This window comes from Equus przewalskii, chromosome 19 (assembly GCF_037783145.1).
Source record: "Equus przewalskii isolate Varuska chromosome 19, EquPr2, whole genome shotgun sequence".
Taxonomy (NCBI): domain Eukaryota; kingdom Metazoa; phylum Chordata; class Mammalia; order Perissodactyla; family Equidae; genus Equus; species Equus przewalskii.
In genome coordinates this window covers 56,687,029-56,759,117 of record NC_091849.1, presented here as the reverse complement: position 1 = coordinate 56,759,117, position 72,089 = coordinate 56,687,029, and the positions used below count along the sequence as shown (strand labels likewise).

General features: G+C 38.9%; 1 protein-coding gene and 1 long non-coding RNA gene across 3 annotated transcripts; one reads left to right on the top strand and one right to left on the bottom strand.

The window, feature by feature from the left end:
• The first annotated feature begins 24,774 nt into the window (after positions 1-24,774).
• On the top strand, positions 24,775-69,943 carry LGSN (lengsin, lens protein with glutamine synthetase domain). Its single transcript, XM_008529563.2, is given in 8 exon segments — positions 24,775-24,911; positions 51,976-51,999; positions 54,148-54,192; positions 57,233-57,284; positions 57,287-57,361; positions 58,100-58,297; positions 63,996-64,162; positions 68,518-69,943. Coding segments are annotated over 6 exon segments (1,695 nt in total). The 5' UTR covers positions 24,775-24,911; positions 51,976-51,999; positions 54,148-54,189; the 3' UTR covers positions 69,718-69,943.
• On the bottom strand, positions 28,140-43,005 carry LOC139077369 (uncharacterized). 2 transcript variants are annotated; one of them, XR_011529825.1, is made up of 4 exons: positions 42,944-43,005; positions 37,917-38,009; positions 37,200-37,253; positions 28,140-28,231 (listed from the first exon to the last, which is right to left on the bottom strand). It is a non-coding gene; the product is annotated as an uncharacterized lncRNA (long non-coding RNA). The 2 variants fall into 2 exon arrangements; XR_011529824.1 differs by lacking the exon at positions 28,140-28,231 and having other exon boundaries at positions 36,967-37,253.
• Positions 69,944-72,089: the final 2,146 nt, after the last annotated feature.

Below are 72,089 nucleotides of genomic sequence, written 5' to 3'. Positions count from 1 at the left end.
AATGATCCACTTAGTTCAAATAGGGCCCACGCTATTCACAAAGCAATGTCATTCGCCACAAATAAATCTAGTTAAGTAAGAAAGGAGTAAAAATTAGATGTTAGGAGAAACAATCGTTTATGTAATAATTGCTAACTAATGCTTTGTTTTGGGAACTAATTTTATATCCTCTATCTATTTCTTAAAAGAAAGGTTTTATACATTTAGTAAAATGTATAACTATTCTTAATTATCAGTTGCCCTTGTTGAGATATAGAAATTGCATTAGAGTTCACTTTTTAAAGGCCCAGAGATGTTTTATAGGATTAGATGCCAAAGAATTAAAGATTGTTATTAATTATAACAAAATAATATAGTTATGTAATATTAATTATATCATGCTAATGCGTAACCTTTGTGATATATGATGTTGCTTTATATTTTATTAATGTGCATGTGCAACACTAGTATTTTAATTCAGAAACTGTCTTTACCTTTTCAGAATTTTTATAATGGTTTATGGGGATTATAATGCCCTGCAAATTTTTCTATTCTTACTCCATTGACTGAAACCAGAAAATGAATTTCTAATCAATTTTTCTTCCTCCTAACTAACCCTCATTTTAAGGCTCTTAAAAAAAATCCTGAAAAATCACTAGTTTTAGTTTTTCTCTTTGCCTTTGCTATTAAGTTACAATAAAAATTCAGTTTATTCTTACCTATTTTCTTTGCTTCCCTTTTATTTTAGAGTTTTTAATTGCCAGATATAAATTGAGTGCTTGCACATTTAATAGTGCCTGATAAGTATTTTAGCACAGTATTGAGAGCCTCATAGAGCTTCAATAAAAAGTCATTTTATTGTTATTAGAAAAGAAATATTAGAAATATTATTTTATTATTACTATTAAAAGTCATTTTACTTATTATTATCATTAGTAGCATGAGCAATGCAGTAGAATTATAGATCAAAGCCTCTGCCCTCAGGAGTAGATCTTGAAATGCAGTAATGGAGAGATGTGGCATTTAGGAAGGAGAGCGTGTACAAGCCAAGGCTGGGGCCTGGTGTATCTTATTTCTGATGCCTTTGCTGCTTTGCCCTCACCTGCTGTCCCCTTACTTGATATCTAACTTGAAGCTGAAAACTGAAAATAACTGGGAGAAAGCCTGTGTAAATATTAGCTCACACCATTATGACTGGTGCTTGGGAACATAGACTTTGACCAAGAAAACTTTGGAGATCTTGGGACACTCGATATTATTTCTTGGAGAGCTGGTCACATTTCTAGTCAATTTCAGGAAGAGGTCCCTGGAGTCATTCTAGTGTCCTGAGGCCATTCAGAGATGGACTATTGTTGTATGTCCTGAGAAACACTCAGGATAACTCTGGGCACAATTTAAGTTTCATACTAATTCAGTAACTGGTCTAGTCTGTGCTTCCAAACGTCCCCAGGACATAGACTGGACTGAGTTTTTTGACCTAGATTTATTGTAAAGCTCATTGCCTGGGACTTAGAAAGGGACTCGTTTTACCCAGAGGAAGTGGTGTGTTTGGAGCATGAGGCAGCCGCCACCTACTTGTGTTTGGGATGACTCCAAGATTTCATTAGATTCTTCTGTGCCACCCAAACCCAACAATATTTACTCAACACTCCCTAAGAGCCTGACACTGTACTACATATTTGGTTAAAATATGCATCATAGGGTTCTTGTCCTTGAGTGGCTTACAATTCCAAAGAAGCGGATTTTAAACTGTGTTCATTGCACTTTAGTGTTCCAAGAAGAAGCCCCAGAGCCACCAGAGAGGTTGCTATAATTTTAGAATTGCACTGGGTGGATGATAAATGCCCAATAAACGTAGCCTGCGGGCTTGTTGTTCCACTAAGCAACTTCCTTTTTTATTTGCGTTATATACGTGATGTATATATTTATATATTGATGATCCAAGTAAGATGTTATTTTAAAAATGGGTCTGCTCCTAACTAAAAAAAGTTTAAAAAATTAATGGTCTCAGTTATCTCTTGTTTCAGAGTCGTACCAAATATTCGTACATTCATTCCATCAGGCCGTTTTTCAATTTTATAAAATTATGAAGTGCTGCTTTTCACTAGATGACTGCCTATAAAAAAATCAAAATATTTTGACAAATATTTATTCTTTACTGAGTTTTGGAATGGCCTAATTATAGATAATAGGAAAAAAGAGTTAGAGCCACCAGCATTACGAGACTTTGTATGTGTTGAGGCTGGACCAGCCTTTATGGACGTTATAAAGGGTAACACTTACTGTGTGCCAGGTACTAATACAAATCATTTTAGACATTTTATGGCATTTAATTTTCATAACCACGTTATGATTGGCATCTTATTTTACAGATGAGGTAATACTGAAGACAGGAAATATTATTTAAAATATCCAAAATCATATAGTGAGAAAGTGACAGGGCTGGTATCAAACCACAGGCATCCAGTCCCGGAGCCATTAAGTATTTTTATCCCAGTTCTATAAATTAGCAAATTGAGGTACAGAATATTAGAACTTTTACCTCAGATTATGCAACTGTGAACTGTCAGAGCTAGAATTTAAAACATCATCTGATCTCAAAGCCTAGTGGGTCAGAATATCATAATGGTTGGAGATAGTTAGAACTTAGCAAAAGATAAATTGGTTGTTTCTGACAGTTGTGTAAAATGAATACTTGATCGAGAAGTTTAAACACTTGGAAAACAATTTTTAAAAGCCTGAGAAAACTGATCAGATAACATTTGACAGACATTAATGTATCTAAGGAAAGCTTACATTAATCTACAGAGACATTTAATGTCTTTTGTCAGATATACCTGCCCTAAGTATTTAATATTTTCCATGATATTATAGAAGACATTTTTAAAAAATCCAATTCCTGATTATTGATTGCTAATATATAGAAATACAACTTATTTTTTGTTTATTGATCATATATCCTGAAATCTTGCTAAGATTGCATATTAGTTCTAGAATCTTCTTTGTAGATTCTATATATCATCTATTTCTTCTTGGGGGAGGTTTGGTAATTTGTAGTTTGCAATGAAATTGTCCATTTTATCTAAGTTATCAAATTTATGGGCATGCATTTATTCGTAATTGTATTAATTATCTATCGCTACATAACAAATCACCACAAACTTATTGGCCTGCCAGAACTGGGGATATTGTATGTCCTGAATGAACTATGGTTTCAGCTGCCTGGCCGAGGAGTTGCTAAGACACAACCTCTTGGTCCTTACTTCCTTGATGTATCTTGAAACCTACACCAACTAAGATAACTTGAAAATGTTACGGTTTTTTGAAACCCAAATAGGCTTGACCACTAAGAGCATCTATATATTGCAAATAAAATTTTTATAAGAGCCAAATATGTCTCTATTACCATGTTTTTAGATGACTCTAAATGAGTCTTACCTATCTAAATACCCTTTCTATTAGCAATATTTGAGATCTGACAATATTTAGTAATGTCGCCTATTTAACTGAGGCTATCAATTTATTTCAAATTACCTCTAATCCAAAAAGAAAGTAAAAGCAGTGCGTATTCTCCAACTCACATGGCTACAATTCAAATAACTGAAAGGGAATGGAGTGAATTTAGAAAGTTCAAGGATATTATCTGAACTCATGCAATTCTGATTTTCAGTAAAACAAACTCAATTTGTCTGTAATAATATGCTCCCTATTAATAAAAAAGGGTAACTGATATTGATATGGCAAATTGGGCAATAAATCATGGGCGTTAAGGAGATAACAATCAATCCATATGTATAGGATCTTTTTCTTGCTCTTTTCAACTATTCTAAATCCAGTTTTTTAAATTTTAGATTTTTCTGCTTCTTTTTTAAAAGAACCCACCTTCAGCAAACACAGTCAGGAGCTCAATAAATAATACGTAAGCAAAGTCTGAAGAGGCTTATTCACAGCAAGGGGCCCAAATCCCTCAGCTGTAGAATTCTTCTTTATCGCTATGCAGCTTGGAGACCCTGAGGGTCTTTTCCCTTCCTTTTCCCACAGTCTCCCTACTTAGCATGCACAGACAGTACCTTCCCTTCAGGCCAGATTAATTTCAACCTAGAAAAGTTTCTCCCACTTTTTTTGGGGAGGGGGAAAGATAGAAAAAGGAGTCAAACTTTGAAGCATGTGCTTGTCGTTAAGGTAATGCACTTTATTTCCAGAGAGCACTGACCAAATTATTACTTTTTCTACTGCCAAAAATAACTTTAAAATAATTGCATTTTGTGATCTTTGACAATTTATTTCTGTATGCACCACCTTTGAGTATTCCTGTATTGCAGTAATAATACTGACGTGATCTTTTCCATTGGTAAATATAGATTCACAAAATATTGTGGTTTGTTCACTGGCTTACGTGCTTAACATTGAAATGCAACCATGTAGCAGTTTCACGACACATAGTAGCAACCAAGAGTTCTGTACACAAGCAAGATTTGGGGGAACCACAAAGAATCATTGTTCAAAACATAAGCCATGCTTTCATTAAGGTTAAACCACACAGTTCATTCAAATTTTCCCATTCCTGTCTCTCTCTTCATTATATCAGATTGTGTTGATTTTGCCATGGGGTCAAGGGTAGAAGCAGAAGACAATGGGTTGTTTTGCCAGAATAAGGCTGGTATGTTCTAAGTTGAGTGTATGTTACATTTGCTTGTTGAAAATGAACACGTGGGAACACAAGAAGATAAGAAATGAATCAGAGCCAATTTCCTTCCCTCTCTATCTGAAAATGTAAAGTAAGGTAAAGTTCTCCTCTATCCTGTTAGTAACAAAATGTGAGAGTACTACTAAAAAGCAGAGGTTTTTAATTCTATTTTCTGTGATTCTTTCTCATGGGTCTATTATTTATCCTAGCTCTTCCACTTACTGTGTGACTCCAGGCAGTTTACTTAACCTCTCCGTGATTCGGTTTCCTCCTTTGCAAAATGGGGACAATAATGTTAAATTTAGGTACTCATAGGGCGATTTTAGGAATTAAATGAATTACCACTTGTAAGGCTTAGCTCTTTCCCGTCCTTCCTCCTCCTTCTCTTCCTTTTCTTCTTCATCCTATTTGTATTTCATCCTTGTAAACTACGTAGGAGTCACTACTTCCTGTACATTGTGCTTAAGTATGTGCATCCTAAGTCAACTTTTGAGTGAATGTACATGTTTGCACCAAGGATGAGAACATCTATTCTGCTTTCTTCTCATTGCCTTATGCTGCTCAATGACCTGGTGGCCTTTTTGACTGTTAGAACCACATTAGACTGAGCACAAGGTCTCCCTCTTGTTTTTCCAGAGGCAACTCCCTGACCATTATTTATGTCACTTATTCCAGCTCTAGGACCTGCGTTAGTTTGTTAGGGCGGCCATGACAAAGTATGACAGACTTTGTGTGTCTTGTGGCTGTGTCAGAGATTTATGTTCTCACAGTTTAGGAGGCTAGAATTTGAGATCAAGGTGTCAGCAGGGTTGGTTTCTTCTGAGGCCTCTCTCCTTGGCTTGTTGATGGCCATCTTCTCCCTGTGCCTTCACATTGTCTTCCTGTTGGACACGTCTGTGTCCTAATTTTCTCTTCTCGTAAGGACACCACTCACCCTATATGACCTCATTTTAACTCAATTACCACTAAAGACTCTCTCTTCATATACAGTCACATTCTGACGTCCTGGGGCTTAGGGCTACAGCATATGAATTTTGAGCAGACAATTCAGCTCATAATAGGACCTTAACTTGCCTACCAAGAAACTTATATCTCAGTTTTCTGACCAACTTCTTAGCTTATGAAATTTCTTGAACTTTTCCCTGAAATTTGTAACATCACCCGGTAGAGTTATTTTGAATTTGTGAAATTATATGCTGCACTCCTCTTCTGTTTCTAAAATTATTGATTGAAATTGATCTCAATACTGATCTCCATGGCATCTCCCTCAATGGTTGTATTTCTCCATTTCCATGCTCTGAATTTTGGCACTAAGGCAGTTCTTTATCCATGAGAAAATATTTTCCATGAATACAATCCAATAGCGATTTACCTTTAAGATAATCTCTGATTGAAAGGGCTCAATGTCCCTTTTCATCTATTAATTTACCCTTTTAAAGAATCCTGGCAGACAACTGTGATGTCCCTTACAGAAACCACGTTACTCTTTTTCCAGTGGATTACTCTCTTTAAATATTTATTGAGTCAGAGAAGGGACTTGGGATCTTTTGCTGAATTTCATGGCTGGGTTTATTGTCACGGTATCATGCAGCACCAAGACCATAAACATTGAGTTATCAGGTATAGAGAATTTTCAAGAATGACATTTAGGTTAACCGGTTATGGCTAGAAACAGAAATCAATACTTGATAAAAAATGGGTGCAACAAGCAGGAAAGGAGTTTGGAAGTATATAAGGAATGTTGCCAACACAGGGTCAGGAAATCAGATGAGGAGAGTCAGCCAAACAAACTAACAAAAACAAAACCCAAAAACCCTCTGGAAGTCACTGATGTTCATCGTCAATGGCGAGATTAGAGTGAATATGTTTGCCAGCTATGCTGCAAGAAGGAAAAATGTACCTGATGACATGTTTTCTTTCATTTAATTTTGCCTCATAGATTAAGCTTCACACGTCCGGTCTTCCCATATTCATGAAGGGTCCATTGTAGAGTCTTTTTAAAAGATTCTCTCAAACTTCCAACTAGGGAGATAGGAGTCTGTAATTCCAAGGTGCCTTTTAATAAATTATAAATCCTTAAACTCTGGCTATTTGTAAAATTGATTATAAATTGTATGTATTTCTGTAATTTTACCTTTTAACTCTTTCAAAACTGTTGAGTGAATACTCTCTGGTCCCAAAATACAAACATCTAATTTGTTTATTTATTGTGTAGAATAATGGGGATAGCAAAGTATTTTGTGTCACAAGACCAAGGTTGAAGCTTCAGACTTTCTGCCTGAGTAATTTTGGGTGTCAGCTTTCAGCAATTTGCCATTATTTATAAACAGGGCATAACACAGGTGTGTGTGTGGGGGGGGTGGGGGGTGGGGGGTTGGACATTTTCACTGAAAAATAGGTTATTATCTTTCTGAATTTACCCCGATTTCAGAACTGGTCTTGGACTTCATTACAAGTAGATGGATTCAGGATTGTAATTCCCCCCCTAAGAAAGACTAAGTAAGCATCTACAGGGGACAATTAAAGGCCAAATGCTGGAGAAACTAATTATAGATAACAAGCTAAAAGGTTAGAGACAGGTTGGAGGCAAAGTTTAAGAGCCGAGAGTTTGGAATTAGTTGGAAACAGAATAAGATTAAGGACTGGTCAGGAATGAGGAAGGTCTGGAGTAATTGCTGAAACAGCCTTGGCGTGTCGATAACTAAACTAGTCAAGTGATAGTATCAGTGGGATGATTTTGGCTGTAATTTATTTAAAAACCACAGCTTAAAGAAATCGGGAAACTAAACTTTTCACGTAAGAGGAAATTTGGAGGTGGAGTGATCCACGTTAAATCAATTCAGCAGCTCAAAGGCATCATCCAGTAAATAGGTCTGGTCTGCTTTTTGCTCTGTATCCACCGTGGAAACCTGTTCTCAGATGGACTCTCTGCACAGCTAAGATGTGTAAGATGGCTAGAGCGGTTCCTCTGTTCATATCAAGATATGCAAACATCCAGCCATGGAAAGGGTTCTTTCTCATGTCATTTTTTATTTATTTTTATTTTTTATTTTATTGAGGTCATAATAGTTTATAACATTGTGAAATTTCAGTTGTAAATTATTATTTGTCAGTCACCACATAAATGAGCCTCTTCACCCCTTATGCCCAACTCCCAACCCCCTTCCTCTCTGGTAACCACTAACCCGTTCCTTTTGTCCGTGTGTTGGTTTGTCTTCCATCTTACATCATTTTTTAATGGTTGTATCGGATCGCTGGGCTGCCATAAGAAAATACCACAAATGGAGCAGCTTAAGCAACAGAAATGCATTTCCTCAAAGTTCTGGAGGCTGGAAGTTCCAGATCAAGGTGTTGGCAGGTTTGGTTTCTCCTGAGGCCTCTCTCCTTGACTTGCAGATGGCGTGACCACCTTCTCCCTGTGTCGTCACATAGTCTTTCCTCCGTGTGCATGCATCCCTGGTGTCTCTGTGTGTGTCCAAACTTCCTCTTATGATAAGGACACCAGTCAGATTAGATTGGGGCCCACCCGTATGACCTCTTCTAACCTCAATCACCTCTTTAAAGGCCCCGTCTCTAAACACAGTCACACTTTGAGGCACTGGGAGTTAGAGCTTCAACACATGAATTTGGAGAGGACACAATTCAGTCCACACAATGGTGGAAAATCTTCCCATAAGTTTCTCCTGTACACTCTCCCCTCTTGTCTCATTGGGCAGAATTATGTGACCATGCTTAAATTAATCCCTGGCAAAAGAAATGGGGTCATAATTATTGGCACAGGCCTATCAGGATTTATGTTTGGAACTGCGTATGGGGTAACATCTCCTTGACTTATATGGTAGGAAGAGGTGGACACCAAATGAATTCAAGGCCCTTTAAGCAAGGAAGTAGCTGGGGAGGGCTGTTAGGAAGGCAGCCCATCTGTGTCCATGATAATCATAGGCTGTGGTTTATGGGTGATTTACACTCATCTAAAGGGTTGGCAGCAGAGAAGACTACGAATACACTATGCACTAGTGGTGTCTAGGAAACCAAGCCAGGGTGCCTTTTGGAATGTCAAGTTAGAAGAAGTAGTTAAGAGAGAAGCTGGTGAACGGGAGAGGATGGTAATGGACAACCAGAGATAAAATGAGGCAAAGAGAGTTCGAAACGGTGGCTCAGAAAATAGTTCCACAAATCCTGACCTTACAGTATGGGTAATATATGGCACCCTAAATGAGTCATTTACCCTCTCAGAACTTTATTTCTTTATTTATGGGGATAGTAAAATCAATTATTTCACACATATGGAGGATGAAATAAGACAACTTAGGTGAAAGGAGTTATTACACTGTAAAGTACTATACAGATATTAGAAGTTATTATATGTATAATTAGAATATTTATTCTAGTACTTTTGGCTTGTGTGTGTCCAGCAAAATTTGAGAGAGGAACTTAGTCCAGTAAAGATTTAGCAGAATTAATATAATCTATGTGTCTTGTTTTTATTCATGAGGACATAATTTGCACTACAATCATCAGATAAGGTGGGCTATCTGGATTAAAAAAAGCCCTGTTCAAAATGTTGATGCCTAAGTTCTAGTGTAGTCTGTTCTGGTGTACACCTATCGCTGATGAATATGCAGTGTTACCCTGGGTGTGTGTGTGTGTGATGGTGAAGCCAGGTCTAAGTGTTTCTTTTTCTGAGCATGGACCTGTAAGTTGATTGATTCCTCTTCTGTCTCTGGGGAAAAGGAATTTAAAAAAATCCATCCTTTTAAAGGTACTTAAAGTTTTAAACCTAAAGCAGTCAAAAGCGGGCAGAATTAAGCCGTCTTTCAAATTTGAAATATATACGCCTGCAGCTATTGCATTAATTAGAATGTGGATCTTATTCCAACTCATGAAGATCATTAACTCAAATAACTTCTTGTGTTTTTGCAAGGCTAATAATGATGGTAGTGATGTTGATTTTTACCCATCCTTGAACTGTTGAAACCCAACAGTATTTGGCTATTGTAATTCCTACATGTAACTGTGTGTGGTACAGTTATAACTTAGCTTGGGTTCTCCAGGAAGCAGAGCTTGAGACAAAGCCTTGTTTTCAAACACTTTATTGAGGAATATGAGCCTAGGGAGCAAAGGTGAGTGATAGATGAAGCAAAGCAGGAAAGGAGAGAGATGCAAAATGAGAATGCAGTGTCAAGTGGCTGTCTCCACAGATAACTAGGCACTCCAGCACTTCAGTCATGTAAGATGTGTCTTACAACTGTCCTTCTGAGATGGGACCTATTTGACCTGCTGTTGGTCAAATAATTGGCCTTGCCTTCCTGGGTAGCACACACATGGCTGCACAGCATGCTTCTGTTTCATCCCACACAGCAGGGTCAATGAAGAACCTGTGGGCAGAAGGCGAGAGGCTCCTGGGACTGGTCCGAGGCAAGGCACTGTCAAGGGGCACCTGCAGTGAAATGTTTGAATGTGTGCAGACTGGTTGCCTCACCCGTGGATGGAATAAAAGACAGGTGAGGGGAAGGGAGTCTGAAAGGGTGCAGAAGACGTATCCGATACACTGTGGGTATGTGTGTGAGTGTGTTTGTATATCCAGGCAAATAACTTTGGATAACTAGAGTTTCACAGTTGAAATAATTATTATTATTGGTAAATATTTATGGTGGAGAGGTATTTTATATGCATGCATTTAAAAATACGAAGCTCTCCACAATGTGGATGGCATTCTACATACTTTAAAATTCTTACATACCCAATTTAATAGATTTTGCAGAGGAAATACAATATTCATGGGTCGTAGTTTGTGCTTTCCTTTTCCTCTTGAAAATTAAGAGGAATCGTAATGATTGAAAAAGAATGGCATTTGGGTAATTGCCTTTAAGTTAGTTACCAGACAATTTAATATATGTCCTGGTAAGTCCAGCAGAGGTGTGAAAATATGATGTAATATTTAACCAAGAGCTGTCACATAGTAAGGAAGGAACATCTTCCTTAGAATTACAGAAGTAATATTATCTCTTAGTGACTTTTTGTTGACATTTGAGTAATGGCAGAGAGAGACGTTTCTGTCTCCCTAGATGACACCCTGCTCTCTGGCACAATGCCATACTCTGGGGGCAACGCCTTAGCGCCATTGCTTTCTTGTCTAGGTTAGGACAAGATGGACTGGTATTATCAACTGATCACCTGTATTTTAATATGATTTCTTACTGTAATTATAGTTATCATGGCCATATGTCAATACAACTTACAATTTTTCTAGATGAGTGAACTACCCTGCACACCTGTAGAGATTATAAGGGAAGTTGTAGCAACCTTTGGCTTTTAGGAACCACAATTTCAAATAGCATTAAAAATTGTATTGAAAATGCTTTCTTTTGGGTGACTTTTACTGAGGAAATGCTAGTCTGTTTGACATTACTTTTTGGAAGAAGTTATTTCCCAGAAGAGTGGGGTCTAGAGAAGAAGTGAAAATTTGTCTTGGTACAAACATCTTCTTTAGGAACTGAGGTCAGATACCTAAAGATGAAATTTAAAGGTGGGGCTACATTTTAAACAGAGGAAAGTACTTCCTTGGCCAGAAGACTACAGTGTATCGTGACCACCTATTTACTACTCTATGCTCTGCTTCAACCAATTTTCCTGTGACACTGGCACATAGATTACATGTGAGTTTAAATCAATTTACATCCACCTGTTTATTTTCCATGATAAACTTTTCTCTCAAGTTGCAAGTAATTTTTAGAGGTTTTACCCTCTCATCCAACTACATGGCATATTACGACTACATGGCGTATTTCAATCTGCCCCAGTGACCGAAGGACACACATTTAAATAAGGCTAACTCAGATGCATTATAATAATTATTACATGCGTTTTACATGATAAAAGGGATATTATAGAAACATTAGGAAATAGAAAATCATGTATAAACCTGCAACACCGATAAAATCGCTGTGACTCTTTTGGGTATTTCCCTCCAGTTATTTTCCCTGTCTGCTGTTTATATTTGAACGATTGCAACCATATTGTACATATAACTGTTTAGCCTTATCTTTTCCAGCTAAGGAAACTTGCACCTGCTCTGCCAGTGTGAATAAAACCTAATTTCTAAAGGGAACATTGAGAATATATCACAGAAGATTTCACATGCTCATACTCTGGGTTAGCACTACCATGCCAAGAAAAATTCCGGAGGAAATCAAAGATGTTATCATCTTCATGAATATTGAGAATATTCATCAGTGTTTTATAACACTGAAAGTTGGGCATAAACGTAGTGGTCCAAAGATAGAAGATTAGGTAAATAAATTGTGGTAAAACTACACAATAGAGTGACATTTAGCTGGTAAAATTATGTTGTAGAAGTGAATATATTGATTAAGAAAAATGTTCATGGTCTGCAGCTCAGGGAAATTTTGGGCTAAAAAACAGTATATCTCTATACCATTCCATTAAAACAAACTACATGTATGCACATATTTACAGATCTAACTCTGAAGAGAGACAATGAAAAGTTAATAGTGATGGCCTCTGGGTTACAAGGTAATCTTTAAAACAATTTGGGTTCAGTTGCAGGTAACAAAAGATATTCTAGAAAGGAAATTGACAAAAGAATTATATACTTACAAAATCATTGGAAGGGTTAGAGAAGCAGGATCTTGACTGAACTTCCAGAAATGACTCCCAGACTTGGCAAGCTGGCTGTTTCCTCTGCCACGATCTGGAAGCTTCCTCCATGATCGTTGGCTCCAGGACCAAGTAAACTCAGCTGAGATCCACACCAGCAAAATGCTGCAGTGACTGGGAACAGACACTGTTATCTCTGTTACCGCTGTGCCAGAAAAACTAATGTCAGCAGGATGGTGCTTGACAGCAAAAACCAGAAGTGCAGACACAACCTCTTTCCATCTTCCAAATGTGTGTGGGCACATCTGCTTGGTGGGAGCTGGGACGTACAGTATATGGGCACTGAGCTCAGTGAGTCTAATCTTCAGCTCTCCATCCTCCAAAATGCCAGAGGGCAGCTCCAGGGGACTGGAATGGAGTTGTGAACCAATCTGCCATAGTGGACCCAAAAGCTGTTTTTAATTTCATCCTTTATAATTTGATGTTTGCTAAGTTTTTCAGCATTGAGCATATATTATCTTTGTGATTGGAAAAAAATAATAAAATTTTATGTTAGGAAGTTTCAACGTTATTACACAGCTTAATAACCATCACTTTTGATAGCTACAGTACTTGCTTGGTTCTCAAGTGGAAAAGAATTTTCCGTACTTTCCTTCTGCAAAATGAGATCCAATTCCAGATAAGGTTTCTGTGTTGACATAAAGCTACTGAAAATATTTAAACCTGTATCAAATGCAGAGCAAAAAACATATATGCAAAAGGCAAATAAAACTTGTGACATCTAGAATGAGGATAAAGGGCACGCATATTTAGGGAAAAAGAGAAAACAACTATTTTTCATCTTGGTGACACACAATTTTACCTTGTTGACCAACTTGCAACATGACAAATAAAAATGCTCCCTCCTTAACTTTCTTATGAGAACTGAGAAAAATGTGTCTCGAAAGTGAATCTTCTCGAGTCAATCACAAAAGACTCTACCTGTCAAACACAGCAGATTTAGCCTGCTGGTGCTGATGGCACCGTCTACCAAAAGAGAGCAGCTCTGACTGGAAAGGCATCTTGGGCCCTGGGGAGGATGCTGTTTCTTTCCTTGTGATATTGTGTCTGCAGACTCATCTCTACCCAGAATACCAATTCAATCTGATTTTACTGCTTTCTATTCTGTATTTTTGAGATGTCAACTGAGCGCCTACCAATGTGTAATGTGGCACAGAGCGATGAGTTGAGACATGTTTAAATAATGAGAAAAACTGCTAAACACTAAAAGTCATAGTAGATCTTTAGACAGAAAATAATTTCATGGCAGATTCCTCCTGTATTAACTAGAGGAACATTTTCCAAGCCTGGCAAATTAAAAAAAATACAACTTCGTGGGTCCTACTCTGAGAATTTGATTCAGTAAACTGAGTGCATGACTGAGGACTCTGTATTTTAAAAAGCTTCTGAGGAGCTTCTGGTGACTATCTAGATGCTGACCAGTGGACAAAAGGAGGCCAAGAGTTCCTGCTGTAATCTGCTTTGACACACCCACATTACACAGACGTCTCTCAATATCAGTCAATGAGAAAAACTAAAAAGGCAATTTTATTGGCAATATACATACAGAAAGAAAAGACATCAACCACCCTGTTTTCCTCCCACATGCAAGCATTCACCCCCACGGGGCTGTGGTGGACTCTGGATGCCGTGCTAAGGCCCTTCTTTAACTGTGGTGGGATGACGGGATGTCTACTGAGGCTCGTGTCTATGGACACGCAGTAACAGTAGTTTCTCCTCATGTTCAGAGCTCAGGACTCATGGTGCCTCCTTCCCTCAGTTCTATTTACCAAAGCATGTCCATGCCTGTCTGTGCCCGGCTGATCCATCTTCCCCAAGGCTGCTACATTGTAAGGAGGACTTCCGTCTTCATTGGGGCATTTACTCTATGAGGCACTCAAAGAGCACGTGTTTTTAAATGAGGGATGGGGGGCAATCAGTCATTCTCCTATTGATCTTAACCATTTCTCATTCCTTTTCAGCATTATTTTCATGCTTTCTATTCTGAACCACCCCAGCCAATTAGAGGGGAGGTGAGAGGAAGACGGGCAAATGGGGCAGAAAAAAAAAAAAAAATCTGGTCTTTTAATGATCTCACCTACAATTCTTCCCTGACTCCTCATTGCCCTCAGAATACAGCACAAACTACTTAAACATGGCTCTCAGAGGTCATCCATATCGTGCCTACACCAGAGACAGCAGTGCACATTAACATTCCATCTGCTCCCCTACAGTTTTAGGTCCTTGCAGTTGTTGGGGGGCGGGAGGTGGGATCATGTAACTAGTGCTAGCCAATGAGCTGTGAGTATAAGTGATGTGTCACTTCTAGGCTGAAATATATAAAAGACATCCAGATGTCTCTCTCTCTGCGGAGATAATCCAGAAAGCCAGATGTTCCTGGTGTTCCAGGTATGAGATGGTGCGTGTCCATCATCCTAGATCCTTACGTGGCTGTGTGCACCCCACTATGAACAGCATGCCTCCAACTTACATTGGATACGTGTCTTGAGTGAGAGGTAACTATTACTGTGTCAAATCACTGATATATTTTGGTGTTTACTTGCTAGTTGGGTATAACCTAGATGATCCTGATTAATACGCAGAACTTGCCTAGCCTTCTCACTTCAACTCTTGCTGCTGTTTTCCTTACACTTGAGACTGCAGCCACACTGAATTTCAAGTTCCTTGAACATGCCTACCTCTGATCCTCTGCACATGCTGTTCCTTTTCTAGATTGCTTTTCCAGTTCTTCTCCATTTGTCTACCTTTTCACCCTCTTTTTCTCAGTCGGGGCATCACTTCCTCCAGGCAACTTTTATGATCTTCTAAGTCTACATTAGATGCCCTTCCTATAGCAACTTGAGTTTCTCCTGTGCTGTCACAGGGTGAAGTAATTCCCTGCTTAGTTATCCTTGTGGTTCCTTGGGCTATAAGCAAGTATGGACAGACACCATATCTATATTGTCCACCATTATCTTCCTAACATGGAGAATAGTACCAGCCACATGGTAAGTTCTCAATAAATGTTTGTTGAATGAATGATTGAATGAGCAAGCTCACCAAGCTGACTGGGAGAGCTAAGGCACAAGACAGAATGAGGGAGCACATGGCTGCGATGGGAAGGCAGCTGAAAATTTGCCTCAGGGCACACAGACGATGGTTCTCCATCTCCACTCTACCTCCTGCTCGATTGCTGGGCCTCCTGCGCCCTCCCGCCGTCGCTCTCTCCAGGTTGGCTTGCCATAATTTGTCAAAGATATGTTAGTACCTATTGCCAAAGATCCCAGAATCCAGCTGGCTTCTGAACACTAAGTGGCGAATGTTTACTATAAGCCAGATGAAGAGAGGCTGTTCCTTTAGCAATATTTTGCTTCTACGTAAGAGGAAATTAATCGAAAATTTGATTGCTATAATGTCACGGAGAATCAATGCCTATCTGTCTGCTTTTTGACGTAGCCTTTGTACTCCAAGTACTTTTCTCAAAATGGGAGCAGCCTATTCCAGATTAGACAAGCTGAAAGAAGGCACCCCACAGAGAATATATTTTTCTTTTGTTCTGTTTTCTTCTGAGTTTGACAATCCAGGAACACCATTTCCCTCTGCTGAGTGACAGGATAAAAATAGTGGCCATTTGTGAACGTACGCCATTGTTAAAATGCACCCTGTATAGTTTAATGAAAGTTATTCACCTAGAAATCTTGTTCCAGCAAGCAAACTGGTTCAAACGCTGAAAGTGGATGGGTTGATAAAACAAAAATCAAGTAAAATACCAGTTTCCCACTTTCTCCTTCATTTTAAGCCTATTCTCTAACGGTTTCTTTCTAATGTTTAAAATTCTGTCGGGCTCGAGTAAGAGGCAGTCAGATAATTAGAAAAGAAATTAAAGAGAAATGCAATGGAGAGATGTTGTTAGAAGCTCAGAAAAGGCTGAGTGTACCATCGCCGTTCGCTGAGTCTATTAGGGAGTCAGAGCGCAGAATATTGAATCCAAGCCTCGTGATTTTTCTAGACGTCAGCATTAGCAGCCACAGGGCTTGCTCTTCATCAAGGCAATCTTCACCCTTCAGAAGCTTGGCCCCGAATAAATAGAAAGTACTGATTAAGAGAAGTGAGGAAGGGGGATATTTTTGACGTTTCTCAGGTCTCACATGGTGCTCTGGGGCGGATGCTATTTGCATTGCTCTCTGCTGAGAGCCCCCAGGGTGTCTCTTCAGAAGTGCTCTGTGGTCTGCCCTCAATCATAAGCCCTTTGGGTAAGTGAAAAAGAAAGAGAAAGCTTCTTCTCTGCCCTTGAGAAGTAGAGGAATGATTAGAGACAATGCCCAGAAAAATCCAAGCACAATTAGAAAGCAGCAGGGGAACTCGGGCAGGAAAAGTGGCGTAAAGTAGGGTCTATGGAATAAGGAGTCACATCCTGTGGAGAGAGCATGGCGCAGCGTATTAGAACGTGGGCTTTGGACTGCTTGTGTTCGAATCCCGTTATTGCTATTTATATCAGATGTGCGACTTGAGGAAAGTTACTTAACCTCTAGGCGAGATGGGGATAGTACTACGTTCACCTCATTTGGTTCTCAGGATGAAATGAGACCTTAACAGAGTAGAGAGAAAGTGATTTTCATGATACTTAGAACATAGTACATGCTCAGAAAATGCTATCATTAATACCACAGGCTATGGTGTTGATCAGGGAATTGCCTCAGAGGAGGTAATTTTCTACCCACTTCCCCCAATGCTGTCCTTCTCTCTTCTTTCTTCTTTTTCTTAGCTCATTTCTAAACTCAGCATTTTCTGGACCCTTTCAAAATTTATCAAAGTTGATTAATAATAATATGCATTTTTATTAAAATAATGTACCAGCCAAGTGCAGAGTGCCTTAAATGCATTACTCACTTAATCTTCCCAACAACTGATAGAGTAGGTCCTATCTACAGACTATCTACACGTATCCGCACAAATGAGTGTATATTTCGGTTCATGTTTCAATCTAAAGAGTCTGAATAAAAATCTATCTACTATCCAGGTTTTCTTGTGATTTTAATGGAAACTAGCAATAATATTGGCAAAGAAAGATTGTAATGGTTGCTATATAATAATATAAATGTAAATGTATTAGTAATAATACCTAATATCTATATAGTTGTTGCCGCGCGTTGTTCTTAACATATACATATGTGTACGTGTGTGTGTGTGTGTGTGTGTGTGAGTGTTCACTTAACACAATTACAGAAAGTCTATCCTGATCATGAGGACCACCAACAATGTATTTTTTTCTAGCCACTCCACAGTGCTTTTTATTCCCTTCGGATACATTTAACCCAATTAAACATTTTTTTTCTAGAACTCTTTAATTACTAGCATTCATATCCTTGGATCACCTTGTAGGGGAGGAGGACATGTCCTCTCCCCAAATGGGGGTTCGTCTGGCTGGAGAACGAATTAAATTCACATGAGACAGAATAGCAAGAGAAAATTAAACAAAGCTTTATGAGGAACCATGGCCCGGGGCCTTTCTTCCCGAAGGAAGAAAGGGCACCGAAGAAGTGGGGTGCACACAGTGGTTATATACCCTCAAATGGGGTGTTTCACATGTGATTGAAATGTCCCTCCCACAACAGTCACAAGATTGCCCAGTCAGCACAGCGCTTGATGGACACGGCAGGTAGTGGTCTGCTGTCTCGGAGGGCGTAGCCGGAGGCAAGTTGATTGTCTGGAGCTGGGCAGTCACAGGTGAGCTCAGCAATCAGTTCCTAGCCTAAAGAAAGATGCTTAATCTTTAAGAAATGCCAACGTTGGGAGGGGGAGGGAAGTCAGTTACAGGAGGTTACCAGACTAGCACAATAAAATGCAGATTTAAGTCCTTGCCTTTGGTATTGATTAAGAGTTTCTAGAGAGAAGGTCATCTCCTTTCTTGTTCCTGGTACAGAGAGGGAGGCACCTTTTACAGATAGAGATTTACCTTACAAATGTAAATGTGTCCTAACAAAGGGCAAGTTCCATTCCTCAGAGCCTCCTTCCCTGTCCCAGTTTATCAAAAGCAATCAGCCTCAAATAATCCTGATGCCAAAGAGACATATCTTGGGGTGGCCAATTCTAGGTCCCCACAACCTCAATAGTTAGGAAAAAAACCTGAATTATTGTTTCTTAGTAACATGTCTCCTGATTGTCCCGGAAAATCATCAATAACATCAATAATGACAACAGATCCTCATAACTAAGCAGAGCTCCCATGGTCATTAAGAAATATTTGTTCAGGGGCCCATCCAGTGGTGCAGCAGTTAAGTTCGCACACTCTGCTTGGGCAGCCCAGGGCTTGCCGGTTCAGGTCCCAGGCATGGACCTACTACGGCTTGTCAAGCCATGCTGAGGGAGGCGTCTCACATGTAAAGTAGAGGAAGATGGGCACCGATGTTAGGTCAGGGCCAATCTTCCTCAGCAAAAAAGAGGAGGTTTGGTGGTAGATGTTAGCTCAGGGCTAATCTTCCTCAGGAGAAAAAGAAAAAAAAGTATTTGTTCAAAGCATCATATTGTCTTCCTTGAGAGATCAGGTTTTCCGAACATTTTTTTCACCAGCAATTTATTTTTTCTCATTTCCAGCCACAAGTTCTTCTTATTACAAGATCATACATTTGTGCAGCAATATTTTTTTAAACCAGAGATTGAGAAGTCGAGGAAGAACACAGATAATATCCAAGCCCTGTGTGGGTCCTGAGTCAGGGAGACTGTGGTAGGAAGAGCAATGGAAAGAGGCCACAAGCAGAGGGATGTAGGCGGCTACCAGAAACTGGGCAATGTGAGGAAAACCATTCTCCCCTAGAGCCAGCCTCCGGAAAGAATGCAGCCATGGACTCATTTGAACTTCTGACTTCCAGATCTGTAAGATAATAAATTTATGTTGTTTTAAGACACTAAGTTTGTGGTAATTTGCTAAAGCAGCAACAGGAAACTGAGACAGGTACTAAGTGGCAGAGCCATCATTTGCTTAAATCTGACTCCCTATTTAGCTATTCTGACTGAAATATGCTCGTGGCTCCAAGACGCATGTCTGCTCCATTTTCACATCTTGGAAGTCGGGATGCGTCTCAACATCAATCACATCTTACAGCGGCTGTCAGTCAGGCAGCAAAGGGGCTGTAGTGGCCTTGTCACTCCTGTGGGAACCTGAGGGCATCATCAATAAAACTTGGGTCTTGACTATTCGAAAGAAAATGCCAGAGAAAATAGTGGGGCTCTATTAAAACAATTTTATTTTGAAATAATTTCAGACTTTCAGAAAAATAGTACAAAGAATTTCCATATAACCTTGACCCTAATTCCACAAAGGCTAACATTTTATCATATGTGTTTTACCATTCTATCTCTATGTCATATATATGTATATAATTTAGAGATAATTTCTGTTGTTTAGAGATAATATATATAATACATTTTTTTCCAAACAATTCGAGGCTAAACTGCAGACGCTACATGATGCTCTTTATATCTCAATAATCCTCAGCATGTACATCCTAAAAACAAGGTCATTCTCTTACACAACTATACGATAACTACCACAATAAGTCAACTAGCATTGATAAAATACTCTAAAGACGTTCATATTTTTCAATTGTTCCCTGATGTCCTTTACAGCAAAAGAAAGCATAATCTGGTTCAGGATCCAAGCCCGTGTCACATATTGTACTTAATGGTATTGTCTCTCGTCTCCTTAGTTTGCTCTAATCTGAAAAATTCTTTAGTCTTTCCTTGTCGTCCATAACCTGGCATTTTTGAAGATTACAGGCCAGTTACTTTGTAGAATGTACCTTAATTTGAGTTAGTTCTGATGTTTCTTCATGATTAGATTCAGGCTATACATTTTCTTTCTGGGCAGGAACATCACAGATATTTCTCCTCAGCGTATCACAGGAGTTACACGACGTCATTTTGTGTCATTACTGATGTTAACATTGATCACGTAGTTAAGGTGCTGTCACCAGGCCCCTCCGCTATTTTCCCCTTTGTAATTAACACGTATCAGGGAGGAAGAAATTTTGTGATGATGCAAATATCCACTCTCATTGTAATTTCTCCACAGAGCAGTCTTTTAAACCATCAGAACAAATCGTTGTGGGGAAGAGGTGTGGAGGGCGGTGGGTCACGTGTGGTTGCTACCCTCTTGGAATAGGAGTGGAAGGTACACCAGCCCTGCGTCAGCTCAGGTCTGTGCACAGCTCGTGCCAAGGGCGTTTGGATCTCTGGTGGATTATTTCATGAACTGCTGCATCACCAATGCAGTTGATGGAAAAGAGGCTGATATTATGTAGAGAAAAACTAAAACATGGAAATTGGTGAGTCTAAGCCCAAAAGTAAAAGTGGACTTTGAATGTAGAGAATTTGTAGGAAAAAACATAACCAATTGGTTTGTCTTGTGTTTTCCTTTTGGTGTATGCACAGAAGAGATGTATAATAAAACTCTGTATACAAATAAAATCCAAAAGAGCTCCTTTTTCTCTCTTTTTTTAAGAGGATCCATCCTGAGCTTTTTGTTGTCGCTGTTGTTGTTGAGAAAGACTGACCCTGAGCTAACATCTGTTGCCCATCTTCCTCTTTTTTTTTTCTCCCCAGAGCCCCAGTACATCATTGTATATCCTAGTTGTGAGTCATTCTAGTTCTTCTATGTGGGACACTGCCACAGCATGGCCTGATGAGCAGTGTGTAGGTCCAGGTCCAGGATCTGAACTGGCGAACCCTGGCCCGCAGAAGCAGAATGTGCAAACCTAACCACTTGGCCTTGGGGCCAGCCCTGAAAAGAGCTCTTTTAACGTGTGTAAACAAATATTTTTAGTGTTAGAAGGCCTTCTGTCATTGTTTAATTGGCAGAGGTTGCCTTTCTTTCTTTTTCTCTGGTGGGGAATATTGGCCCTGAGCTAACATCTGTGCCAATCTTCCTCTATTTTTTTGTATATGGGACACCATAATGGCATGGCTTGATAAGTGGTGTGTACCTCCATCCCCCAGGATCTGAACCAGCAAACCCTGGGCCACTGAAATAGAGTGTGCGAACTTAACCACTATGCCATGGGGCTGGCCCCTTTTTTTCTTTTCCTTCTTATTAGTACATAGGGTATGTTTTGTAATTCATGGTGCCTTAGATACCATATAGCAGAAGCTGTGAAATTACAAGATCCTGTGCTTATCTGGTGTTTCTATTTAATTCTTACTGTTATTCCTCTCTCTGTTATATTCTTATATGTCCTAAAAGAAACTCAGGTGAAAATAACTTACATTTTACCATCAGCATGAGGAGCTCTAGTTAAAACTGTGAAGTAGGGTCAATTATTTGCTATACTCAACCTGAATTTACCCCGGGTCGTGCCCAACCATTTCTCTGACTTCTCTTTTTATCACTTACTCCCCAACACTTGAGATAAAACTGCTCTTAGGAAAAAAAACCTGATCAACTCATTTAAAGTGAGTTAGGTTAGGAGAAGACAGTGCCTCTCTCAGCATATTTGCCTTTTTGTGGGGACAGAGCCCTCGGTCAGCTTGACCAAAGACGTGAAGCCTCACTGAAGACTTTCTCACGTCTTGGTGGGTATTATTTTCAGAGAGCTGGGAAGATTTTCCTGATTTTGCCACATAGTCAACTGCCTACTCTGCCTGGGACTGAGGGCTGCCTTCCTGGAGTCCCCTAGATGTGGTGACCCCAGAGGGCTCTGTTGTAGTCACAGCAGCTCTTTTGCACTATAAATGTCCCAGGAGTAGTAGCATAACCATAGACTTTCAGTCTAAGACTTGCCTATCCATCTTCATGAGTTACACACACGTGGAGCCAACACCTCAAGGAGATGCAAGTTGAAGAAGATCCTGCGGACATCAGTGACCACAAACAGCTTAGGGTACAGGACTTTGTCATGAAAAATGGAAAGATTTGGGAATACTGTATTTACTCCGCAAAAGGAAAGATTAAGAGAAAAATGTGCTTGGTGCTGTAAAAATATGAACTAGGAATAAGCAATTCTTTAACAAAACTACTCTTGGGCCTCTACTTTCCTCGCACCACCACCATCACCCTGGACATGAGAAATTTCATTGCTCAATTACAGCAACTTAAAAGGACCAAAAGTCATCAGCCTTGGATCATAGCAACATAAATCATTCCATATTTGGCTAACACGTCTTTACACTAATAAAACATGCATGGTTTTGAATGCTGGTTCTCATTTACAGGTGAATGTAGAAAAAACTTTAGTGACTACTTAGGCAGCTGCAGTGAACAGAGAATTATTGCTTCCTTCCCTTTTTTGCTCTTTTAAGTTCTCAGGAGGTACAGCAGAAAAATCAACACCAGATGGCTTTAAAGGAGATTACATTGATTTTTTATTTATGCCTTATTTCTAAAAAGAATTTAAGGTAGCTCGAAGTCTCAAATCATTTCCAGAGTAGAAACTTCTCATTGTTCTGGATACGAGTCTCCTTAGGGGGAAATGTCATTTCCATTGATTTACAAATCAAATCTCTTGGTTCAGTGGTTTACAGATGTTGTTTGATCTTGTACGACAAGGCCTTGTATGACTTTAATTGCTGTGTCAGGGACCCACCTTAGATCTGCTCCAAAGCATCTAGAAATGGGAAATTATTGGAAGAAAAGCATCCAAGGTATGTTCTCTAATTTCTTAGATAAGTTGGATAGAGATGCGCCCATTTGTAGCTTAACAACTTGCACTGTTGAAAGAGAACAACACATTGATGGAATTGAAGAGAATGAACTAACATTGTTTTTTTAAGGAAGATTAGCCCTAAGCTAACATCTGCCACCAATCCTCCTCTTGTGCTGAGTAAGATTGGCCCTGAGCTAACATCTGTGCCCATCTTCCTCTATTTATTTTATATGTGGGACGCTGCCACAGCATGGCTTGATAAGTGGTGTGTAAGTCCGCACCTGGGATCTGAACCGGCAAACTCTGGGCTGCCTAAGCAGAGTGTACAAACCTTACCACTGTGCCACTTGGTCAGCCCCCAAACTAACATTTTTTGAGAAACTGGCTAGGCGGTCCACTCTGACAGAACCCATCTATTTGTCTCATATTTTCTTTCTGATGTATGCACAAAAATTATGTGTGATAAAAATCTGTCTCACAAGCAGGCCCAGCTGTGTAATTTGCAGGGCTCAATGAAAAATGAAAATGCAGGCTCAAAAAGCAGGAAGAATGCTTTTCCCTCTTTCCCAGGTTTCTTTTTCTACCTGTCATAGTCTTGTGTATTTTCTATTTAGTAACTTGCTCCCTGTGGTATGGCGTGTCTTTCAGGGCAAGTGAAAACTGTCACAGGAGCCCAGGGCCCTGCCCTGTGACCTGACAAGCAGGGCACTTGTGTCTGACCCCAAACCATACCCGGGCCCCAGTGTGGGGCGGAGGACATTTGGACACAGACGTAGACATGTACAGGGGAAGAGTATGTGAAGAGACACAGGGACAGTGTGTGTGAAGATGGAAGATTGGGGTGAGCATCTACAAGGCAAGGAAGGCCAGCGACTGGGGCAAACCACCAGAAGCCAGGGAAAGGCAAGCAAGTTCCCCTACAGGTTTCAGCGGGGAGCGTGGGCTGCAGACTCCTTGAGTTTGCATTTCTAGGCTCCAAAACTGAGACCATAAATTTCTCCTGTTTTAAGTCATGCAATTTGTGGTTCTTCGTCGTAGCAGCTCTAGGAAAGGAGTACACCATGTGACAGAGGATGTACCACTTATTTGTTTAATTTCTGCCTGCCCCTACCAGGCTCTAAGTCCCACGAGGAAAGGGACGCGATGTATTTCATTTACTTTTGTACCCCAAGTACTTAGAACCCTGTCTGGCACTCAATATACATTTGCTGAAAGAATGTAGGGATAAAATACTTTATTTTTCCCCATTCTTTTCTTTGAAGCTATTCATTCTTTCTAAAGGTAAATCCAAGTCCAAGATCAGTGAGGTAGGAAAAAATTTCAATAATTGTAAAGAGTACAGCAGAAAATTTCACTTTGAATGGTTCCCTAAAAAGTACTCTGTCACAGAGACTAATTCTCTGGCAGGGAGGGTCTTAAACATCTCTGAGCATATCCAGAGAGGCACTGTGACCGGGATGGAGCCACTGCCTCTCCAGAAGACCCGGCTGGGTGCGCAGGATTAGGTTGCCCTGTGTGTGTGCCAGCCTCCTGCCTGTTGCTTGCGTAACGCACGGAAAGCGACAGCAAGGTCTGGCCGGATTGCCCCATTTCCTTCCGCTTTGCTGCGCTGACCTCTGAGGTGACCGAGCAGAACCTCTGCTCGCCTCCAGAGCTGCTGTCTCACTTCCAGCCAGGAAAACATTCAGTGACAAATCTCATCATCCTGGAAAATAAAATAAACCCGGGCCTCAAAGGCCACAGAGACTTCCAGCATTTAAATCCTAACGTGGCGTCTGAGTTTAGAGCCCTGCACTCAGGGTCCCATGTCCTCAGCTTCAGCGTTATGGGGACAAGCAGAGTGGGCTGTATGTGCTCAAAAGAGAGAAGAAAATTTCACGCATCTTCCGCCTTCTCTGGACCACCAGATGTGCCTCCTGAGCAGCTTGGAGCAAACTCTACTTATTGAGGTCAGACTAGGCTTTTTTTTTTAAGTTAAAAAAAAGTATCCGTAGTCCCATTAATTCTCATCCTTATCTAATTCAACCGCCTCATCTGGCCAGCTCATGTGAGGAGAAAATATTCTGTCCCTTCGTTTAGATGAACAATTTTATATGACTCACGAATAAAACATTTTTAAGGTTAATGATCTTAGTGAAGTCCTTCAGATAAGGCATAGCATAATACTCTAAAATAGAAAGAACGAAAACAAAGAATGTGTTCGCGCATAAAAATCCCTTCTAATACGTGAGTGGTGGAAAGTCCCGTGTTTCATGATTCATTAGCCTGTTTGATCTCAATGTTATACAACAGTCTTATTGCAAAAACAAGACTGTGTGGATGTTGCCACCTACTGTTTGCCTGGAAGCATCCTGGTATAATTCACTGTATGTGACAATACGCTCCTCTCTAACTGCAATTCTTTTCCTGCGAGGGCCATTTTTGTCTCAATTCCTTCTTCTTTCAAATTTGTTTGCTTACTTACTCTTAAGTGCTTTACCTAAAAGGTCATGACGAGGAATTCTTCCACCGATATATTGGAAAATCCTGATGAAGTGACCTATTTTTCCTTCAGTCTTCTCCAATATGTTGAAATCAGTTTCAGGTTTGAAAAGACATACAGTATGTGTAATTGAAGCTCCATTTTAAAAGTACGTTTGTCTCCAATCAGATTTAGAGGTCAAGATTACTGGATTGCGGTTAATTTTAAGATTCAAATTCAAGATATTTATAAGACAAATGTCTGCTTTTTTTCCCTCTGTAAATATATCTAGGCGTCGGTGACTGAGCGTCACGTTATTTTTCTTAGGATAAAATACCAATTACTTTACTTACCAACTGGTCTCCTGAATTGTTTACTTTGTAGTTCTGAGATGTGCATGTAGCACTATTTTAAGTATGCTGTTGATTCAAACTAGAAATAAAATAAAATTTGTAAAACCTTCACAACCATATTTTAGGCTAGTTTAAGTGCATTGAGACAATCTGTGATCTGCAGACAAATAACTATGGCTAGACCCAGTAACAATTATAATTAAAATCTGTGAACTGTTTCACAGCTCATAGATTCCTTTGTATATTTTAGTGAATGTGGTCCCAGTAACAATACTGTGAAGTAATTAGTGCAGTAATCGTTTCCATACTACAGAGAAGGAAAGTGCGGCGGAAAGAAATCAAGGTACTTGTTGAATATGACACCAAAACGACTCTGCAAATGCAGTTATCTTAACTGCAAAGCTTATTCACTTTTATTATTCCCTATGAGTTAATTAACTTACATGATAGTTACTCAACTCTTTTTCAACTTTTGTTTGTTGAGTGAATAATTTTAAAGTGTTTAAAAATAATCAGGTCATTCACCTCTAAATCTTTGGGCAGGTCTCTAACAACTGAAATTCACTGAAATGTATTCTCATTCTCAGAAGCCGAGTGGACAAACAGGTTCCCAAATGCTGGCTTCTCTGAGCGTGTCCTGAATAAATGGTTTAGTAAAGAGCAGGGACTTTAAAATGGTATAAAGTACTACTTTTCATTACTATCACTATTTCTATTGCTGCTAACAAATTACCACAAACCCAGAGGCTTAAAATAACACAAATTTATGATATCACAGCTTCTGTAGGTCAGACATCATGGCATGACATAATTAGTTCTGTGCTCGAGGTGTCCCGAGTCTGAAACGAGGTGTGGGCCAGGCTGAGTTCTTGTGTGGAGACCCTGGGGCACAGTCCACTGGTAAACTTATTCAGGGTGTGGGCAGAAGTGAGCTGCGGTTTTCACTGTAAGACTGAGGTGCCCATTCCCTTGCTCACTCTTGACCGGGGCCCCTTCTCAGTTCCCAGAGGTCACGTTTCCTGTTCTCCATCTTCAAAGTCAGTAATGGGAAAGTTTTCCCTTGTGGAACCCCTCTCATGCTTTGACTCTAACTTCCCTGTCCATGACTTCTGGGCACAGATTCAAAGTGATGAGGTCAGGTACTCCTGGATGACTTCTCTTCCTTAAAACCAAGTGATTTGGGACCTGAATTACATCACAAAATCCCTTCACACAACACCTAGAAGAGTGTTGGACTGAATAACTGGGGGAAGGTGTGTGTATGCCAAGGGCTGGCACTTTGGGGGCCTTCTTAGAATTCTGCTGGCCATGCTTGTCATCTGGGCAGCTACAGGCATTTTCTAATTTGGCCCCTAGACTCCATTCTCTGCCTTAATACTCCCATAAGTTCACATTACAAATTGGGCCCTCAATCAATCTTTCTAAAGCCCAGTTCTGATTAAATTTAACATTTTGCTTCAATCGAAAACAACAAAATGCTCCATGTTTGGAAGACCTCTCAGGTAGGAAGTTCTCTGAAAACCAAGATCTGAACTCTCTGTTTCTGTCTACCTCCCTTCATGCCTCGTTAGACGGAGAATCAGCCTGTGTCCTGTGCACAGCGAGCTCAGAGCTTCAGCTTCCCCTCTCTTCCTCACCCTCATCTTCAAAAGGACAAACCCCAAATTCCGTTTCAAGGCTGCATTCCAACGGTGACTCCTCCAAACAGCTTTGTATTAACCTGCTTCCCCTGTCAGTGTTTTTGTCTCATTTTGTTTTAAAAATCTGTGTGTCTGGTGTAGTTGGCATTCCCCCTTGGGTTAGGTAATTAAGAGAAGCCTGGGTGCTCCACCGAACTGCGGATTCTTCTAGGCCAGATCTGGATTTGGTTCATCCTTGTTTCTCTACAACCCTTGAGAATACCTTGAAGAGATTATATGTCCCAGAATATTTGTTGAGCCATTAACTAAAAATCAAAATAGAAACCCGAACGAGCCAAGAGTTCACAGCTCTTCATGGTGAATGCATAATTGCATTTCCACATCCTTTGCAGTTGAGGGTGATAGTCTTTTTCAAGGTCATTGACTCCAGAGCTTCAGTCATTAAGTTAGAGCATCTTCTTCATGGCTTAGCCAATATTGGATGACCAACTCATTTATATTTTCTTCTATGATAAATAAATATTTTTGTTTGTTTTTTATTTCTTGGAGAAAAATGTTTTCTGCTCACATTTACCAAAACTTTCAAAAGCTGGAGACAGACTTAGGCTTCTTATTTTCTCATTCACAAAGTTACCTTTTTTCTATTATTAGGAATATTTCCTTACAAGTTTTTCCCGACTAGTGGACTCTGCTGTATGATTCATGTATGACTCAACAATTATTCTGGATTTTTAATGAGTTGTCATTTATTTAAGCAGGCTTCGGAAACAGGATTACTCATTGTGAGGTTCAGCTTGTACATTTCCAGATAGTGACTGAAAAGAAGAACAGAACAGATATTTACTTGGGAACTTTCTGAATTTTCACAGGGCTTTGGCCTTAGTATCTAATTTTATTTCACGAAGCATGTGTCTTTTTGCTGTGAAAACAGTACCTTATCTTAGAGACTCCTCTAGCCTTTAGGGCATACTGGAATAAGTCATTTCAGAAGAAAGTGAATGAATGAAAAAGTGGATGAACTTTTGGAATAATGATGGATTATAAAATAAACTGAAGCAGAGAAGGAATGGGCTTTAAAATTACATGTCTGAACAATAATCAAAACCTCACAACTTCACTAAAGACCACAAAGGAGGCCCGAGGGAATAATCATATCATTATGATGAGAACACTCTGAATTGTAAAGATGTCCATTTTCCCCAAATATTCTAGAAATTGATGCAAATTCAAAGTATCAAATAGGTTTTGTTTTGCTTTAAGAAGACTGGCTTTGAAAGTTATCTGTAAGGGAAAAGCCACAAAACTATTTAACAAACTTTTAAAAAGAAACAATGAAGGAAGATTTGCCGCCTGGATATCTAAACTATACTTTAAATTTTTGGTAAATAAAATAGTGCAGTATTAGTATTCGAATCAACAAATAAGTCAACAGGTTGAAATATGGAATTCAGAAACAGACCATTTATTTTGGAACTTCCATTTATGAAAAGGATGGTCTTTCATTAAGTGGGGGAAATAATTAAGTAAAAGATTTGGGGCCTGAGATTGCTAGTTGGCTCGTTCTTCTCAGCTTCCGTAGTTATGGAACCTTGATTTCCAGGTGCGAATATGGTTGCCCACAGTAGTGACAATACTTCCCAGCCTCCCTTGCAGAAAGGTGGCCCTGTGATTAATTCCAGATCAATGAGATGTAAGCATGGGGGTTGTGCTGTGATGTTAAAGGGAAGGGCGTGACCACCCTTACCCTTCATCCTTCCTGCTGGCTGAGACAAGGACACAGTATCTGCTGTCCTAAAGCAGTCCTGGGCCCTGTGGAAAAAGCAGCCGTGTGGTTGGTGGAGTGATAAGGTAGAAGTAACAGGGATCCCTCACACTACGAGCCCTGGCTTGCCTAGTCTTTAAATATTATTTTTGGAGGAAAATAAAATTCTATTTTGTTTAAGCTTCTATTATTTTGGATTTTCTGTTATCCCTAGATGAACTCCTTCCTAGCTAACACTGATGTAAGGCTACTGGTTATGCATTTAAAAAAATAAATTTAAAGTTTACAAAAAAATAAAAAGAGAAGAAATAAAAAAGAAACTACCTTATGAAAACCTGTTAGAGAGGACAGAAAGAATCCCCAAGCTGATGGCATATATTTCTGAGCCTAGGTTTCATCTCTCCACTGCTAACATAATAATTCTTTAAAGGGATGTCCGTTTATTTTTGTGGGATAATGGTGTTGGTTCATTTGTAAGTTTCTTGATTAGGACCTAGAATATATTTTCCCATAGAAATAAAGTTATGGATGATGCTTGGTTCCCTAGGAGCCAGTGCTACAGAGGACAATGGTAGGTTCTGACGAACATACAGAACTTTGAATCAGAATATTGCTTTTCCAGTCCCCTATTTTTCTAATACAATCACATTGTTAAGTTTACAGTATTATACGTGTTTATGTTATCATGAATATAAGTGCTATTTATTGCTCAGCCAAATATTATACTCTGATTATTTTCCCTTTACTACCACTTTTTGTTTCCCTTGGGGTTAATGCCAGTTTTCTTGATTTGCTTGTCTTTCTATGTACTATTCATCAATTTGACCCTAAATTCTCAATCAGTCATCTAAATATCTTCTTAATATTTTCAGACTCACCAGCTATTCTTACAAGGCCCATCAGTTTGAAGAACGTCTCCCAGGCCTTCAGATCTGCTTTGGCCTGGAATGGTTTTCCTGTGGGCCTTGGGTACAGTTGTCCTCCTGGGATTTCTCTTCACCTTGCCTATGAGTAGGATCCCTTGTTTCTTGAACTATGTTCTTATTTTTTTGTTTGCTTTCATTGCGTTGGAGCACATGCTCTACTAGCTTTCTGAGAGAAGGATGATAATAAAGGATGCCACATTGTTTGAATATCTTAGTATATCATCTAACTTTCTGGATGGTTTGACTGGGTAGATGATTTTAGATTGCTTTCCCTCAGAATTTCAAAAGCACCATTCTATTTTCTTCTACATTATAGCTTTGCTGTTGAGAGGTCCAAGCCACTCTGACTCTTAATCCTTTATTTGTGACTGTATTCATTTCCTACTGCTGTGTACCAAATTACCACAAATTTAGAGACTTAAAATAATATCTATTAGGGGCCGGCCTGGTGGTGCAGTGGTTAAGTGTTCATGTTCCACCTTGGTGGCCTGGCGTCTGCTGGTCAGGATCCCAGGTGAGGACATGGCACTGCTCATCAAACCATGGCACGGCAGGCGTCCCACATATAAAAAAGCAGAGGAAGGTGGGCATGGATGTTAGCTCAGTGCTAGTCTTCCTCAGCAAAAAGAGGAGGATTGGCAGATGTTAGCTCAGGGCTGATCTTCCTCAAAAAAAAAAAAAAGAAAAAGAAAAAAAATCATACCTATTAATTATCTCACAGTTCTGTAAGTCAGAAGTCAGAATGAGTTTGACTGGACTCTCTGCTTTTAGGGTCCCAAAAGGCCAAAATCAATGTCTCAGCCAGGCTGGGCCCTCATATGAAGCCTTTGGGGAATTCATTTCCGAGCTCTTTCTAAATTTGGCCCAATTTGGCCTTCATTTGTGAGATTCAGGGCCCCACTCTCTTGCTACTGGTCAGCTGGGGGCTGCTCACATTGTTTGTCACGTGACCTCCTCTATCTTCAAGCCAGCAATGGTGCACTGGATCCTTCTTGTGCTTTCCATCTCTGACTTTTCCTTCTGCCGCCAGCCAGAGAAAACACTCAGCTTTTAAAGGGCTGCTGGGATTAGATTAGACGCACCTCCACTATCCCAGTATCTTAAAATCTGTGATTCAGGATTTTCATTGCATTAACAAAATCCCTTCATAGCAGTACCTAGATTTGTGTTTGATTGAATAACCAGAGAATGGAAATCTGGGGGGGCCCATCTTTAGAATTCTGCATACCACAGTAACCGTGTGTACTTTGCAAAAGAGCCCTCCCCCTCCTGGAAATTCTGATTCTCTCCTCTGCTGCTTTTTCAGGGAATACTCTCCTCCCTTGTTTATGGTCATCTGCCAGTTCCAAGTCACTACTGCCAGAGCCAAGCTTTCCGTTACAGATTCCATGGCGAGTGACAGGGTCATTTGTAAATCGAGGAATTGTGAGCTGGGTAATCCATTTTGTGACATAAGCGTTTATTTAAGTTACATACTTTTGACTGTTCTTTTTTATAAACATAAAATTCAAAGTGATATGAACTGTTAAATGCCAGGTCATATCTCAGACTGATTAAAGTAAGTAGAAAATAATAAATATGTAACTGAATGCTTAACCTTTTTATAGAGATTCAGGTTAAAATGTGAATAAGACAATTAAAATTATGTCACTGTTCATAATGAGTTAGCTTACAGACCGTTTTCTTTCAACTGTTCTATTGGCATGACGTCATAATTAACACTGTTAATTTATTATATTTCCAACTATGATATGAATAGGCAAGGCATTATTACAATTAAAGTATAAGAAATTTGAAGCCTTTTATATTAAATGAATCTTATTATATTATCAAAATCAAGATGTGAATCTGAAAAGGCCTCTTATATGTTTGAGAGAGCAATATTTTGATCAAACTAGGAAAAACTTTCAGCTCAAAAGAAGGCTGAATAAGCCTGAGAGGATGGAGGCGGGAGAGATGAACTCGTTTGTTAATGTCACTGTGAGAAGCACGTGGGGTGAAGGACGGATTCCTGCCGATTGGCGCAATCAGGCTGATAGAGGCCTGCACCGGGATCTGGGAGGCGAGTATTGTATCTATTCTCAGTGTGTGGCTGCTTCTGATCTATGCAAAAAAAAAGACGGTATTAATTCCTGTTATTTCTTCAGTGATATTTTAAAAATCTGATTATCAAACTTCCCTGTATAGGGTAATACTTTAATACCTTTAATGAGATCTCATGGACCAGAATAAAATGAAATTATTGAGCGATTTTCTCTTTAGTATTTCTTGGCCACTGACATTCAAGTTCAATTGGTTGAATTAAAAAAATACATATACTTTATTACCTATACATACATATACATATACCTATGTATATACATACACATAAGGTCTAATATTTATTTCTTAGACATATTCACATGAGACAGAATAACAGGAGAAAATTAAACAAAGCTTTATAACGTGTATACACGGGAGAGACTCAGGAAAACTGAACAGCTTGCCAAAATGGTGGAGCTTCTCATCTTAAATACCATCTTCAGCTACAAAGGGGGATGTTGGCAGTGGGGGGAGTCAGTTATGAGAGATTACCAGAAAAGCATAGTAAGCAAGAGTAAGGTTATCATGCAGATTTAAGTCCTTGCCTTCTGCATTGATAAGAGTTTCTAGAGATAAGGTCATCGCCCCTTCTTCCTCGTACAGAGAGGGAGACACCTTTCCAGATAGAGGTTTCCCTTATAAATGTAAATATCTCTTACAAAGGGTAACTTCTGCTTTTCAGAGTTTCTCTCATGTCTGCAGTTTTTCAAAGTAATCAGACCAAAATAATCCTCATGCCAAAGAGGCATACTTGGGATGGCCAATCCCAATCCCCCACAGTACAATTGGAGAATTGATTTGTATTGCACCAGTTTTCTCCACTGATGTCCTTTTTCTGTTTCAGATCCCACCTTCATTTAGGAATGCTGTCATTTCTTATCATTGCAGATTGTGTGTAGAGTTACACAGAGAAACTTCACCCTTCTTGCCTGGGCTAGTCATGCTAGGTGCTTGGCTGGAATTAATTTATAAAGTCAATTTCCTGTTATGACAGTTACAGTGTGGGAGTGAAGGGGGCACGTACAACTTGGAAAACCACAGGGGGCATAAATAAGTGTAGGAGACTGCCGGTGGGTCTCCCTTTCATTCATATCTCACAGAATCACAGAATATTAGAATTAGGAGGAACCTGAGAGGTCATTTGGTCCCAAACCTCATCTTGCCCCTAAGAGAACCGAGATCAAGAAAATTACATGATGTGCCTTTGAGGAATGAGGTTTTGTCCAGAGCTCAAGTCTTTAAGCTGTTGGCTGTTTCACGATAGCAGCAGTTTTCAGTGTGGTCTGGGGACCCCAAGACAGTTTGACGAGACTGTGAGGTCAAAATTGTTTTCATAATAATACTGAGATGTTATTTGCCTTTTTCTCTTTCCTTCTTTCATGAGCGTACAATGGAGTTTTCTGGAGGCTGCATGACATGTGGTATTGTAACAGGATAAATGCTAAAGCAGACATGAGATTCCAGTGGTTTTGCTATTAAGCTAGATATTAAAAAGATTTGCAAAAATTTAGTCATACTTGTATTATACTTTTTTATGTTTTTGAAAATATAGTCGTTTTTCTTAAAAAATATGTTATTTATAATAATGTACTATTTTCATTATCATTCTATTTTTAAATATGGCAAATATTGATTGACATAACCCACACAAATGAAAGGTTTTGGGGTTCTCAATAATTTTTAAGCACCCTCCCAGTAATTAGAATGATGTCCCTAGTAAGAGAAGGAAGCAAGGACAACAGCAACTATCAGATCAGTTAAATTAACAGTGTTATGAAAATGTATTCTGTGTCACTCCTTATCTTTTCCTAAACATAGCTCTGGCTGTTTCGGATAATTTTTAACTCATTATATGTGATTGCAAGCTCCTTATGTGCCTTGGAACTCAGAATTTCATGCTTCCACATTCACGATTGACTTCATTTAACTTTATGAAGTTTGTGCTAAATATATGAATGCTTGTGGATATATGCCAATAATTGAAAATGCTAGATTAAAACGCTTTGAACCCGTTTTTTATCGTATCAGTTCTACATAATTGTCTTTGACTTTTTTCAGGGACATTGTTTTCTACATGTTGCTTAATTAGGTTTATAGAAGGGGCAGATGACAGAAGAAATTCCCTTTCCAGAGCAAATGAAAAGGACAAAAAATCTCTCATGTTCTGTCCCCACCCATGTGTATTTGTGCTCATCCATGAATTCAATGATCCTCTATTCAGCTGCACCCAAACTATATTTTTTATAATGATGGGTTTTAAATCTCAATCCTGTAAACAGATCTACTGTTTCCCTAGAAAATGAGCTGTTTGAGGCAGAGCTGGGAAGAGGTGGGGCCTGGGTGAATGGAGGGGCTTCCAGGAACTTTGGTGATCAGGAGTTCGAGAGCTACGGGGAAAGTTCCAGTATTACTCTTTACAACTTTTGCGCCACATTCTCTTTGGTGAAGAGTGTCCCTGGCAGTCTTCTGGTTGTCTATGTCATAATTGGATGCACACGTAAGAGGAGCAAACCCATGCAGCTTCTAGAACAACCACAAATCTGGAGAAAGATAAAGTGGAAGCATCCTTCTGTCACTGTTGTCCTGGTCTTGTGCTGGCCCGAAACCACGTTCCGGTGACTGATGGAAGCGGTGAGACAAACTATTCTCTGGCCTCATCTATTCTTTTCACAAATCAATTCTCCCTTAGTCCCATTCGGTGTGTTCATCTTATTTCTTTGGGAAGGCAAGAACTTTGTGTCTCATACATTGTTTTGTTACATATAACCTAGATAAACAGGAGATAAAACCAGAATCCTTGTGATAGAATTTACTGCTGCTGTTTCTCCAACAGGGAAAGAAGAGGGTTAATCTTTTCCTTAATTTGCATCTTTCGCTCCTCTAATCCTGTTAAATAATTCATCAGAAGGCAGTAACTTAGTGGTAAACAACATACTGTTTCCCCCTGTTGGTAGTTAGTAAACTTTAGTTTCTGCAATCTGTTCTCATAAAATGAATCCCAGCATTCCTTTAATCATTTTAGTCACTCTTCTCCGGATCCGTTCAATTAGATTACATCTTTCTGGCAAGAGAAGTCCCTGGGTTGAACAGTCTTCCCGTGTGCTGTCTCAGAGACTGCTAGGCAGACTTGAATCTTCCACTCATGGCTCAACAGCTACGATCACTCTGACTGATACAGCCCTCTGAACGTAGGAGGCATTGAACAAATGCTTGTGAATGAAAAGTGTTGAATATCGACATACTGACAATTTATTATTTTTTCCCATTTATCTCCTAAGACCTTTACTAACATTTGATTTCATGAAAACTGATTTTAAGTAGCAGTAAGACTTTTAATGGATCTCATACTAATATCATGGATTTGATTACATACCATATGTCCAAACACAACAAGTGATTATGGTGGCTGCCCGCATAGTTAGCCTGTGATGCAGCTATTAGCCATGTGTGTACTGGACTGGCAATATGGATAAAGGAATGAATGAATGAACCAGCAAAGCACCAAGAATTTTCCAGTAAGACATAAAATATATGTATATGTATATAAATATGTATAAGTAAAATAATTGACTCTCTTATTCATGCAACTTGTTTATTCTTCAATACTTTCTAGTTTGAGTGAAGTTTAATATTTTATAAATTCTTAATATAATAAAATTCCCTCATTAAAATTACAATTCTTCCAGAAAATTTATTTGATTTCTTGGACCTTAAATAGTACGTTTTTCAATCAATATTTTAAAAAACAAATCATAAATCAATCTGAGGAGAAAAATGTATATGCTTCATAAAAGACGCAAAGCATATCAGAAGAAAGAAAACTGCATTAAGCAAATAGCATTTATTCTTGCTTTTGCTGACTCTAAACAGAATATGAGGCAATCTCCCAAGTAAGAATTCTACCAGGAATACAGACCTTGACGAAAGGCGATTTTTGAAAAGTAAAATTATTTTTGTTCATGTGTTTTCTCTAAATGTTTTACATTTAGTTTCAAAATGGCATATAATATGTATAGGATATATTATTACATACTTTCTTTTTATATAACAAAATGAAAACAAAGTCTCTTAAGGGATATTGTGAAGTATAAATGTGTATATTTGTTGATCAAATCCTCTCTATCAGGGGTTGGCAAACTGGCCACTGGCTGGTCTACTGCCTGTTTTTGTAAATAAAGTTTCATTGAAACTCGACTGTGGTCATTTGTTTACATATTGTCTACGGCTGCTGTCATCCTATAACAGCAAAGTTAAATACTCGAGATACAGACCTTGAGGCCCACAAAACTTAAAATGCTTACTGTCTGGGCTATACATAAAAAAAGCTTGTTGATCCCCGTTATTGGTTAAGAACCCAGGTTTATTCTTTAAATTCACATGTGCACGTTAATTATCTTTAAATGGTTTCTTTTAAGCATTCCTTTGCCCTCAAGGATTTTTTTTTCTCTTTACAAAATTGAAAAAAAAAATTAAATTAGCAATTTCTGAAAAAGGAGAGACACAAATATGTGAAATATATCTTCATTTCAAATTCTCTACAAATGCCATTTAAATTTTTTTCCTTTTTTCTCAAAACTTCAACTGTCTATGGATGGGAGAACCATCTATTTCTTCCATCTGAAGTCTTCAGTATTTAGGAATGATAAATATATGATAGCAAACATCACTCCTAAAAACTAAAAATCACTGGTGCCCTCCTAAAACAGACTGATAATCTGATTTTTGCTGCAAGTCATCAAATAAACTTCCTACTCAGATCAGGCAATTTTAGGCTAAGAAATGATATCAATAGAGTTTCCTTTAATTGTGTGTCACCCGATAGGCTCTCACTAAGGCAAAGGAACAAGGGTTAGTGAAATTGCCTCACCCATATATTTATGCATATATTTAAGCTTCTTTTCGGTGCTGCATTTGTTTTTAAAGCCTGAATTCCTTCCCATCTTGCCTTCCTGGTTGAGAGAGTGGACTCTGGGGCCAAGTTATTGGTGTTCCGATTCTGGTTATGCCACTTACTAGCTGTGGGGCTTCTGCAAGACGCTTCAGGTTTCTGTCCCTCAGTTAGCTCATCTGTAAAACAGGAGTAGTAAGAGTAGTACCTTCTTGGTTGTGGGGAGATTAAATGAGTTTGTGTCTGTAGGCACTTAGAAGTTCACTTGTACATACTCAGAACTGTAAGTGTATCCTATTTTATCTACTACCATAATGTAGCAGTGCCAGATACTTGTAAAATTCCTAAAACTTTTGTTGTAATTACACACTTTCACAACTGGAGTAGAGGAAGCAGTGTGGACACTTCAGCTTCATCTGGGTCCCAGTCTCGAAGTAAAGAGGTTGATACACACCTTAGGCACACGGGCTTTCATTGAAGAAGCTCGATTAATGAGCCAAGGAAAGAGGTATTTTTGGAAGGTTTCTTTTTCTAAAGTATGTTTACTTAATTAAAAACATATTACTTTAAAATTTTTGATCCATTAGAAATTTATGTATTTGTGATATAACCTAAGACATACCAATGGACATGCGTTCTGTGCTATTTAGGTTATCACCCACCATCCTGCATGATAGCCAGTACGCTATGGAAACCAAATTTTTCAAATGGACTTGGACTCTATTACTTCAGAGTATAGCGTCTTTATGTTTCTGTAAATTTTGTGTTTAGATTACAATGATTTGTTCTGCTGAAAAAATTATTCCTAAGTCATCTAGATATGGGTAGAAGATACAACTTACCTCTAATTCTGTCTATCATCTAGGAGGCAATGTGCTGGGAATATTGTGTTCTGCTTGTGAATCATGTAAATGTGTGAAGGGCTCTGACTTTACCTAAAAAATAATCATAAATATAAATTGTTACCTATTGGTGAAGATGTCCGACAATAGATGTTTTCAGTCCTTTTCCTAATAAAAGAAAGCACTTATGATCACGTCAGTGGCTGTGGTGATTGACTGGACCACAGAGGCTATCGCTTGAATCTAAGTCATCATAAAAAGTTGATATAGCATGGCATAAGAGACGATTTGATCTTTGGCAAAACATACTTAATTCTCATAATAGAAATTTGGCATTTTTTGTCTAGATAATAAATTCGATCTCCCTCATACGTCATTTCATTTATTTAACAAAAGTATATTAATCTCTTATTATGAAATAGGCAGTATTCCAGGTACCCAAGTCACAAAATAGAATGCAAATGCTCTAAGAATTCACAGTGTAGGTGGGAGATATAAAGACAGGTAAAATACAGTAAGACATGGTAAGCACTATATAAAGCTATGTGAGAGTCACCAGATAGAGTGACTAACTATCCATAAATAAGACCTCTCATCCAAAAAAAAAAAAGGAAAGAAAAATCAAGTAAATACAACAATTGAAAGAGCTGCTTTTTGAGAAAGAATATCAACAATTCATTCATTTCCATCCCCCAATTTTCATGTTTATTAAAGTTATATATGCCCATGGTTTAAAAACTCAAATAGTTGTTCACCTCACTTCTGTTTCCCCTTCCAAGACATCCATTCTCAATTTCTATAGCTGGATCTTTTTGGTTTAACTCATAATCTCTAAAAATTGTACTTATATTACCATGCTTTAAGTTTTTGGCATTAGCTATTGACTTCTCTCCTTGGATAAGCGAGAATTTAGCCCTCTTTCCTCCCTCCTTACTGAGCACACGTGCACACTTTCAATTTCCCCAATCATCTCAATAAAATAATATTGCAATTTTAGTAGGATCAACATTTAGTATTTACATTGTTATGATTATGTAAAGCTATTCACAGTTGAGCCATGTATTATTATTATATGATTATTTTTCCTTGCCCATATAGCTTTTTCTTTTCCATGGAGTTAATAATTGTCTCTTTGTTTTAGCTGCTTAGTATCCTATGGATAAATTAGAAATTCAACATCAATTATTCCCAAAACATTCAGACATGAGGTATTTTGTTAATTTATTCTTCTTTAAAATTGTTTCTTGGCCTTTGTCCTGAAAATATCTGATAATACTTTTCTCTTGAGATTCAGCTGTCATTCTGAGATCTCACTTTATCACTTCCCCGGGATTCCCTTTACTCTCCTCCGTGTTGGATATCCTGTTACTTGGATTTCTGGTTTTCCTCTGTATTGGTTTCCTTGTTTGGAGAAACATATCCTTCATTAGTTTTCTGAGAAAGGGTATAAGAGTGGCATGTGAAACATGTCTTCATTTTGCTTTTCACCTGATAGTTTTGATTCAGTATGGAACTACGGGTTAGATATTTTCCCACAGGATTTTGAAAACTTCTCCATTGTCTTCCAGCTTCCAGTGTTGCCATTAAGAAGTCTGAGTTTATTCTGATTCCTCATCCTTTGTGTATGGTAGTGTTTTTAAATTTTATGATGGTGAGTCTTGATGTGTATCAATTTTAATCCATTTAGCTAGGCATTCAGTGTACCCTTTCATTCTGGAAACTCATGCCCTTCAATTCTGGGAAATTAATATTCTTGAAGCATTCCTCCCTTCTATTTTCTCTCTTATCTTTTTCTGAAACCCCTATTATTCACATGTTGGACCTCCTGGATTGCCATCTCTCATTTTTTTAAAATCTCTTCTATCCTATTTTCCATTTCGTTCTCTTGTTTCTCTTATTTCTGGAAAGTTCTGTGATGTACATTGGATTGGTTTTCGGTTTTCCTCATCGACTATTTAGAATTAGCTTTGTACCATCCAATTCTTTTTTCTGTTGTCCCATTTTCATTTTATTTTCTCCTTTTTTGCTTATGTCTTTAGTTAGATTTTTTTTTTTGATCAGGCAAAAGTAAGTGCTTTTATTAAATCTAACATCTCTCCCCAAAGCCCTCATGTACTTTTAAAGAAAAGTCTATAAAGATAAAGGAGCTCTTTTATCCTAAACAATCAGGTAAAAAATTGATTGGTTAATCATGGAAGTCTTCTGAAATAAGGAATCATAAAAAAGTATACATACTTTAAACATTATTTTAAAATAAGTCATATAATTACATTGTATATAATTTATTAGCCAATGTATTGATTTTGGAACTGTGCCTTTTTTGTGTATGTATATATCCATTGATTTGAATCCATTGTCTTTCTTGCATAAAATATTATTGTAGTGCATTATATAACAATAATATAAGATTTTTGGGGCTGGCCCCGTGGCCGAGTGGTCAAGTTCGCGTGCTCCGCTGCAGGCGGCCCAGTGTTTCATTGGTTCGAATCCTGGGCGTGGACATGGCACCGCTCATCAGGCCACGCTGAGGCAGCGTCCCACATGCCACAACTAGAAGGACCCACAACTAAGAATATACAACTATGTACCGGGAGTCTTTGGGGAGAAAAAGGGAAAAGAAAGAAAGAAAGAAAAAAAAACCCCTCATCATTAAAAAAAAAAAAGATTTTCATTTTTTCATGACACAAGATCTTTAAAAAGACCATTATAAGACAATCTAAAAGGAAATTCTAAACTTCAAAAAATTTTCTTAATTTTTTTATAGCTCTATTACCTGAACCAAGTTCTACAAAAATTTTTATGAGACAGGTACTGCTATAGACTGAATGTGCCCTCCCAACATTCATATATTGAAATCTAAGTTTCAGTGTGATGCTGTTTAGAGGTGGGGCCTTTGGGAAGTGGTTAGGTCGGGAGGGCCCTTATGAAAGAGGCCCCAGAGAGCTCCCTTGCCCCTTCCGCCATGTGAAGGTACAGCTAGAAGATAGTCATCTACGAACCAGGAAGGAGGCCCTCATAAGACCCCAAATCTGCTGCACCTTGATCTTGAACTTCCCAGCCTCCAGAACTATGAGAAGTAAATTTCCATTGTTTATAAGCCAGTCCATGGTATTTTGCTATAGCAGCCTGAGCTAAAACATATATTATTTTCAAGTTTTCCTAAAACATTCAGCTTAGTTTTTAAGAAACATTAAATATCTTTATTTGTATTGGTTCACATAATATTTAATTAAACAGCATATGTGCAATAATCTGTGCAAGTAGGATAAAACAATTTTGAAAATAACTACAATTGACTTTTAGTAAGTATACAACTAGACTGATGGGAGAAAAATTTGGGGGGGACTTGTTAAAATAGCTAATCTTGAGGTTTAGAGTGAAGCAGGAGTCCAGTTATAATGAGGAGGGGGCTAAAGACAATTTGACTGGGAGGTTAGAGATGATGGGGTACAGGCCCAACGAGTACAACAGAGTTGGAAAGATGCTCAGTGGTGGGGGTTATCACTGGAAATGAGAATCTCTGAATTAAGATATGTCTGACTTATGATGTACAGCTTGTGACACTATTGTGCAGATAACACTGCTCTGCATGTGACACAAAAACTCTTTTTTTTTTTTTAAAGATTGGCACCTGAGCCAACAACTGTTGCCAATCTTCTTTTTTCTTTTGTTTTACTGCCCTTTTCTCCCCAAATCCCATCAGTACATAGTTGTACGTTTTAGTTGTGGGTCCTTCTAGTTGTTGGCATATGGGCCGCCGCCTCGCCGTGACCTGATGAGTGGTGCCATGTCCGCGCCCAGGATCCGAACCGGCAAAACCCTGGGCCACTGAAGCGGAGTGCGCGAACTTAACCACTCGGCCACGGGGCTGGCCCCCAAAAACTCTTATAAAAGAAGACTTAAAAAGATATAAAGGTAAGATGTAATTGTTTATCTAATTTATTTGTCAGAAATGTACCAACTCCATGTTTTACGATACAATTTTTCCATTTTATCTTGAACATTAGAATTAAGATTAACTATTAATTTGGAGGGTTAAGGAAAGAGGGTGTGGCTATGGATGCAAACAGCATTTAAATTGTTGTGTTTATATAAATAATATTGATTATCCGGAAACTTCATCTATGATTTTTTATTTCATCTTGATTCTATAAAATAAATAGATGAGTTATTACAGTTCATAAACAGAATCAGTGTTTGGACTTCCAGGAAATTATGAAAAATCAATCTAGTGAATAGATAAATAGGCCCAATTTAGTTTTTGGAATTTTAAGAGAGAAACGGAAAACTCTTCAGATACTAAGTTTTGTGATTAAGAACAGAGAACAAAATTTGTCAGCCATATAGCAACTGTTAGAAACAATATGTTAGAATTCAATACTACAGTTTGATTAGAAAGAGACAAAGAGGGTAAACTGACAAGATACTGAAATTCATAAGGTAGAAAAGAGAGACAGGTGGAAAGATAAACAAAGAAACAAACGAAAAAGCAGAGTCACTACAGCAAACGCGAAATAATGACTATGCCGCTGCAGAAACAGAACAAGAGAGTCAGGCCTGGCTGATAGGGTGAAGTGTTGGCCTGGGCTTCCTCTCGCCTAGATTCCCAGACAGCAGCGATCAGCTATGGGGACTGTGCACTCACACATGGAAAATGCTTAGAGAGGGTTTGGTTTGATTCAGAAAAAGCACCTTCCATGCCCCACCAGCTGGACTTGAAATCACAACTGAAGGCAGTGAACTCCCTCTGAGAAGGCATTCCTCACTTCCTCTGAGTTAGGAGCGTCCTGGGACTACGTGGGGCGGCCTGTAGATGATTCCATGTTCATTGTGGACAGCTGAGATGGGCTGGGGTTTGTCGGAGACTGACGTTTAGAGAATTGGAAAGGCTAAAGAAAGATGGCTGTAGTTATATAATGAAGGACCAGTATTAATTTAGAGGCCAGAAGAGACCCTAGAAAAGAAAATAAAAATGGGAATTACAAATGAATGCATCTTTGCCAGTGGTAAAAATCTGGGTCACTTACAGCTGTAATTTTCCATTTGTCTTTCTGTCTGTGGACTTTGATAGCATTGTTGTCTAATAAATGTGTCATCGTCTGAGCATCACAATAGATTTCATTCTAGAATACAATTGTATCTAACAAAATTCAGTAGGTCGGAGAAAAAGTCAATCAACAGTTTTAAGCTTTGTATGTCCTTTGTTCGTAGGGAGTCAGGCATAAATGAGCATTTGTCATTCGACTCTTCTAGCGCGCTGCTGGCATACTGTGCCTTGGGCATGACACATCAGACTCTGGTGTTTACCTTTTATTACCTGCCAGAGCCCTCTGGAAAGAACCTCCATGGAATTCAGCCTCTGCCGCTTTGTTTCTGGTACACATATAAATACACGTTGAAGAATTTATTGGGGATATTGTGGTTTCCCAAGCTGACAAATAAAAAAGTGTGAGATGAATGATGAAGGGGACCTTCCGGAGGAGGTATGAAGTTAATAATTAAAACATTATTTACCAAAATACTGACAGAAAATCTTCTTCTTATCCTATGTCAACTGTTTGAGTGCCAGTATGAATAGGGGCAGCAGGATTATATTTTTTTATGTCTGCTTTGGAGAAGTTTGTGAAGAAATTCTCTTCTACACGTTAAGTTTATAAATATAATAAAAGCTAAATTCAGAAATTGCATTAGGAAAGTTCATTTAGTCTGAATAATCATTTAAAATAACTTCATTAAGCACTGAGTTTCAGAAGCGTAAGGATGCTATAAAAATTTTTATGCCTATTTTGGTGGTTATTGACAGCACAATGTTTGTTTTTCTCAAAGCTTTTGCCTCATTTTTATAAAAATGCTTTGAGGTTAAATGATTGAAGGTGAGAACCCATTTTCAAATTATGTTTGAAATGCATGGCATTTTAAATAGTGACTGCCATTCATCTGCACTGGAATATATTAAAATACTCGGTTGTCAGCATACAGCATTTCTCATTAGTTCTTCATGTGTATGTATCCAACTTCTACTCCTGTATTTCTGATAGCCCATTCTGAAAGACTGAAAATGTAGAGTGGGAGGCATGCTGCGGTCAAGTCTGGGAGGATGTAGGTTTTCCTCAAGTGAAGTTAAGAAGATAAAATGCAGGAAGCATACCTACTATGTGTGCAAGACAGAGTGGTAGACCAGTTCATTGTGTTTGGAATAGTGGCATATACAGAATAGGTCTGATCCCCACTCATTCTCCATCTAGAGCAGAAGACAGCTAAAACCCTAAGGACAAATGGCGTCACTGCTATGCATCAGGAGCACAAACAGTGCGCTTTGGGGTGGAGACGAGAACGAGTGTACTTTCCACCAGGAAACTAGGTAATGCTCGGTGAAGAAGGAATTCACCGAGGCGTAGCTGCGGCTTATCCAGTACTGCCCTGTCATTGTCAGAGCCATCAAATGATGGATGTGTTTGTGTAAGAGAACAAATTTATTTGAAAGCTAATTTGTAGCTGCAAATGATGGCTTAGGGAGAGTAAAGGTAATTAGTATGTGCATCATTAGTTTTTTGAAATTCTGATTTCTAACTCTTTAACTTCTTGGACTAGATTTTACTACTCCTGAGCCCATGGCAGAACTGCGTTTTCTCCTCCACCTCCCGCATTTTTAGCCAAGGATTCCTGGTGACACAGCTTTGGTAAAAATCCCTAAGACCAGTCTAGACCAAACAGTGATTGTTGACTCAGGAGAAGAGAAAAACCAACAATAAGATTTTAAAGTACCCAATTTTCACAGCAAGCATCATCCTCTGGCCTTTGGGAAAAAGTTCCTTGATGACTAGGAGGGAACATCGTGTTTAACGGATGTAATAAAGCCGAGCCTTGGCTCCACTTGACCCCACTCTCCACTGAGTGACCCCCCGGGTGCTCTCCCTTGTGGAGTCATATTCTCAGGAAGAGAAAGAATACGGGACGAGGGAGGGAGGCGGCTTGTGACATTCCTTTTCCAGTTAACTAATGTCTGGAAGAGTCCAGTGACTGTGTTCCACCCCAGATGCTGTGGTGACAGGAGCAGCGGCCGCCTGAGGTTAACTGCAGTCACGTGGCGCTGAGCCCGGGCTGGAGGCTTCGGAGGGCGGAGTGCGTGTGACGAGCCCCCGCAAGCCACTGCCCCACCGAGTCCACGCTTCGGCAGGATCTCCAGTAAAAATGCCGTCACTCATCTCAGATTTGGTATTTCCCTAAAGAACGTTTTACTGAGCTTCCCTATTCAAAACAATGTCATAAAGTCAGGCGTTCAGCCAAATCCTTAGCAGTGAACAGAAACTAGATCAAAAACACATTCTTATTCCCCAAAGTAGACCCTATGGGTGTCTGAAGCTGTGAAATTGGGGGAAATGACAGCACATCGTGAAAACTAAAATCTATGTATTAAGAGTCTGTGTGTGGGACTGAGCTGGGTGGTACCCAGGTGAGGCGGGGAAGAGATGTTCGCTGCCCTGTAGGTGCTGCGACCCAACGCAGAAGACGCCTGCGCAGGTGGCCACGAAGGGCTGACGTGTCCACCCCAAGGAAGGAATGACGCCCTCTGGCTTGGGACCAAGGTCGTCCTGCTCTGCAGCCCGTGTCTGTGTGTGTGTATGTGTGTGTGTGTGTGTATCGGGCCCTAAGTGCAGCTCTGAGGGAGGCTGTGCCTGACCTTCCAGGACAGAACTCAGGCTAGAGATGACCTACCCCAATTTACCCTACTTTCTCTGCTGTCTGCCGTCCTCTGTGCAACTCTGTCAAGACCTCCTGGTTCTCTTTGCATATTTTAAATGGGTTTTGTCTCTTAGGATTCAGGAGTTTCACTTTCAGATTTCAAAGTTTATAGTTCATTTTATATTTATTTTTATTTGCTTCAAATCGACTTCTTTCCAGTTCATTCAACGCCTCTCTCAAGACTAAAAGTGAGGTTTGTGTTTCATGGGCGGTGGGTAGGAGCACGCGCCCTGGAACCAGAATGCCGTGTTTTAATCCTGGCTCTGCTGCTCACCAGCTGTGTGACATTTGCAAATTATTAGACTTCTCTGTGCTTCCTTTGGACATTAAATAGTACCAACTGGAAGAGATTTTGTGAAGAGAGTGAGTTCCTATGTGTTAAGTGCTTAGAATAGTGCTTAAAACAGGGTGAGTACTCCTTAAAAAGGACTTATTCATAAGAGGTACTTTATTATGTTGTAGGCTGACCAGTAATATCTCCCCTGAGTTTTCATTTTTACAGCCTTGAAAAGTTTTACTTACACTTTTCCCTTTTCACGGTAGAATTTATTTGCCTTTCTTTATGATAATAATAGCAATTATATGTGGTATACACTTATATAAATAAACACATATCTACTCACTTCCAGCCCATTGAGGCTTTCCCGAGGTACAGTAACAAGAACCATAGTTAGTATTCTAGTTACAGGCACATTATATATTTTTAAAAGATAGAATACCTTCTCCGGTCATATTTAAAATATTCTTTTTGATGAGGCCCAGGATTTTTATCTGCAGCAGCCTCTTCGTTGGTATCTTCACCAACAGCTCTATGACATTGCTAGATCTTATTTTACACTGGATTACAGAACCCACTATCATAAATATATATTATAAACTATATGTATATTTAAAGTTTTCTACAAGTCTACAAAGGTCTTCTTACCTTTGAAGCATTTTGTTGCTTTCCAGCCCATCCACAAAGCCTTCAAAAATTACTTTGATCCTATCGACACAGATAAATATATTTTTAGATGCAAAATCTTAATTTCCCTGGAAAATATGAAGATTTCTTTTTCAGTTCACTTATGAAAATGCAAAGTAAGACCAGGACTAGCACCAAGCTCAGGGAATTGACCCAACTTTTGGTTTCCTTTATTATTTTAGCTTCCTTTGTTATTTTAGCTTCCTATTATGAAAATAACATGGTGTTAGACCTTTATGAAAGCATTTGTTCTCTTCTCAGAAGCTATCGGTTAGGCATGCGTTTCTCATATAGAATGTTCTGTTCCAGACTTTGCATTCCCCTGTCCTCAGGTGAGTTTGCTCTGGGTTTGGTGCTGCTGTTGTGTATTTCGCCATCTTGTTGGGAATGGAAGCGAGATCCCAAATCTTCACAGGGGGAGCAGCTGCGTGTTTTACCGGTGTGACACTTCTTTCACGCAGAGGCTTTCCACAGCGACAGTGTCTCTATAATTCTGGGTGGATGTGGATATATAGGTGGTGGAACTCTGTTCCACCTAAACTGCCAACGTGGATCTAATTCTTTGCTTGCAAAAGTGGTGAGCATCTTCGGTGGTAGACCCGGAAACTCTCTAGATCGTCCCTGACATTTGACTATCTAACCCTCCACAAATGTGCCTGAGGATGAGAAACTCGATACTTTCCCAAATAGCCCATCCCATTTTTTTGCCGGTTATTTGAGGTAAAATTCTGATTCTCTGTAACTTTCAAGAAACTTATCTACATTTTTCTTCTGTGCTTAGTTACCTCAAAGGACAGGGACGCTACTGAACTCTAAGTTGAAATGCGAAGTTTAAAAAAAAGCCTTGAATTTCCTGCTACTTTTTATATAAAATTGTTCAGCATTTAGTATTTTTATTTATTTGATGAGGAAGATTAGCCTTGAGCTGACATCCATTGCCAATCTTCCTATTTTTTGTTTTTGCTTTTTTGCTTGAGCCCTGAGCTAACATCTGTATCAATCTTCATCCGTTTTGCATGTGGGATGCCTCCACGGCATGGCTGATGAGTGGAGAAGGTGCACGACCAGGATCTGAACCCGCAAACCCGGGCTGCTGAAGCAGAGCCCAAGGAACTTTACTGGGCCACAGGGCCAGCCCTAGCATTTAGTATTTTTAAAGATGACGTCTTTTTAGTTTTCAATATTTTGTTGCCTGTAAAGTTTGTAAGCAGCACGAAGAAATGAAGGAAGAGTTTCAAACCGCACATTCGGATTTTGCTACTTTCTAGGCGTGAAGTCAACTGGGTTACTACATCTTCCAGAGACTCAGGTGGCTCATCAGGAAAATGGTGCCAGTAGTACCTTCCTCATTCATATAACACGCGTCCCCATACGCTTTTTTATCATGGATTAATTTATGTTCCATGGAACAAGAAATAATTTATCTTTATTGCTCCTGGAACTTCTAGACTTATGACTGGCCTATTCTAGGTATTCTCTAAGTACTTGTTGAATAAATTAATGAATTTCACACAAAGCAGAGTGGCCACTTGTTAACAAGGGGTATGAATATACCATAGCTATTCTCCTCAACTTCTATTTTCAGTATATTTCAAAATTTGTCTAGTTCCAATCAGTATTGACACATTAAATCTTTACCAGAGACAATTATTAAAGAACTTATAATAGAAAATGAGCCATTACAAGAATTATTTGTAGTAACAAGCTTGTTCTGAAAATGTTTACTTGTCAAAAATCTAAAGGCTAGGGGAAAACAAAGGACTTTTATTGTTTGTTTAGTTTTCCCTTTTACTTTATGAGTGTCTGTACCTTTGAATTTTTGCAATGAGGATTATCAAGTTTTCAAATAAGCTCAGAATGATGCTTATTTATGTGGTTGGTGACCCAGATAACTACAAAGGAGAATACTTTGGGCAGGGTCTTGGGTAAGACATGGAACAGAACAGAGTGTACAAACGTAGTTAACTACCAGGACTATAGAGAGTAAATATTATGTAATTTTGGTTCCTTTTAATGTCTCTGATTTTTCTTTATTTTCTTTTGTATTGTTTCTTAATGTTTAGAAAATTCTTTTGAAATATCAGCATTTTTTGCTATGTTATGAGGAAGCATAGGAAATAAGAATTTGTCCATGTCTCAAAGGGAGTGATCATAACCTTAAAGATAAGATGTGGTTTTGACGATAAATATAGTGAAAAAATCCTGAAGGAAGGGAGAGAATAATGGGGTAAAGAGATAGAGTCATTGTGGAGCAGCTTGTTACCAGCAGAAACTTCGCTTTCTCTGAGCTCTTCTCAAGAAAACTTTGACAGAGTCCATGCAATGTTTTATCTAGGAAAGCTGTTTTGGTTATGTCAGCCAGTGGGTTGCCATCAGGTCCTGTTGGACATCCAAAGAAATCTCATTTGGAATCATTTGTGAAGGAGAGATCTGAGTCAAATGTCCCTTTTGGCCTTATATTTCAACATGGTAGGCCTTGGTTGCCATCATTCATTCATTTGTTAGAAAATATTTACCCATTTCCTATTTTATTCTAATCAATGTGTTAAACACAAGGATGCATCTAAAATGTCACCTTCGAGGAATGGCCACTCTCTTGACTAGATTCTCCTTCTCAGTCTTCCCTAATTTCGTTTCCTATTCTATCTCTCTAGGAATCCATATTTCATTGTTTTAGTCTCTTTCTTTCCAATATCCTCAACTTGTTTTTGTCATTGTCTTCCTGAGTTTTGTATCCTCACAAAACTTCAACCCTATGCTTTTCACATCTCCAAAACAGTTTTCTGGAGAAAAATAATTCACCTGTGCAGATTGGTGCCCCTACAACTTCGAAATCTTCAATTCCTGTGGGGCATTCAACATTTTTGTTTCTTGCCTTGGGTCTTTCTCATTCTCTGCTATGCCTATATAAAACCATTTCCATTCTCCTTAAATCTTTAGTCTTCTATATCCTGCTGTCTGAGCATCTCCCACCTGAAAGAGAAAACTGGAATCTCTGCAACTGTCCATCTTTCTTATCCAGAATGGATAACCTTTCCTTTTCAGAAAGGATATGAAAGATCAAGGGTTTAAAACTAAGTTTAAATTCAGATTCTACCACTTATTGGGAGAACTTAATCTTCCTGAGTCTACGTCATCTGAAAAGCACTCATTAAATGTTAATGATTCCTTTCCTCCTCTCCTCCTCCTAATTTTCCTCTTCCTCCTATTTTTCCTCTCCTCTCCTCTTTCTTCTAACATTCTGTCTCCTTTTCTTCCTCTTAGAGAGGAAGATATACTGAAGTTAATCCCTTTATTTCAACTCTAGTTTCCATGCTTTCTGCCCTTTCAGGGACCTTGATTGATCTTCTTTCTCCTCTCTTCAACATCTTCTTTATTGGCAACTTTCATTAAGCATTTAAATAAGTGTGAGTCTTTTGTTCCTAAAAGCAACATACACTTTTCTTGGACCTCTGTGTACTCCCCCAGTGGCCATCCTCTGTCTTCTTCTCTTCGTACTTTTGAGTTGGATATACAGACTGTCTCCACTTGATAATAAAGGACACTTCTGATGTGCTTCTTGGGCGAAGCATCTCTCATTCTTCCTCAACTCACTGCATTCTGGCTCACATTTTTCCATGGAAACTGCTTTTACCAAGGTCACTAGTGACCTGGGTTGCAAAATACAATGGACAAGTCTTAATACCAACCTTATTTATCATTTCAGTAGCATGGCCTATTGGTCCTCTCTTCTGTTAACACAGCTTGTATCTCTTGGTTTCAATGAAACCACTCTGTCCCAGCTTTTTCTTTCACCTTCTGGTCATTTGGTCATTTCTTCTCTGACTACTCTCTAGGATTCTGTTCCTTTGCTTACTCATTAAATATTGTTGTTTCTCAGTTCTATCTTAGTCCTCTTGTTTTCTTAGCCTCTGCTCTTTCCTTAATGATTCCAACCGCTGTCAGGGCTATGCTTTTCCCCTCCATTTTATCCTTTGGATTCAGACTCATATGACCAATGCTTGCTGGATGCCTGCAGATGACACAGTTAGCTTGGATTCCATTGGCATAAAACAGAACCCAGCAACTCCCCTGTCAGGCCTCCTTGTTATTCCGGGTTTCCTAGTGATAAACCTGACTGTTATCTTCGACCCTTCTTTCTCCTTTACCTCCTATATCCAGTCAATCACCAAACTGCGAAATCTACCTCCCAAATATGTCTATGGTATGCTCATTTTTTCCAATCCCCACAGCCATTGTCCTAGTTCAGATCAGTATAATCTCTACCTAGATTGTCCAAGTGGGTACTGGGGGTTTACGTAGTTCTTTGTTTTATGGCTGTGGTGGTTCTTAATTCTAGAAAGGGCACCTAAATATATACTTGGCACTTAAGGAATCACAATATTTGGGCTAAACTAATCGTTGCTTTTGGTTTGGGGAAAAAAGTATGTAACTGAAAGAAAACTACTTTAATGATACATGAGAAGTATTTTACATGAAGCATGAAGTGAGATCTCTAAGAGGAAACAAGACAGTCTGCCAATTGTGATGAAGAAGACAATAATTATGAGTTTTTTGAAGAGGTTACAAGGTTTAATAAGCCATCGACTTTCATAGAGATTTAAAAAAATGAATCATCTTTGAATGGGGTCACTATAGCTAATTGTCCAGGGGGTTAATTTTGAGCTGTGACCAGAAGAGTGGATAACTGTCTCACTGGGATAGGCTAGATAATCAATAAGAACTCAGGGAGAAGGAAGCAACGTGGGCCAGAAGAATGATAAAACTAGTTTTGTACAGATGGAGATATGGTTTGTGTGTGCAAATGGCCAGCTACGGAGCCTGCAGAGATGGGTGACCCTGGATTATGCAGGGCCTCAGAGGATGCTAACTGAACTTTTCCTGAAGGTGATGGGAAATTGTGTAAGTATCCTATGCAGAGCAATAAGACCAAAATTGTGATTTAAGGAAGTACCATGGGCAGTAGTCTGCAGGGTGGGTGGGAGAATGGAAACACAGAAAGCAGGGACAACAGTTTGGTAAGGATTGTGGTGGCCCAGGTGACAAAAGGTGGGAAATGGATGCTCTTTTTAAATGGTGAATTCATTGAACAGAGTTACGGCAATGTATTTAACTTTTCCTACTTGAATCTATTCTGCTTTCAAGTTTTCACTGTTATAGCAAAGGCGGCAATGGGCATGCATCTAACTTTATGTATTTTGGGTCATTTTCTTAGACCACTTTGCCAGAAGTAGGAATAGTGGTGAATGGGTATTGATATGTATAGATTAGTTGATGCAAGTTTGTGATGTGTTCTTTGAAATATCTCTTCTGTAAATATTTTGAGTACATTTTCTTCTCTTTTTCTTTAAGGAACACACTTTAAGGAAACTGAAGGTACCTTCTTTTCTCTGTGAGATATTCTTTTAAATTTGATAATAATTGATCCTTTTTTCCCATCATTTCTAACAGAGGCTAAAATTTGATGAGATCTTTTGGGCTTGCTTTCTTTTTTGTGCATCAACATCATTAACGAAATCAGAGTGTTTGGTAAATGCATTAACAATTATACCTCAGACTATAACCAGTACACATGGGTCAAAACAAATGTTTTTAAAATACTGACATTAGAAAAGTAACTGTTAGAGATAATTAAAAGTAAATGAATAAAATCAGTGATATTTACACTCTAAATAACACTGATTAATATATTGGAAGGAAACTTATTAGGTCAAATTAGGGTCGAAATTTAATGCTTGGCGGAATGCCTTTAGGTTAAGCCTCTTTTAGTTAATTTGTTCAAGCCACTGAATTGAAATGCAAAATGACAAACTTATATTAAGCCATAAAAACAGCTTTCAAAAGAAACACTGTAATGAGAAAAACATGAATTATGAAAATATATTTTAATATAAAACAGTCTTTAAGGCCATTCCTGTGTCTGAGACAAGGGTGCCATCTGATGAAATGATAGCAGAAAACTTTCTGAAGTGGGGAAAGCTTCTCTGGTGGAAATGTCAAAAGAAATCAGAATCAACCTGTTGCAGTAGAATTTTGAGATTGTCTAAATTAAGCATGAATTAGATTTGCATATTTATGCCATGCCATCAAAATGAAATTGCATATCTGTGCTCATGCTCATGGTTCTTCCAACCTTGTCTGCTTCACCCCTCTCTGTCCTCAGCTCAAATGTTCCCTCTTCTGTTTAAGTTTGGCTTAGTTTCCCTGGCTGTCTGAAGACTCTACTATAAAATATTCTGCCTGTTTATTAAAGTCCAAGCACGAGTATATTGGTCACAGCGCCCCCTCTGAGAACCCTCAGACTGTTTGACATACTCTGACCTCTCAGAGAGGTTCCCCTGGTTTATCGTGTTCAGAATCTAGAGCTGCTTAGATTAGGGATTAGAGCCTGAGTCAGTGGGAGCCATCTCCCATGAGGTAACCTAGAATGAGGCATTTTCCCAACAGAGAACCCCAGTAATGCATGGCACCTGGATAATAATCATGACTGACACCTATTTAGTACTTAACTATGCATCAGGCACTGCTTGCCTATCATAATGATGCAACTAGGAGATTTGTCGGTTGAAACTATATTGCTGGCTGCTTGATAAATAGTGAAAATTTTCTAAACTGGTTGGTAAACAGCTGTTGACAAGAGTCCCTTAGTGGTCCCCCCCAACCCTCCAAACTTCTGTTGCTGTCCTACTGTTCCCCTGGGGCCTGTGGAACTCTCCACAATCCATCAACTAAAGAGTCAGCATCTGCCCTGCAGGGGCATTCTGGTCGATGGTATTCACTAGAGTTGTATTAAGTACTAGCCCTCTGGAGCCCAATTGGCTGAGTTCGAAACTTAGCTCCACCACTTACAAGATGTGTGATTTTGAGCTAGTTAATTAGTCGTTCATTGACTTAGTCTTCCTCATCTCTAAATTTAGGATGATAAAGTATTTATCTCAAGGGGTTGTTTTGAGACTAAATGAATTAACACATGCAATGCATTTAGAAGATGCATGACACGTAGTAGGTACAATAAAAGTGTTTGTTATTTTCATTAGCTGTACTAACAGTTAAATGTTTTGACCATCACCTCTCAGTACCACACTAACTACCGCTGCTGGGGACAAGATGGGTGGGCACTGCTGCCTTCACTGTGCCCCGGGGCCCTCTGGAATTGCTCCATATTCCAAACAGCATTCCAGTCTTTTGGAGAGCTGGCTCTGTGGTAGTTAAGAAACTTTCTTGCCTTCTTTGCTCCTTACCCTACACTTTAAATTAATTGGCAACATTTAAAAATCATAAAATTGTACATAAAAGTCCATATTTCTGGCATTCCTTGGATATTTGGAAAACTGGCGACACTGGGGTCACATTTTGTCACGGCGATGATCAGCTGGAGCCCTGTGTTGTCTCCTTCCTGGGCAGGAGTATCAACTCTGGTGTCCACCATCCAGTCCACTGCATCTCTTTGTTATCTGCCTGCTATTTGAGTTTGCTGTCTCTGAACTAGGGTGACCTAACCATGTCTCTTTCTCTACAACATAGAAGCCTTCAACTTCCACAACAACACTTTGTTGCGTGTACTAGATGGTAAGATTCTTTATGAAAGGGACCACATTGCGTTTGTTTTTATGTCTTTGACTTTGCCTGACTCACAGGAGGTTACCCACAGTCCTCACTGTTCGGACTGATGAAGTTTAAACTGGTGGTGACTTGAGCTAAGATGGTTTTAACCCTTTCACAGGCAACAGTTATAAGAAAACATAAAACTGTGAAAGAATGTATAATTGAGGAAGTTGAGTGAACAAGTTTTATGAGTCACACAAATAACATTATATAATAGAAGTGAATTCCATCCCATTCAACTGTCTGGCTGTGGTGATGTGGGAAGCTCCCCAGATACTGCTCTTCCTGGGCAGTCATACGACCTTGAATAAAGCATTTAACCCTTGTGGACCTATTTCTTACTTGGCAAAAATGTAGGTAATAATAAATGTCCCCTGGATGTTGTGAATATGAAATGAGATATAAAATATTGTGTGGTTATGAACATGCCTGTAAAATGTTAATATACTTGCTGGGAATGATTATATTTATAGTAGTTTTTACAGATGAAAATCCCAAGGCTCCACAAGGACTTGCTACTTAGTGGAGAAGTCAGAATTAGAACCCAAATCGTGTGAATCTTGGCTGGTAGCTTTTTTAATGAAACATCATTTGCATTGTAACTAAATGTAATTGAAGGATTAAGGAGAATAGAAATAAATACTCTACTGAAGGTGGAATAAACCAGGGGGCCACTAATTTGTTTCAGCTATTATAGCTCTGTCTATAGTCTGATCACCCTAGTGTATAAAAGAAAATCAAAGAATTGAGCTAAATGTATTCTTCATAAAAAAATGTTTTTTTGAGCCTCTATTATGGAGTCAGAGACAGGTTCTAGACTTAGTTCTTGGGCTTTTATTGGTGAAATTCTCAGGTTAGTACATAGGTGAATTGTCTGTTTTTTTCTTAAGAAACTTTCCCTTTTGGTCTGCTTTATATAAAGACAGGTGAATGTTACTAAAATGAACTTTCTCTGGGCTTGAGTCTCTGGTGTTTAGGAAGCAGAATGGCATTTTGGACATCAGAGGACCCGTTTGTAAACTGTGTCTTTCATTCCCTCTTGTGGTCTTGGGCCAGTTATTTTGGGTCTCACTTTTCTGTTTGTAAAATGGAGATTCTCCTACTTTAAGAGTTATGCTGAAGAAATGTGCCTGACAAAGAGCTCAGTTTTAGCACATTGTTATTCAAATGCAAGTTAGAGTTTGAACCTAGAAGAAATCTTAAATTCATCTCAATTGATTTCCTTCAATCTGCAGATGAGGAAATCCCTAATAGGTCAACCTACTACCAATGTTAGTCTGCTCCATTTCCCTTGATATTAATATGCCTGGCCAAGTATTTCCTTTTCTAAGTGAGATTTCTTTAGGAAAAAACAGAGACGTGTACATATAAAAACATTTACCAAAAATACAATCATATAATGTATATTTCTGACAATGCAATTTTAGAAATGGTGGGTATGTAAAATAAGGCTAGTATATCACTGTCAGAATTCTATCAGAAGTGTGTTGGGAAAATTTACTCAAATATTTGAATAAAATCATAAACTGCTAGAAAAAAATAAACTACTCTATCTCACAATAAATATCATATGATTCAAATATAAGATTATCTGGAGTTGGGGGGCCGGCCCCATGGCCGAGTGTTTAAGTTCGCGCGCTCTGCTTCGGCGGCCCAGGGTTTCACCTGTTTGGATCCTGGGCGTGGACATGGCACTGCTCATCAAGCCACGCTGAGGAGGCATCCCACATGCTACAACTAGAAGGACCCACAACTAAAAAAAATGCACAACTATGTACCGGGGGACTTTGGGGAGAAAAAGGAAAAATAAAATCTTAAAAAAAAAAAAGATTATCTGGAGTGAAAGACACCACAATTTTCTAAGTGAAACTTTAAAGTAACAAAAACATCTTAATCCTGTGAAATATATTTCTGTTAATATAGCATCAATAATAACGATGTATCGTAATTACGTATAAGCGCAAAAAAGTGAAATTCTTTGTTTCTTCTTTTAGCCTTTGGAGGCTAAACTGGTGTTATTGACCATGAGTAGATCTGTTCTCCAGCACCCACTCTGGACATGTATTTATATAACTTGTTGCCAGATCCGGCAGCTCTCAGAGCTGGCTCTTGAAAAGGACAATGGCTCAGAACATTTTAAATGTAGTTTTTGACACTGACCCTGCTATTTTCCTCTTCCCTCAAACCGTAACGAGAAGTTTGTAAAAACAGTGAAAAATACCAGTGTCAGTGTTTTTTTCTGGACATTTTTGTTTTCTCGGTGTTAGCTCTGGGAGTGCAGGGGGATTCTGTCCACCATCGGTGCGGACTCCCCATCTCTCCAGCCCCAGCTCTGCCTCACTGCCCAGCTACCTGCTGGGAAGCTCCATCTAGGGGTCATGTCAAAGATTAGAACTAAAGTGTAGAAGTCAGCTTATTTTGTTTTAAAATGTTTTTCTTTAGGTTTTCCCAAGCTATAAAGCAGCTTGCCTATGATGTTGGTTTTGCACATATAAAACATAGTCACGAAACATTTTATGAATGCAAGTGATTTCTTAAAGTAAATATTGATGCAATAGGGATGAGGGTCAGGAAAAAGAGAGGAGAGAATCTAATTCCTCAGGTACTTATGCCTCTGGTCAAAAATGAAAGAAATCATAAAAAGAAGACTTTCTAGCTGAAGTGAGTTTGGAAAAAATATTTACAAATAAATAATATAAAATATCCCAGAGTAAAAAATAAAGATAGAAATCTTGACTAGTTGGACAAGATGTTAAATTATTTCATGATATTTTCTGTGCCACATATAAAAGAAGATTCAGTGAATCCAGACTATCAGCAGAACGTTGGGCTTCTTAATTTTAAATTATTCACGTGAATGTGGAAATGACAAAATTTACCTCATTATAAGAATTTGCCATACTCATTTTAAAATATACCTATCCAATCATCATACCTTCTTGACATCCAAATTCAGTTGTATGCATGATCTGCAATTTGGCTTTTTGTTTGTTAATTATTACAGGATGCAAGAGATGAAGGTAATGATACGGAAGCCAGCAAGATGAGTAAATTAAGAGGACCAGAAAGAAAGTCACTAAAACACATGCTTTCCCAACTGAAATAGGAGAAATGGATATATCTAACTCAAAAGGTATCTTGCTACCATGATCCCTCAAGAATATGTGGTCAATGACAATCTCTATTTGGTCTTCCTTTTCATAAAGCATTTTCTTTTCTTCTATGGGAGAAGCAAAAACATAGAAATAAAATTTATTCCTACATAGGCAACATGAAAGATGGTCAATTCAGGCTTGCAATGTAAATATATAAAAAGAATCAATCCAAATGTTCAGAATTTAAAGGGGGTAGAGCTAAGAGGATAGTGGTGGGAAAAAAGAAAGAGGACAAGAGAAAAAACATACGAGTAAGAGGAGAAGTCCGTTTCTGCTCTGAGAATGAGCACAAAGATCATTAGTAGGATTTGGGACAGCCATGATAAAGCTGTGGGGCAAGTCTTCATATCAGATGTTGGAATTCTAACTAGACTCCAGGGAATTTGAAACAGTGTTGAAGCTAGGAGTTAATCTAGACAACAGGCTCAGGCCTAGGATCAGCAGTATTCCAAGGCAGGGGCAGTGGGAATGGCCAGTGCACGGCAACAATAAAAAGCAGTCAGAACTTTTGTAGATTTTATCATTGTTTTTAAATTTTCTGTAGACAATGCAACCCCTTATGGCCTGCAATCAGGGCAGACTACATCCATTGCCCCTTATTTTGTATGTCACTGCCTAGGCATAAGTTATTTTCTCAAGTACTCCTTTCCATACAGTATGGAAAGACAGTTGAAAGCAATGGCAAAATGTTTTAACATTTTTCTTTATTACTCCAGAAAGGATCAGAAATCAAATGGTGTGCCAGAAATTGGCAGATATGAGCAGACTAGTTGTGGGACCTGACTCTGCTGAAACTCATCTGCCACAAGATGACCCAGACTCCCAAGATCAGACAATAGTGGTAAAACCATCGCACCTCAAAACACCAGCCAACGCTTCTGGTGGCGATTTTAACTCAGACTCCAGCTACACTGGTAAGGACTCTGGGACAAATTGGCACATGGTTCTGGCCACTAATTCCAAATTTATATTTGAATTAGAGATAAGGTGATGTTGGTTGAGGAATACTAGCTTGGGAGTCAGGATACTTAAAGGAATTTGCGCACCTATCATGTATAAAGTGCTTTACAGTTTTCTTTACCCACTAGGCTGCTATCTGGAAAGTGGAGGGGTTGCAACGGATAGTCTCTCAAGTCTTTTCTAAAGTGAAATTCTGTTATTCTAAATTTATGGCTTATTAATAGTGATATAGCTAGTATGGTCTTTGAATGTATTGGTTAAAAGTCTCTGGGATCCAAGTGATAAGAAATACTTAAAAAGAGATATTTATTCCATGAGGGAATCCATGATGAAAGAGTTGAACAAGCAAGGTTTGGAAATGTAGCCGGGTGTGAAGGTAGAGGGACAGTGTCCCTCAGGCTACCCTCACTTCCGACACCAATTGCAAGTTTGAGAGTTCCCAAGACTAACTTCAATTTTAATAATTAGCTATAAGCATTCACCAAACTCACTAGTGAAAACTATTATACTCAAGGTTATGGTTCACTACAGTGAAAGAATACAGATTAAAATCAACCAAGGGAAGAGACTCATGATGGAGAGTCCTGGAAAGTTCTAAGCATAGAGCTTCCTCTCGTCTTCCCTCAGTGGAGTCAAAGACAGCACTATTCTCTTGGCAACGATGTGTGACAATATGAATGGAGTATTACCAACCAGGGAAGCTCACCCAAGTCTTGTTGTCCAGAGTCTTTATAGGGTCTCCACAGTCAACTGGTCACATTGTTGACCTCAGTCTCCAGCCCTGCTGGCGATCAAGCTGATACCACATGACTCAACAATAAATGACATTGCTAGACTTACCAGAGGCCCCAGGTAAATAAAGACACTCTTCTCAGGTAGGATGTTCCAAGGGCTTAGACATTACCTCCCAGGGCCCAAAGGTAAAGGCCAGAACTCTCCTTGGTCAAGGTTAAATTCTTTACTATACACAGGCCTAAGGAGGAAGTAGAGCCCGGACATGAACACTATTGGGACTCCATAGGTATGAGTTTTCTATTGCCACCATGACACAGTACCACAAACTTAGCATCATAAAAGAACACAACCCACTCTCTCTCAGTTCTGTATGCAGAAGTCTGGGTTGGCTTAGCTTATTTCTCTGCTTCAGGTTCTGCAAGGCCAAAATCAAAGTGTTGGCCATCTGGGTTCTTAGCCAAAGACTCTAGGCAACAATGCGCTTCCCAGTGCATTTAGTTTGTTGGGAGGATCCAGTTCCTTGTGTTTGTAGGGCTGAGGTTCCTATTTCCTTGCTGGCAGTCAGCTAGGGTGACCCTTGTCTCCCAGAATCCTCTCTGATTCTATATCTCAGAGTCAGCAATGTTTCAAGTTCTTCTCATGTTTGGAATCTCCAAATTCCCCTTCTTCCACACCTCTTTTCCGCCTACAGCTGGAGAAAGTTCTCTGTTTTTAAGGGCTCACCTGGATAATTCAAGACAGTATCCCTTCTTCAGGTCCAAACACTGGCAAGACTAATAAGGAAACAGCTGCTGGCTACATTGGCTCTTCCACAAACCGCTTATGACCTTTGTTTTATACAGTTTTAGCCATGAAAGAAAGACAGAATTTACCATTTCTTAGTCTTGAGTCAAAAAATCTAAGGAAACAACTTGTGTTATGAGCTCTGTTTGTACCAGTAAACTATGCCTAGGAGTGCGGGTACCATTATTGACTCAGCTTGGTTAATTCAGAAGCTCCCTCTGTGGCCCAGGGCTAGTCAAGTCTTCCAGACCCTAAGGACCAAAAAGCTTACAACCAAACAAACCACCCACACTTAATTTAAAAATAAATACAAAAATCAACCCCCAAAATATGCGTAAGGAATTTCAACATGGTATTTTCTTCTCTGTGAGAAGAAAAAGAATATATTTTTTAAAATAATTTTTTTATTCTTAATAAAATAATATATATATTTTAAAAATAATATACTTTTTCAAAGCAAAGCTCCTTTCTCTCCTTTTATTGTTTTTCTTTCGTCCCTTTTTTGTATCAAGTCGCTCTGCCTCCTGGGCTTGCCAACCCCCCTGGGCTAACGTGATGTGGCCGGAGGCTTGGGTCGCCTTTGTGATAACAGGGTGGTTCTCAGAGTGGCCATGTGGATGACGGAGGGCAGGCCTGGGAAAGGAGTGTGACAGATCATGCCTGCATCCCTTAAGCTGAACGTGTTACACAGTGTACTCTCCAATGCGCTTTGCCCTCTGTGAATTGATATTTCTGAGATCCCAAATGCCTATTCAATCTGCCTTTTGTAAGTAATCATGGCTTGTTCTCTATAACTGAAATATGTCCTCATTGTCACTGAATGAACACAGACAACATTTCTCCAAAGTCTTCGAGTTGCTGTGGTGCTTTGAGGGTTTTTTTTTTTTAGTTTTCTTATTTTTTCCCGTAAACACTCAGAGCAGTAAAACGTCCTCTATAAAAGCACATTGATTTAATTTATTAGTCCTCTGAGTGGATGGGAAAGGAGAACACCTCCCAGGAACCACACTGTAAGAAAAACAAATAAGCCCCTGAACTGGCAATTGTCTGCCTGCTGTTCATCATGCGCATCTGGGACGGGCTGACCAAGAGGTTTAACTGTAACTAACCAGGGCGATCTATTTGAAGAAAAGAAGTTCAGACAATGATGCACAAGATCAGTTGATGCCTTGAAAATGAAATTAGATTAGATAGGGTTCTCATGTTTGGTGAGAGAACAGACCTTTTAAATAACAAATTGATACTTAGGAAACATACCAAAATATGTGGCACCAACTTTTCCATGTTAATTAGACAAGATCAAGTCACACAGGCTGTTTTAACTAATTAATTAGATCACACACCCACTTATTGAAGGAAGAGTCAGTGGGAACCTCTGAACGCCTGTACTGCTGCAGGTACTGGGATACAGAAGCAAATAAAGCTGAGCACCTGCTCCCTGGAGCTGACGTGCAAGTGGGAAAGACACAGAGCACACATGTGATCATATAGTATGGCAGAGGGCAGCAAGGACTCTGAAGAAAACGGAAACAGGATGATATACCGTTATGGGCTGAACTGTGTCTCATCAAAATTCATATATTGAAGTCCTAACCCCTAGTACCTCACAGTGTGACTGCATTTGGACATGGGATTTTAAAAGAGGTCATTAATGTTGAATGAGTTCTGTAGGGTGGGCCCTAATCCAACAGGACTGGTGTCCTCATAAGAAGAGACTAGGACACACACACAGAGGGAAGACCTTGTGAGGAAGATGTCTGTCTACAAGCCAAGGAGAGGCGTCTCAGAAGAAACCAAGCCTGCTGATACCTTGATCTTGGACTTCCATCTTCCTCCTCTGTAAGAAAATTAATTTCTGTTGAAGCCACCTGGTCTGTGGTATTTGCTATGGCAGCCCTAGCAAACGCATACGTATACTCACTGTCCAGCCATGATGCAACTTGATGATCTTAAAGAGTCGGTGGTTAGGCTTGTCCCCATTGTGGTTGAATCTCATAGAATTAATACGCCAGGTGATTATGTTTTATTTTCTTTTCAGCACTTTTCACCATGGTAAATTATCCCACCTTTGCATTTGATGGCATGTTTATTGTCTATAGACCCTTCACTCAATAACATAAAGGTCTTTGAGGGCAGGGCTTTTTCTGGCTGCTTTCTAGATATATGTCCAGTATAAATAGTATGTGGTAACTAAAAAAAAAAAATCTATCTTGAGTGGATAAATATTTTTCTTACTTTAGAATAACACATATTTACCATAGAAACTTTAGAAGATACAGGTAAGGCAAAGAACTAATAAGATTACCTGTGGTCATATTACTGGTGAACCAATAAAATGAACTTACTCCTTTAGCAGGAGATGCTTTCTGATTTTTTTTTATGTTGTTAAAATGTTGATAGCTTATATATAATTGCTTATTATGTTTAGAATACTGATTATCTAACATTTTCCATATTTTAAAATGCTTATACATTTTATTTTCTTTAAGGAGAATTATTCAGCTTGGGCAGAACACCCAACAGTTCAGAATAGGTTGCAACTCAGCAACTGCTAACTTAGCCCACAACATTGTAATTGCTACAGCTGAACTGTTTGTGTGAGATAGAAGGTCGTTGTACAGCCGCAGGAGTCTCAGAGCAGCCAAATGGGTCACTGACGGGACATTTTCTCTAATATATTTGCATAGGTGGAACCAGTCATTTGTCTTCCTCATGCTTCATGGACTTAAAATCTACTTCATCTATGTTTTTAAACTGTCAATCTTTATGCTTGTTTTTAAAGCCTAATTATATCTTGAAAAAGGACACTCAGGTATCGTTTTAAAATTATAGCTGCTCACCATCAGTGATGTGACAGATTGATGGCTGTTCAGACTCAGACATGATCATGGTACCATTACCATTACGGTGGTAGAGTAATTGTGCTCACTTTATGCATTTAAGAAGCACTTATATGGTGCTTACTGTCTGCCAGGAACTGTTAAATAACTTGTTTAATCACCATACAAGTTTATATCGCCGAACAAGTTTATGAAGTAGGTAATAGTGTATCAACGAGGAAGCTGAGGCACAGAGAGGGTAAGATAATCACCAGGGCCAAGGCAGGAGTTGGAGGGAGACAGATGGGCTTCAGTGCTATCATTGCAGTCTGTTGTCTCTCCTGAAAGTTTGGACAACAGCTGACATTTATGATATGCATTCTGTGCCTGACCCTTCCACATGCTTTAGACATATTCAGTCATTATATGGTAATGAGCCACCACCGAGAATCAAAATGTCCGGAAGCTGGTTTCGGTTTTGGCAGTGAACCGAGACTGTGACTGGGGACCTCACTGTACTTCTCTGGGACCAAGCTGGTGAGTGGTTGGAGTAGATGATTTACCTCCAAAGTCTCTTCTAACTCTAACGTGTTAGAACTTGTAGACTATCTTAAAAGTCTTGAAAAGAACACATTTTTTTAGATTTCTAATTTTAAAATTGAGTACTCAGTCTAGATTTTTCATCTCCTACACTCTCATTCTTGAAAAAAACACTTTTGTTTGCTTATTTCTACAAATTTTAAATTTGACAGAGAGATGTAGATGTCTTAGATTCGGATGACATTACAAAGGTATGAAGCCCTTTGGCAAACAAAACAAAACTAAAAACAAAAAAAGCAAATCCACAGAAAATAAACCAAAATAAACAAACAATTTTACCTTTAATCATACAGGAACTTTTAACTTGGGGATTACCACTGAGAGAAACTCAAAATCTTTTCAATGATAGTCATCTATATACAGACTTATATGGTGCAAGGCTGTCCAGCTATGCAAATATATTCTAATTTCCATAAGCAAAGGCACCTTCAGTAAGTACTTACATATAATATTGCTATACACTTATGTAAATAATGTCAACTTTCACCTAGTCCCAAGTGATTAAACAATCTCTTAGGCTGTTTAGAGACTATGTCCTTGGGAATATGGTAAAGGCGGGGCAAGAAGGGTAAAATCTCCAATCCTGAGTCAATGACATGAATAGAAGAAGATGCTTTTGTTAATAATCAGAATGTGCAATTCCCTACTCTCTAGCCTCCTTTCGCCTCTCAGTTCATCATGATCTATTGATTTTGAACCACCCTTTATTTTACAGATAACACCAAGGACAGCACTGAAATTCTGACCGCACCTCAGCTCTCCTCTAGAATGAAGCACATTAAACAAGAGATGGCTAAAAATCACCTTCAGTTTGTGCGATTTGAAGCCACAGACCTCCACGGTGTGTCCAGGTCTAAGAGCATCCCGGCACACTTTTTCCAAGTGAGTTTTACAAGTAGAGTTATGACTGAATGTAATTTCATGACCCTTAACAAGCCAATAGTCCCCATTACTCTTCCACATTTTATTGTAATCCATACAGCAATTCAAGCTGAAAGCAATAATTCATTTTGTTTCTTCCCTTGTCCCTCCCCAAACACATTATTGCCCCCCAAGGAGCTGGACATATACTTTCGGCTCCCCAACAGCTATTCCTTTACCCAATAGAAATATAAAACTAATTAAGACCGGGAATTTTAGTCCTTCTGCCTTGAATAATTTCCCTCCACAGAATTATGTTTTCTCTCTTACTGCAATTATAAAGATTATATTTTGCTTGACATGAGAAAATTGCAACAGAAGACCCAACAGCAAATAGGAGAAAAAATGATTAAACAGAAAGAACTTGCTAGATGAAAAGCACACTCCTTTCAGTCTTTAATTCTGATAAGAAAATACCCTATTGTTGTTGGATAACTTAATGAATATTATTAAGTTCTTGAAAGTAGTGATATCAAGAAATACTGTATTTTTGGACATGTTTTGAGACTTTCTGTGATTTTTTTTCAGTTTATGTGATGTATTTATTTTAATGACTGATTTATTACATTACTGAAACATCATTTCTTAGGAAGAGACATCAGTCAGTATTAAATATGAAAGTATAAAAATTAAATATCCTCTGAGTTTATTTTTTGAATATATCTTACTTTTATCACTTGAATATCAAATTGTGATTTTTCTTGTTTTCTTTATGTTGAGAAAAACTGGGCATCTTCAAAGACTTCTTAAAAGAATTCCAACAGACTCAAAATTTGTCTCGTAGGAAATTCTTCAGGTCTGCCTACAGATATTGTTCCCGCTTTATCCAGGCAGGAACACACGCTGGTTAATTTTGATAACAATATGTGGAATTTACTGTGGACAAGCCCAGAATCTAATTCACGTGAATTTATTTCAGTCAATAAGGAAACATAACTGGCACTTCAGGCACTTGCCAGAGACCTCAATATAAAACTGTTTGCTAGTCAGTTTTTGCCAAATGCTAATAATTTATTTCACTAATGGCATCTGAAAGCTACACAGTTAAAACATTACTCTCTTCCTCAATGGAACTCCTTTACAAAAATGTAATTTAATATGCTCCCTATGTTTACTGAGACTTGATGTAACTAACATAAAGAGAAAACGTGCATTGTTTTTTTTTTTTTTAAAAAAAAACACTATTGAAAATATTTTCCATTATCTTGGTCAAGGTCCCACATATAAGTACCACTTTTTTTTTCCCTGGAGTTAAGCTGGGAAAAAGTTTATCTGTCATGAGAATTTTAGTATAACTCATCGTACTTCCTCTTAATTGCTGTATTTCTTCTTAGCCCATTTTCTAGTACATTTCCCACCCATTTCCTTACCTACTTATTGTTATTTTATTATTATTTAGTGGTCATACAGTATTTATATTTATATATTTTTTAACAAAATACTAAATTCATTTTGGAATTTGTAAAGGTATAAATAGTAATGAGTATTTACAATTTCAGATTAAATAATTCATTTTGGAAAATTTATTGTGAATAGACATTAAAAATAGGTTCATCTATGCAAAACAATCTCAGCAATGCATGTTTGTGTGTATATGTATACACACACACAACTCCATATGGGAAATTCATTAGACAGAGTGGAGTCAATAATACGAATTTGCCTATAGCATAGTGAAAGGTAATTTCAATCTTTATAAAATAATTTTTAAACCATTTTTGTATTTGTGGAAAATAAACTATCAACATGAAAATTATTGTTAAACTACAAAGGGATATAAGAGATAATATAATCCATCTTCTTCCCTTCTAGATGAGGAGGCTGAGTCTCAGAGAGGTTAAGGAAGGCTTTCTTAAAATGGTACCCACAGCTCCTGGCAGAGCGAGGATCGGTCTGTGATTCCTCACTTCCAATCCCAGTGCCTTTTTTTTACTGCACCTGCTGCCTCCAGCTTAGCTTTTATATTTCTTTTTATTCTTCATTTGAGCTAAATATTCTTTCTTATTAAATCTAAAAAAATATTGATTTTTTAAAAACAAGCATCTACTAGGAATAGAGGAAAAGACTGTTATGTAATTGGAAAAGGTCAAATGGGGAGCCTCTGAAATGATGGTATCTCCTTCTTTTTAGAGAACTTACCCTGTGCCTGGCCCTGTGCTGAAGGCCTTACAGACATTATTTTCTTTAAACCTGACGACCAACTTATACTGTCTCTGTTCTATCAAAGGACAGGTTTTTACTTAAACTGTATGCAGATAATGTGAGTTCTTTCTATCTTTGATCTAATCAAAACATGATATATTGTTATAGAACTCATAACTAATTCTTTGGTTATTTCAAAAAGTGACCTTTACTGTGGTCCAAATTTTAGTTATCGTAGAGATTGAACTATTTTGCAAGAATTTTTATTGAGTCCCTGGTGATCTATATTGGAGAGTGAAGTTGTCCTAGCACTTGTATTTATAAACACAGTTTAAGATAACTTAATTTGTTGCCATGAACAAGATATGTTTACGTATATTTATATATTTCCCACTACTAATAAAGAGTAGTTTGAATTCAGAATGTCCAAAAAAGAATAAAGAAAATGACAGTCTTAGAAAGGAGTGCTCAGAAAAATACAGATTAAATAGCCTGAAGAATAAAGTGTGACTTTTTACTATTCTTTAAATTCTTGAAGGACTATTGGAGTGAAATGTAAAAAGCTGTTCTCTATTGTTCCCAACCAATTGAATACAAACACAGATTGAAATTGCAGGAACTCTTGGAAGTCTCATGAATAAAATACATTACCTCTCATTTTAGATACATACAGAGCTAGCATACAGATTTGCAAACTGAAAAATTGACAAGTAGGGAAATAACATTATTCCTCACAGTGAAAATTCAAATTAAAGGATTTCATACTAAAGGACCTTAAAATCTCACAATGTGTGTGTTTGCATAAAGTTTATATAAAGAGGTCTTTGAGTGAATTGAAAAATTAAGCAGGCACTGAAAAGTGCCCAACTTACTCAACTTTATTATTGGCAAATTTGGATCAGCCAAGTTGAATGGCATTTGAAAATACGTGTAGGTGGTGGAGGGTGAAGGAGGCAGTGGCCACGGTCAAAGGCAGAAGAGTGGCCTCGTAGATTGCCTCTGCCAGCACCAGCCCCTCTTTGCAGCCATGCTGTTTGGGATTTGGAAGTAATATAAGAAATAATCTGGCTTGCAGAATGTTAGTATGTTTTATTAACCTCATAACGCTCACTGACATCATGGGAACCAAACTTTACAGTCAGTTTTTTCTCCACTTGTTAACGTAAACTTCAACACATGAAGCCTTGTTGATATTCCCTTTACACAACTTCTAAAAATGGTTTAATGTGTCTGTTCAATTTTATAACCTCACCACTTCCTCGTTGTCTGGCACAGAGCAACAGTCAAACAGATGAGCAAATCCATTGAACCCAGAGCTACACGGCTAGGAAGCGAGGATTAGTCATTTAGTCTAATACTTTCGTTTCACAGACATGGGAGCCAAGGCACATAGTCCAGCGTCTTGCCTACCTTCACACAAGAAATTAAGGAAAGAGCCAGGACTAGAAGTCCGATTTGGTGATGCCCAGTTCATGCTGACTTGCAGCTACAATATTTTGGAAACTATAACTTTGGAGGTATAGTCCCACAGTCCCAGGCCAGGTTTCTGGGACTTTGTGAGACAGTGAGGTAGTTCATTCTTGGGTGGGTTGTAGAAGTAAATGAAGAGAGGAGAGCGGCCGTCAGCTCGCCTGGCTCCTCTGGTGCTAGGATGACTGTTGTGTCTGCTGTGTCTATGTTGTAGGACTGACCACGGTCAGCTCTCTGAGAAGGACTGAGGATTCTTTCCTGTACGCTTTTGAAAGTCGCTTAACTATGGGGATTACAATAGAAATAGGCCAAAAGAAAGCCTTATCTGAAGGATTAGCAACTATGCCATATAATAAGATATGCTTTAAAAAGTCCTTCTGTTATGATCACTTCAAATAATTCCGTAAGGGGTTACCTTGTCATTTGCTCTAAAGCCATTTTCTTTATCATTATACCTTTTATTTACAACTGCTACTTTCAGATCCAAGAGCGTATAAAGGCTTCAAGACTAAAAATATTAAGCATTGTTTATAAAAGTGCATTTGGGGTTTTATTTGAAAATATTTAAAATTGATCTGATATTAAGCTAGTGTTAACCAACAGATGTTAAACACATTTTTTTCTCTCTAGCAAGGCCCTCTCCCCCACCTTTAGTTTATTTTCAAGTTTCAAAATCTGATTGCTCTTTCCTTTAACTTCTTTAGGAAAAAGTGATCCATGGGGTTTGCATGCCCCGAGGTTATCTTGAATTGATACCGAATCCTAAGGACAATGAAGTGGATCACATAAGAGCCACATGTTTCAATAGTGACATAGTCCTGATGCCTGAGCTATCAACCTTTAGAGTTTTGCCCTGGGCTGAGAGAACTGCGAGAGTGATTTGTGACACATTCACTGTGACCGGTGAGCCTCTGTTGACTTCTCCGAGGTACATCGCAAAGACACAGCTGAACCAGCTGAAGGACGCAGGCTTCTCCCTGCTCTCTGCCTTCATCTACGATTTTTGCATTTTTGGTGTGCCCGAAATTATCAATTCAAAGACCATATCTTTTCCTGCTTCAACACTGCTAAATAATCATGACCAGCCCTTCATCCAGGAACTCGTAGATGGTTTGTATCACACTGGAGCCAATGTTGAAAGCTTTTCCTCCTCCACCAGGCCTGGTCAGATGGAAATCTGTTTTCTGCCCGAATTTGGCATCAATTCAGCCGATAATGCATTTACCCTGAGAACAGGTGTCAAAGAAGTGGCAAGGAAATATAATTACATCGCCAGCTTTTTCATTGAGACTGGAGTCTGCAATTCAGGAATTTTGTCTCATAGTCTCTGGGATGTCTGTGGGAAGACAAACATGTTTTGCAGCAGTTCTGGAGTTGAGCAGCTCACCATCACTGGGAAAAAATGGTTGGCGGGGCTCCTGAAGCACTCTGCTGCCCTCAGTTGCCTGATGGCTCCCGCTGTTAGCTGCCGAAAGCGCTATTCCAAGGAGAGCAAAGACCTGAAGGAGAGCGTGCCCACCACGTGGGGCTACAACAATAACAGCTGTGCGTTTAATATCAAGTGTCATGGCGAGAAAGGCGCCCGGATAGAAAATAAACTGGGCTCAGCCACAGCAAATCCTTACCTGGTGCTGGCCGCCACGGTTGCGGCCGGCTTGGATGGACTTCAAAGCAGTGATGATGTCTTGGTGGGTCCAGATGACAGCACAGACCTTTCTCAGTCACATCCTTCTGAGATCCCTTTGAAACTGGAAGATGCCCTTGTGGCACTGGAGGAAGATGAGTGTCTGAGAGAGGCTCTAGGAGAAACTTTCATTCGGTATTTTGTTGCCATGAAGAAATATGAGTTGGAAAATGAAGAAACAGATGCTGAGAGGAATAAATTCTTAGAGTATTTTATTTAGAATGGAATCCTTAATATTCCTCTAGAGATGTGATTTTTACTTAAGTAGCTAATCTACCAGAAAGAAAAGATTGGACTTCTGTAATTAACAACTACAAGACTATCAACGCTTTTGCTCTTTTTTGCCCCTGTAGAATATTTGACAGATCAAGTGCGACTGCTGAGAGAAGATTCTGATAACAGAAACAAACAATAAAGTTGTGGTGAAGCTGTAATATGCAAACTTACCAGGTCTTGTCAGTTAGTCGTCATTTTCTCCGTGTGTGTTGACCTAGATAGAAACAGTCAACTTTTTTCAGGCAATAAATATATTCACACAATAAAAAAGCCAATAATTAGAAAGCAAAATTTAAAGGACTGGAAAAAAGAGGAAATAATTTTATTTATTCACATAGGTTGTGACTTCCAGGGAGACAAAAATACTTACTAATATAATCTCACTAATCAAGACATATTGAGGATCTATTTTGCAATCATTATTGTGATGTTTCTAAATAAGTCTAGCTTTGCAAAAATACAGCATGAGGACAAGTCAGCAGAAGTTTTCGCATAGGTCCCTTCTCTTTTTTCCCTTCTTCACTAGCTCCTGAAAGGATTAGGAACTTCAAGGCTGTCGTGTCCCCAAGAAGCAAACCCACAAGACATGGAATTCGGGCTGGGAACAATGAGGTCAGATATTTAATAGCAGTCAAAACCTCTCTTCAAACAATGCCTCATGTGGAAGCTCAATACAAACAATATAGGTGAAGTGGCGATGTGCATGCGGGTGGGCGGGCCCTGCCTGCTTCACTCTGTTCTTTGAAACTAGAGATTTCAAAGCCACCTCTACTTCTTTGTGAAGGATGTGAACAGCCGCTTATGTACCCAGGCTATGTCTGCAGCTCAAATTTGTATTTAAACTACTGATTCTGCGATCCCCACAGGTTGTTATCTCCCCAGAGAATATTAAATATTCCAGACCTTTGTTTGAATGAGATAATACTGTAACTATCACTGACGTTTACCTTCTTTGGGGAAGAAACCCCAAATCCACTTACTAACAAATGAAAACTCTATTCTACTGCTTAGGATCAAGCGGGAGACTTTATGTTCAATAAAAGCCAACTGTGGCCTCAGTTTAGATAACAAACACACAAGCAGAGGGTTAGAATCTGGCTCGGTTCCTCCTATTCAAAGCTGTAACACTCAGCAGCTTCAATAATGAAAGTTGGTCTGTCCTTCGCTAATTGCTCCCCTCTCTCCTCCTTTGAGCTGGAGAAGTGTGTTTGGATACATCAGAATAAGGTTTTTGGGTGCGTTGAGAGGGAGAGGAAAAGGTACTGTAGAGTGGGAGGAGGAGGAAAGGAATGTGCCGGAAACCTCTGAGAATGGAACCGCCCACGTTATATCACCGGAGGGATGGTAGGAGGACCCCCCCATGGCGGTTTGTTAGTTGTCTGCTGGTATTCATTCTCCCCTCTGTTATCAGTGATAACACCTAACTGTGTCAGTTGGGAACACACTGTGAAAAGTCAAAATGTCGTTTCTGAGCTTCCACTGAGGCTGAGCGCGGTCTTGTTATTAGATTCAGGCCAAGAGCGTCAGTAGATGTGCCTTGTGAAGCCCTAGGAAATTTCCTTGGAGGACAGATGCTCGGTTCCCCGCCCCTTCCCCGTCCTCCTGCCTGTGCCCTTCCTGCTGGCTGCTCTGCAGATAAGGTGGCTGGAGTCGCGCCCTTGGGAATGGGCGCACACGGGGTGGAGTAACAAGGCGGCAGCTCCACTTTGTGGAGCACAGCTTGATTTGCCCACATCCAGGTTTTTACCTTAGAGAAAAACAAACTTTGATCTCCTCTAAGGCACAATGATTTTGGGTCTTTGATACTTGTGACAAAACTTACTTTCTTTCTCATGCATATGTGAGTGTGACTTTGAGTGTGTGTGAATGCGTGTGTCTGAGTGTGTTGGGAGGAACATTTGAGGGAATTAGGGGTGAAAGCATAAAGATATAAGAACCAAGAAAAGACCAGTTCCTCAATATTTCCATTTCTAGAGAGAAGACTGAATTGGAGGGATCCACACAGTCAAAAAAATTGTCTTCTCTCTCACCTTTGCAGAGCTGTGTAGACCCCTTCATAGTCCATGGGTTTTCACGAAACATGAAGGTTTTACCACAACGGGTAAAAGATGTTATAAAAATGCTGCTGATCACAGTGTTTGTAGCCTTTATTTTTTTTTTTCCTTGCACATTATATTAGCATAAATTAAAAAATCGCAGTATTCAGAATGCTAGTGTGAGGGAATTATGGAACTGGGAATATTGTCTTCCATGCTAAGTGTAGCATACTGAGTTGACAGAAAATATTCAGCCATGTCTTACCAAGCAATATACAAC